This window comes from Saccopteryx leptura, chromosome 5 (assembly GCF_036850995.1).
Source record: "Saccopteryx leptura isolate mSacLep1 chromosome 5, mSacLep1_pri_phased_curated, whole genome shotgun sequence".
NCBI classification, from domain to species: Eukaryota; Metazoa; Chordata; class Mammalia; order Chiroptera; family Emballonuridae; genus Saccopteryx; species Saccopteryx leptura.
Genome location: NC_089507.1, coordinates 215,898,204 through 215,968,492, shown reverse-complemented (window position 1 = coordinate 215,968,492; position 70,289 = coordinate 215,898,204). Strand labels below are relative to the sequence as shown.

At 56.3% G+C, this 70,289-nt stretch overlaps 1 protein-coding gene across 1 annotated transcript; it reads left to right on the top strand.

The window, feature by feature from the left end:
- Positions 1-36,791: 36,791 nt before the first annotated feature.
- RSPO4 (R-spondin 4) lies at positions 36,792-66,974 on the top strand. Its single transcript, XM_066387057.1, has 5 exons — positions 36,792-36,870; positions 62,505-62,693; positions 63,973-64,113; positions 65,214-65,399; positions 66,856-66,974. The coding sequence occupies exons 1-5, from the start codon at positions 36,792-36,794 to the stop codon at positions 66,960-66,962; spliced, it is 702 nt and encodes a 233-aa protein (XP_066243154.1). The 3' UTR covers positions 66,963-66,974.
- The last annotated feature ends 3,315 nt before the right edge of the window (positions 66,975-70,289 follow it).

Here is a 70,289-nt window from a genome sequence, read left to right as displayed (position 1 = left end):
GGGAAAAAATAGTTTATCTCCTCTGGCATGAGACTCCAAATGTTCAGTTCAAGTCTACCTGAGGACTTCTGTCTTACCAGCACCTGGGATGGAGCACCAGAGTCTTCCCAGGCGTGTCCCACGAGCCAGCCAGGGTGGAGTTGGGCCCACGGGAGTCGCCCGTGCACGGACCACTGGTTCCAACCTATTCCCTGATGCCCACAGCCTAGTTGTGGGAATGGGTGGGTGGGGACACGGCAGAGCTGCCAATCCCTAGGGCCCAGGTTCAAGGTCACAAGAGAGGAAAAGTCCAGGTGAAGCTGTGTGTTGGGGGGGGGAGGTGAGCACGGCTGGACCACCCGTGGTGGGCCAGCACCAGGATGCAGGATGCCTCTGGACGGTGTCAGGGCTGGGGTCGGGATGCCCGAGTCAGCACCCCGCTTCTCCTCCGGAGGATGTCAGGGCTGGGGTCGGGATGCCCGAGTCAGCACCCCGCTTCTCCTCCGGAGGGTGTCAGGGCTGGGGTCGGGATGTCCGAGTCAGCACCCCGCTTCTCATCCAGAGGATGTCAGGGCTGGGGTCGGGATGCCCGAGTCAGCACCCCGCTTCTCCTGCAGAGGATGTCAGGGCTGGGGTCGGGATGCCCGAGTCAGCACCCCGCTTCTCCTCCGGAGGATGTCAGGGCTGGGGTCGGGATGCCCGAGTCAGCACCCCGCTTCTCCTGCAGAGGATGTCAGGGCTGGGGTCGGGATGCCCGAGTCGAGTCAGCACCCCGCTTCTCCTCGGAGGATGTCAGTGCTGGGGTGAGGATGCCCGAGTCAGCACCCCGCTTCTCCTCGGAGGATGTCAGGGCTGGGGTCGGGATGCCCGAGTCAGCACCCCGCTTCTCCTGCAGAGGGTGTCAGGGCTGGGGTCGGGATGTCCGAGTCAGCACCCCGCTTCTCATCCAGAGGGTGTCAGGGCTGGGGTCGGGATGCCCGAGTCGAGTCAGCACCCCGCTTCTCCTCGGAGGATGTCAGTGCTGGGGTGGGGATGCCCGAGTCAGCACCCCGCTTCTCCGCCTCCCGGCTGCTTGCCCTCAGGGGGGGACTCCCAGGCTCTCAGCCCCTCCATTCCCCGTCTGCTCAGCAGCGTGTGGGGCAGGTTAAGTGAGGATGCAGGTCGGGGCCTGGCTCAGGGCCTGGCGCACGGGGAGGCTCACCGATGTCCGCTGTCGGTTAACAGCACGGTCTTCTGGACTCCTCACCACAACGCCGACAGTTCGGGGCTATTGTTTCTGCCGGTTTACAGCCGAGAAACTGAGGCTCAGGCAGGGCACGTGGCTTGCCCAGGGTGGCACCACTGGCAAATGGCGGAGCTGGAGTTTGAACTCGGGTGGGTCTGTTCTGACATCCGTGCCCTTTCCTTTTCTGGGCTTCCAGTTGGTGAGCGATACCGCTGGACACTGAGCCGCCTGGCCCTGACGTCTGTGCCCACTGGGAACACCAGAGAACCCCCATCCTTCCCTTAGGACTCGGGCCACACCAGCCAGCCGGGACCCCAAGGAGGCAGGGCTGCGGAGGCTCCAAGGCCGGGGGTCTGGGACAACGGGGGCTCGTGTGGAGTTAGTTACTGTTGGAAAAGTGAAGGAGGGGGCGCGGAGGAGAAACGGTCTCACTCCCCGGCATATGGGAGCCGGCTGTCAGCTAATATGGAAAATGATTAAGACAGCTTAATTTTCTTAGTTTTTATGTACACTAATAATGAAGCAGGAGGAATTTGGAGGAGGAGGTCTGCGAGGAGAGGAAAGTATTACAGATGTTGGAATCACGCAGGGGGAGGGCTCTGGTCGGGGGTGGGGGTGGGGGGCACTGCAGCCCCTGTCGCCGGGCGGGGGCCGGGGCCGGGGGCGAGGAGGAGCTGGTGGGATCTGACTGTGTGGCCCTCGGCTGGTGGGAAATCGCCACGCTCTGTCCAGAGGCGAGTGCGCCTGGCCTGGGGCAGGGCGTGGTGGGCAGGGAAGCAGGGGTTCCCCTCTGGGCTGGTTCCGATCCCCAAGTCCTGGCATGACAGGCAGGCCCGGCAGGAGGGCTGGGGGGGCAGGTGAGGGTTTTCTCAACAGGAAGGGTGGAGCGTCTGAGAGGGGGACTGAGGTCAGCGGAGAACTTGGCCTTGGGCGGCGGAGACCCTCAGGCCGCAGGGCCCCGTCCCTGGGCCTGGTGAGGCCCAGCAGGGCTTCCCCCAGCAGGTGGAAGGAAGTCTCCTCTGGCATGGGACAGGATGAAGAGGCCGGTAGGGGTGAGGGGGGTCAGCCTGGCCCGGGCCCTGGCTGTGTGCCAAGCCCGGAACTAAACGTTAGACTAGAAACGCATTCATTCAACTAATGTGCCTTGAGCACCTACTATGTGCGAGGCACGGTTCCAGGGTCTGGGGGTAGAGCCTGGGATAAGACGGACATCGTCCCTGCCCTCACGGTGCTCACGTTCTGCCTAGAGGACAGGGACAAGAATCACACAGGCAGACACACGCCACGCCACGCCGGCTGAGCAGAAGCGCCCCACCGTCTCCGGAGCGCCTGTGGCTGCCCAGGGCCTGCGCTGGGCGGGGCTCTGCAGCTGCCGCTCCGGCCGCTGGGCGGGGCTCTGCAGCTGCCGCTCCGGCCGCTGGGCGGGGCTCTGCAGCTGCCGCTCCGGCCGCTGGGCGGGGCTCTGCAGCTGCCGCTCCGGCCGCTGGGCGGGGCTCTGCAGCTGCCGCTCCGGCCGCTGGGCGGGGCTCTGCAGCTGCCGCTCCGGCCGCTGGGCGGGGCTCTGCAGCTGCCGCTCCCGCTCCTGCCGTAAGCCTAGCTCAGGTTCCCGGGTCACTTCCCAGCCTGGCCCTGCTCTCAGCGTCTGAATGGATGAAGCCATGTGATCCCGACAAAACAGTGTTAGTACTGTCAACCTCATTGTATAGATTAAAGAAAAAACAACAACAGGGTGAAAGAACTCTCCGAGGCTCGTGGGTTTGAACCCAGGCAGGCTCGAAGACCTTAACCTTGGTGAGGCTATTGGCCAGAACGTCTATATCTGGCTTCTCCATGGGGCCTGGGCTTCCTCGCAAGATGGACCCTGGGTCCCCCCACTGTGTCCCAAGACAAAGAGCCAGGGAAAAGCTGACTTAGCTTTTTAACCCAGCCTTGGAAGCCACACAGGGCCACCTCTGCTGCACTCTACTCAGTCACAAGTCCCGGGAGGTTCCAGGGGAGGTGAATAGACAACCCCGCCCCCCGCCCCGCTCGGTGGAGGCGAGTGGCAACATCCTTGAGAAGCACGCAGGACTGGGAATACAGTCGAGGCCATTTTGGGAAGTAGTCTGCCACACTCAGCCACTTGACAGATGGGGGACATGGAGCGCCCCCCCCCTTCCCAGGGGAATGGCTTCTCTACGCTTACACATGGACGGAACCTAGTGGTCAGGCTTCCCAGCCTGGGGCCCGGACGGACGTCTGGCCCGCCTCTCCCCTCCTTCTTCCCAGGAGGCCCACGCCTCCCCTGCCAGGCCAGGGCTGTGCAAAAGGAAGCCCCTCCGGTGCCCAGCGGGTGGGGGTGCCAGCTGGCGGAGGGGGGCTGACCTCATCTGCAGCTACAAGCTTCTCCCACTCTGGGACGGGTGGGTGGGTGGCCCTCGGAGAGCTCATTCTTTCTCAGCTTCTAGGCTCATCCCCTGGGGTCTCAAGGGAGAGTCCTGGGGCCTGGCCTCATGCCCACTGCAGCCACACCTCCGACATTCAGGGGGATCTGATTGGCTGAGCCCCAATCAGGGGCCCACCTCTGGTTCAGTCACAGGGGAGGGGCCAGGTTATGACCTAAGCCTTGTCACCAAGGGTGGGAGAGTCTCAGGGAAGGAAGGTTAGGACCTGAAGACACCCCCCACCCCGCCCAACGTATCTACTAGTATTAATTGGCTCTTGGCGTTAGATTTTGTTTAACGGTCTGTGGATTCTCTAGTTTCCTTGCCCTCCACAACCAACCCACCAGCAAGCCCTTTGACATGCACCCTGAATGAATTCACTTCCCTGTCTTTCTGCTGCTCCCAGCCTCGCCCAGGCCACCATGGTCCCCCTGGCCAGGACAACGACTCCACTCCCTCTGGCCCCATGTCCACGCTCGCCTCCCTCCAGCTCATCTCTACACCGCAGCCCGAGGGGTCATTTCAAAACGGGAGCCGAGCCTGACCTGTGGTGGCGCAGTGGATAAAGCGTCAACCTGGAAACACTGAGGCTGCCGGTTCAAAACCCTGGCTTGCCTGGTCAAGGCACATATGGGAGTTGATGCTTCCTGCTCCTCCCCCTTCTCTCTCTCTCTCTCTCTCTCCCCCCCCTTCTCTCTAAAATGAATAAATTAAAAAATATATATTCTCAAAACGGGAGCCGAATGGCGTTCCTCCCTGCTCACGGCTCCCCCTAAAACCCGGACCCTGACTGAGCCCACTGCCTGCGTGTCTCACCTCCGGTGCCGTTCATTCTGGCCACACCGGTATCTCCTTTCCGCTCCTCCCGGAGGCCAAGCTCAGCCCACCCGCACAGACTTCTGCGCTTGCCCGTTTCGTTGGCATCAGCCTGGCCTGCCCTGCGTCTCCCGGGTCTCAGTGCCGACATCACGGTGTGCCTGAGGTTAGGCCGACGTGCCGCGTAACAAAGAGGCCCTGGGACGTGCGGCGGCGCGAGCACCCTCGTTTATTTCTCACCGATGTCACGGAGGTGCCAGTGTAAGGGGTGTCCGTCCTCCACGCGGTGACGCGGGGACCCAGGCTCGTCCATCCTGGGGCCTCGCTGCCACCTGCATTCAGCCGGGGGCGGGGGGTGGGGGGAGAACGTGGAGGAGGCTCACCCACTTCTGAAAGCCTAGGCTCGGAAGTGAGGCCCGTCACTTCTGTTCCCATCCCCTTGACCAGGGGTCCCCAAACTTTTTACACAGGGGGCAGTTCACTGTCCCTCAGACCGTTGGAGGGCCGGACTATAAAAAAAACTATGAACAAATCCCTATGCACACTGCACATATCTTATTTTTAAGTAAAAAAACAAAACGGGAACAAATACAATATTTAAAATAAAGAACAAGTAAATTTAAATCGACAAACTGACCAGTATTTCAATGGGAACTATGCTCCTCTCACTGACCACCAATGAAAGAGGTGCCCCTTCCGGAAGTGTGGCGGGGGCCGGATAAATGGCCTCAGGGGGCCGCATGCGGCCCGCGGTCTGTAGTTTGGGGACCCCTGCCCTTGACAAAAGCTGGTCACAGGGCCGCACCCGGGTGCAGAGAGGCCTGGGAAATGCTGGGCCCTGCTCGGGCAGCCCCCTGTCAGCTCCAAACACACGCAGGTGAGGGCGGCAGCATGGATGTGGTGGACAAGGAGACACCTTGGCCACGATCACCTTCCCAGGGAGGCCACCTTCCATCACTTCATCCAGAGGCGACTGTCCCTGCCCTCCCTGTTCATCTGGTACCCCCGGGAGATTTCCTCCATAGGACGTTGCATGTATCCACTGGCTTGTTGCCTCTCTCCTCTTCTAGAAGGTAAACTCTCAATGGTTGGGGGCTAGTACAAACCCTGGTCCTACCACCTAGATCAGTGCTTGGCCCTACTCTAACAATACCTAATAAACACATGTGAAAATCAACGAAAGGACGAATAATTCCCATTGTCACCGCGGGGACCCCGAAGAGCCGTGGTTTCATGGACAGAACGCGGTTGGCTAACGGACTGGGCGCGCAGTAGGAGCCCCACTCGTGCGAACTTCCTTCCTGCTCGGGTCGATCCGGAGGTTGTGGATTTCAGGGAAAGGCTAGGCGGGGAGGTCCGTGAGCCGGGAGGCCTGGGTCCGAGTCTGGCTCTGTCCTGACTCCCGTGTGACCTCTCTTCTCTCCTGTAGGGGCCTCGGTTTCCCAGGTTGCGAGATGCGGGTGGGGGGGAGGGGGAGGCAGGTTGGGCCAGACAACCTTCCACTTTCCCTGTGTTCCCAGGACAGGCGACCACCCCCGAGTCTCTGTCTGCACCGTCTTTTTCCAACTGCTGACCTTTGGGAGAAAGTCCCCCTTCCTTTCTTTCTCCCCCTCTGTGGGCTTAATAAGGCTTAATGAGGGGCCTGGCTGGGCCCAGCTCCTCAGTGGCCACCGGCTCAGACCCCCACCCAAGGGCAAGGTGGGGGAGCACGGCTAATAACAGGGTCCCGGCGGGGGCTGAGCGGACAGTCTCAGCCGGCCTCTCTGGGCCGCTATTAACGGACCACACAGGGGGCGGTCTTCCCGGGGCCGTGATTTTCAACTTTCCACTGGGACGGGCAGCGGGGAGGGGGTAGCCGGAGGCCAGAGACCCTTGCCTATGCTCTGTCACTCGTATTCTGCCCTTCTGTCTGTCCTCCCGTCTGCTCTCCATCTTGCCCGTTCACTTACCCACCCAATCATTTAAGCCTCTGCCTACCCATCCCTACACCCATTCTTCTGTCTCAGTGTCTAGCCATGTACCTCTCCCGGCCAGTGATCCGACATCCACCCAACAACCTGCCGCCTGTCCATCTTTTCACCTACCCACACCTCCTCACCCTCCGTCCACCGCCTTGCCCATCCACCCCTTCATCCATCCTTACATCCATCCCCCATCCATCCTTACATCCACCCCCATCCATCCTTACACCGACCCCCCATCCATCCTTACATCCACCCCCATCCATCCTTACATCCACCCCCATCCATCCTTACATCCATCCCCCATCCATCCTTACATCCACCCCATCCATCCTTACATCCACCCCCATCCATCCTTACATCCACCCCCATCCATCCTTACATCCACCCCCATCCATCCTTACACCGACCCCCCCATCCATCCTTACATCCATCCCCCATCCATCCTTACATCCACCCCCATCCATCCTTACATCCACCCCCATCCATCCTTACATCCATCCCCCATCCATCCTTACATCCACCCCCATCCATCCTTACATCCATCCCCCATCCATCCTTACATCCACCCCCATCCATCCTTACATCCATCCCCCATCCATCCTTACATCCACCCCCATCCATCCTTACGTCCACCCCCATCCATCCTTACATCCATCCCCCCATCCATCCTTACGTCCACCCCCATCCATCCTTACGTCCACCCCCATCCATCCTTACGTCCACCCCCATCCATCCTTACGTCCACCCCCATCCATCCTTACGTCCACCCCCATCCATCCTTACATCCATCCCCCCATCCATCCTTACATCCATCCCCCATCCATCCTTACATCCACCCCCATCCATCCTTACATCCACCCCCATCCATCCTTACATCCATCCCCATCCATCCTTAACATCCACCCCCATCCATCCTTACATCCACCCCCATCCATCCTTACATCCACCCCCATCCATCCTTACATCCACCCCCATCCATCCTTACATCCATCCCCCATCCATCCTTACATCCATCCCCCATCCATCCTTACATCCACCCCCATCCATCCTTACATCCATCCCCCATCCATCCTTACATCCACCCCCATCCATCCTTACATCCATCCCCCATCCATCCTTACATCCACCCCCATCCATCCTTACGTCCACCCCCATCCATCCTTACGTCCACCCCCATCCATCTTACGTCCACCCCCATCCATCCTTACGTCCATCCCCCCATCCATCCTTACATCCATCCCCATCCATCCTTACATCCACCCCCATCCATCCTTACATCCACCCCCATCCATCCTTACGTCCACCCCCATCCATCCTTACATCCACCCCCATCCATCCTTACATCCATCCCCCCATCCATCCTTACATCCATCCCCCCATCCATCCTTACATCCATCCCCATCCATCCTTACATCCACCCCCATCCATCCTTACATCCACCCCCATCCATCCTTACATCCACCCCCATCCATCCTTACATCCATCCCCCCATCCATCCTTACATCCATCCCCCCATCCATCCTTACATCCACCCCCATCCATCCTTACACCAACCCCCATCCATCCTTACATCCACCCCATCCATCCTTACATCCACCCCCATCCATCCTTACATCCACCCCCATCCATCCTTACATCCACCCCCATCCATCCTTACATCCACCCCCATCCATCCTTACATCCACCCCCATCCATCCTTACATCCACCCCCATCCATCCTTACACCAACCCCCATCCATCCTTACATCCACCCCCATCCATCCTTACATCCACCCCATCCATCCTTACATCCATCCCCCCATCCATCCTTACATCCACCCCCATCCATCCTTACATCCACCCCATCCATCCTTACATCCATCCCCCCATCCATCCTTACATCCACCCCCATCCATCCTTACATCCACCCCCCATCCATCCTTACATCCACCCCCCATCCATCCTTACATCCACCCCCATCCATCCTTACATCCATCCCCATCCATCCTTACATCCACCCCCATCCATCCTTACATCCACCCCCATCCATCCTTACACCAACCCCCATCCATCCTTACATCCACCCCATCCATCCTTACATCCATCCCCCCATCCATCCTTACATCCACCCCCATCCATCCTTACATCCATCCCCCATCCATCCTTACATCCATCCCCCATCCATCCTTACATCCACCCCCATCCATCCTTACATCCACCCACCCCACCCGCCGCCCCAACCAGACCCTCGTCTCTCTGTCTTTCCCATACAGCGTTATTCAGGATTCTAGCCGGTACCGGTTTGGTGCCTCTTAGACTAACACAGAGATGAATAAATCTCTCATTTCATGCCCTTCAGCCTTTGTTACATGACATAATGAAAAGCATTACTTGGCGGGATAGGAGACTCGGGTTTGGATTCCAGCTCTGTCTTTCTTCACTCTGCGTCCTCAGACAATTTCATGCCAATATCATAATGATCTTTGTTTTTGAGCACCCAGCTACGGGCAGGCCTTGTGCTAAATAAACACTGTTGCCTCTTTCAGTGACTCTTCCGGAGGGCGGCCCTCGGGGGTGACCCTTGCGCTTCTCGGTGCGCAGACTCGGACAGCGGGCCGCGGAGCGCTGGTGGAAGCGGCGCACGGCACAGTGTTCGGAGGCCCCCTTCGCCGCGTGAGCCGGCACCATGCTCGGGGGTCCCCTTCACCGCGTGAGCCGCACGGCGCGGCAGTGACAGAACTGGAACGCAGGTCCAGCTGGCTCCAGAGTCGGCCGTATTTCTGCCTTCGTTGGACTTTCCTCTTGATAACTGGAGTGTGAGCTCATGAGTTCAAGTACAGGCTGCCCCCTTCCCAAACGCTGGCCTCTGTGCCTTTGCATGGAGTAAGGGGAGAGGAGAAGAACGTGCCGGGTTCACGATGGGCTAGAAACGGAGAGCTGTGGATGGGGTGACTGAGTCCTGGACAGACCCACGAAGCCCAGGCTTACAGATCTGAGGAGGAGGAGGAGGAGGAGGAGGAGGAGGAGGAGGAAGAGGAGGAGGAGGGGGGGGTTGAGGGGGAGGAGGAGGGGGAGGAGGAGGAGGAGGGGGGTTGAGGGGGAGGAGGAGGGGGAGCAGCAGGAGGCACTCAGAGCCTTCCCCTGAGCTCAGGCCACGTGGTGCCCCCGACTCCACAACCCAACAAGGGGGATTAACACCAGCTCCACCCCCGCCGCGCTGCTGCAGAGATGGAAGAAGTTAAGACACGCAAAGGACCTAGGACCGTGCCCGCTGTGAAGAAAGCGCTCAGTGAAGGTCACTTACCAACCGTTATTCCGAATAACCCCAGGAGGCCCTGTGAGATCGCCGTGGCGGCTGCCTCCCGGCTCTTCTGTCTCTCCGATAGTCCCCGAGGACTTTGCTGGGAGTGGGGTTTTGCCTCAAGCCAGTGCTGCCAAGTGTCTGCTGTCAGGCGGTCTGAGCCGGTGCCCAGAGCGGCCTCCTGGGAACGCCGTCCTCGTCCTGATGGGGCGGCGCAGAGCCCCAGTTCTAGCAGCCGTCGGCTGGCACGCAGGACGCTGGAGCTGCCCCTCGGAGAGGGGCGCGGAGCCTGCCTTTGTCCCCGCAACGCTGGCAGCGTGGCTTTGCCTTTCCGAGACTGTCTCCTCGTCCTTAAATTAGCAAAGTGAGTAACAGCTACCTAACGTGAAGTAGGCTCTTACGGGAAACGTTGGTGGCTTGCCTCCCTCCGAATCCATCGGACCCATTCCCTCTTCTTGTTTCCCTCGGTTTCGGTTTCCATCCTCTTTGGTTGGTGCCATCAGGCCTCAGCCAATCAGGGTGCTGCCCTCCTCGGCCACAGTGATTGGTCCAGACAGGGGCTTCTGATGCGCCACCTTGTTTCCACCGAGATCACAGACACGCAGCCGACTCTGGAGGGTGCTGCGCAGGAAAATGGAGAGAACCCCATTTCAGGGACTACACTGGAGCGCCCTTAGACCCTCATGCACCTGAAGCTCCACCCTGGGTTTTTCGGTCCAATAAATCTCCTTTTCTCACAAGCAGTTTTCCCAAAACCAAGACTCAACTGATACAAATGCAGTGCATGCTGGCGGTGAGGATGGCGCGCCCCTCACCCACGGGTGGCGTGCTGAGGACAGGGCCTTTCCTTCCTCAAGTCTCACTTGTTTCAGTGCAGCACACTTGGGCCGGCCTGGTTCCCTGGGTTCGGGGCTCTGATGCGGTCCAGACTTTTCAGACTTTTGTTGTTGTTGTTGTTGTTGTATTTTTGTATTTTTCTGAAGTGAGAAGTGGGGGCAGGCAGGCAGACAGACTCCTGCATGTGCCCTACCAGGATCCACCCGGCATGCCCACCAGGGGACGATGCTCTGCCCATCTGGGCATTGCTCTGTTGCAACCAGAGCCATTCTAGCGCCTGAGGTGGAGGCCATGGAGCCATCCTCAGTGTCTGGGCCAACTTTGCTCTGATGGAGCCTTGGCTACAAGAGGGGAAGAAAGAGATAGAGAGAACGGAGAGGGGGAAGGGTGGAGAAACAGATGGGCGCTTCTCCTGTGTGCCCTGGCCAGGAATCGAACCTGGGACTTCCACACGCCGGGCCAATGCTCTACCACTGAGCCAACCGGCCAGGGCTGGGATCCGGACTCTTTTGCTTCGGAAAGGTTTTTTGTTGTGATGGCACCTGTCATTATTGTCTTTGCAAGCCCCTCTGTGAAGACTTGTGCCTTCTGTTCCATGAGAATTTAGGGACCATCCCCAGAGATGACATTCCTGTTTCCAATTATCTGACTCTAAGCCCTGATTTCCACCAGATGCTGCATTCGGAGGGCTAATGAGCGGGCGGCGTGGGGGGCGGAGCCTCCCACCTGTGCTGGGTATGGGCTCCACGCTCATGCCATCCTACCTCTCTCTGCCCAGGGGCCTTCAACTGGCCTGGCGCTGGAGAGCTGCAGAGCTGAGATGAGCTCTCCAAATAAGACACAAGGCAGACTGGACGGGATTAGAACCCACCCTGGCCCGACTGCTTACCTGCTGTGGCTCTTGGATAAGTTAGTCTTTGCTGAGCCTGCTTCTTGTCCGTAAAGTAGAGACGGCGACAACCCCTACCTCACTGACCACCGAGATTAAATACGAGAGAAGGCCTGGTGCGTAGCTGGGACTCAAACGCAAGGGCACGCCCCCCGGTCAACACAGCAGTCTGTTCTTTATTCGCCCACACACCTTACACTGAGCACCTACTATGCGCGGGGCACTGCTCTAGGTGCGGGGGGAGCAGCAGTGAGTCACCAGGGCAGTGCCTGACCCCCCTGGCTCACTCCATGCTAGAAGGACACTTAACTCAATCTTAGCTGATAGCATTAGCTTGGATTTTAACTCACGCCTGTTCGATTCCTCCGAGTGGCCTCTCCTCTCTCTTCCCCTGCAGTATTGATTGACGTAGCTCTCTCACCTCCGACCTAACATGGCTGTTCATTTCACCTACCACGAGCTTCTTTGACTCAGGAATAGAAGCTCTCCTCAGGCCTTTGGGTTTTTTTTGTTTGTTTTTTTTTGTATTTTTTTTCTGAAGCTGGAAACGGGGAGAGACAGACAGACTCCCGCATGCGCCCGACCGGAATCCACCCAGCACGCCTATCAGGGGCGAAGCTCTGCCCCTCCGGGGCGTCGCTCTGCCGCGACCAGAGCCACTCTAGCGCCTGGGGCAGAGGCCAAGGAGCCATCCCCAGCGCCCGGGCCATCTTTGCTCCAATGGAGCCCCGGCTGCGGGAGGGGAAGAGAGAGACAGAGAGGAAGGAGGGGGGGGGTGGAGAAGCAGATGGGCGCTTCTCCTGTGTGCCCTGGCCGGGAATCGAACCCGGGTCCCCCGCACGCCAGGCCGAGGCTCTACTGCTGAGCCAACCGGCCAGGGCCTCAGGCCTTTCTTTTTATCTCTAAAATGGCAGAATGACCTCTAGGCTTTGAGCACATTCCTATATAAGCCAATGTCTCCAAATGAGCGGTTGACCAGGGTTGCTGCCCTGATAGAAGAACACGAAGCACGGGGCGATTTGCTCTGACTGAAGGGGAGTCCAGGCAGGGCTCCTGGAGCTGAGCCCTGACAGCGAATAACACAGGAGTTTCCAGAGAAAGAGGGGAAGGCATTCCAGGCAGGGGCCACTACCTGAGCAAAGGCCTCGAGGTTTGCGGTCAAGCCCCCGACTCACCCGAGTTCCGGCTGATTTCTCCGGCCGGGCCCAGCTCACTGTCCTTCCACTTGATGAATGCCGATGGGTAAGTGGCAGGAGAAGCGCTTCACACTGACCGATACATCACACATCATCCAGCAAATTGTGTTGCCTTGGGCTTCCTGATGAGTTTCCTGAGCATCCGTGCACAGCTGGCCCAATCATTTATTCTTTACTTATTCATTCATTCATTCATTCATTCATAATGAGTATGTTTGTGCAGCACACACTACCCAAGGGCCTCCTCCAGGCCAGGTGCCATGTCAGTTGCTGAGACCCAACATCAAGACAGGAGGCTCCCTGCCCGGGAGGAGCTCAGGGTCTCACGGGGAGAATGGATGGAAACCAGCCCTGCCGACCAATGAAGACGAGAGAGAGGAATCGTGCGGGTTGTGAAGGGAGCCAACCAGCGGCTGGGAGCTGCTGCCGTCTGTGTCTGTGAGAGAACCCCTGCTTGCAGGGGACCAAAATCTCCCCCAGGAGCTCCCACCCGTCGGGCTTAGGTCTGCCCGCTGGGCCTCCAGCTGTCCTGCCTCTGCCTTTGAGGGGCTCAGCGCCCGCCCGAGAGGCTGAGTTCTGGAATCCATGCTTCCTTCCCCACGGCGCCGGGCTAAGGACCTCACAGCGCCCGAGTCCCCACCCCCCTCTCCCCTCTCTCTCCTCTGGACGAGCCCCACTTGACCGATGTCTCCGAAAGGTGGAGAGCCCCCAAACAGGACCTGTATTCCCAGGTGTCCTGAGCCGCCTGGAGCCCCTGTGGGCAGAGGCGGATTTCACAGCGGGCGCACAGGGCGCGCGCCCTGGGCCCCTAACTTCTGAGAAGCCCCTCAAAACCCCATCTTAACACATTTTTCTAATGACACCAAGTTTGGTTTCATATGTGCAATTTTAATAGGAACATTTTTATTTATTTAAAATACGGTTAACATGTATTTTTAGTTTCCCTGTCTCTCTCTTTTTTTCAAGTGGCCCAATATTTTCTTCTGCGCCCGGGGCCTCAACCGACCTTAGTCCGCCTCTGCCTATGGGTTTATTATCCCCAGGGGCGTTCCCTCTCTGTTCCTGCCCCTGGGTCGGTCCATGCCCCCCCCCCCCCGGCCACATGCCCCTGGTCCCTGTCCTCCTCCTGCTCAGGCGGGCGATCTGAGTGTTCAGAGCCTCTGGGGCTTCCTCTGGGACCCCGCAGGGCCGCGTGCCCCTGGTCCCTGTCCTCCTCCTGCTCAGGCGGGCGATCTGAGTGTTCAGAGCCTCTGGGGCTTCCTCTGGGACCCCGCAGGGCCGGCATGCCCCCAGGAAACAGCCCGCGGGCACAGAGAGGCTCCGCTGCAGTACGCTGGCTCACAGGGGCCGAATCCTGACAATTCCTTTTGTCAGAGATATAAGCAGGACACGGAGCCCAGCGGGGGGGGGGGGGGGCACGGAGACAGCCACCTGCGGGGTCACAGCCATGTGGCCACGTGCCCAGGCAGCACTAACACTCCCCACTCATCACAAACAGAACCCCTGCAGGGCAGGGCGGGGGCCTTGCTGTGTTCCCTAGACTCTCCCTCTCCAACACCAACACCCAAGTCTGCCAGGCTCGGCCACCTCTCTTCCTCTCTGTGGGCCTCAGTTTCCCTGTCTGCCCCAGGGGAGGCCTGAACCTGGGTCTGCAACCCCAGGACCTTTCTGCGGGTCTCAGATCCGAGAAGCTTAAACATCTCCGGTTGGAAACGCCCAAGAGGCCCGAGCCCCAGGACTGTAAAAATGCCCGGATTTGATGACCGCAGAATTTGACAAGTCAGTTTCAGTGGGTTCTAAAAGAGTCTGCTTTTCAGATGTGGTGGTTCTCAGTGGAGTCTATCTGCCCGTGAAACTTTCTACGATCCTGAAATTCTGAGTCTCGATGATTTTCAAGTGTCTGAGGCAGCGCGGTGTGCCCTAAAGCCAGATGACCTGGGTTCGTCGCTGGCCAGTAACACCCCCACTAACTGGGGGACCTTGGGCAAATGACATGACCTTCTGGGGCCTCGATTTCCACTTCTGTAAGGGAAGGAGCGTCTCAGCGACCACCTCACGGAACGGTGGTGAGGACTATGTGGGTTCATGTTTGTAAACAATGGGCACCGGGAGCAGAGTGAGCACTCCGTCCACGGTTGTTGTTGTTTTGCTCCTGCCTGCCTCTGTTTTTGGTTGGAAAGTTTCTACAGCCTCCGAGTCTGAGATGGTTGTGTCGAGGCCTCCAAGACTCCAGGGTGAAAAGTTTCAAAGAACCCGTTGTTCAAAGAGTCGATGGTGCACTGATGCTGGAAGCTGGCTGGGGACACTCGTGGTTTGACGTCCCTGCCCCAGGGTCAGGAGAGTTTGCTAGGGCAAGCCGAGGGGTCTGGCCTTCTCAGCCACCAGCCCAAGGAGCATGACAAGCTTGGGACTCGCCAGCTCTGAGGAGCACCCTTCTCTGTCCTCCACACCCACACGCGCCTGAAGATAACCCGACCTTCCGGCCAGGAGTTCACTGATGTTGACTGACTCCTGGAACCCATGGAGACACAGGAAAGACAAGTTACCCCCAAAGCTTGGAACTCCCTTTCTCAAGAACCTCCTGTGACTCCCCACTATCCTTAAAAATGAAGTCCTCTTTCTCAGCCCGGCTTTGGGACCCCCTGTAGGCCTTTGTCCACTTCAAGGTAAGTCGAGGTGATCCGGAATGGGGGAGGGAGAACTGGGCTGGGTCCTTTGGAAGTTACTTCTAGACCCTTAGACCTTTGTTCATTCCTGTCTTGACTCCACAGATATTTATGAAACGTCTACTGTGGGTTTGGCTTGGTCCTAAGCTCTAGGGGCACAAAAAGCAAATCAGGCAGACAACGTCTCTGCTCTTGGGAGCCAGGCCCCACTCAGTCTAGAGCCGTACGCTCAAAGGACAAAAGCCCAGGCCGCTTCCTGGCTGTGGAACGTGGGGCCAGCACTCTGTGCCCCGTTGGTAAAACGGGCCAGTAGTACCACCTGCCATCCAGGGTCACTGTGAAGATTCAAAGAGAGAGTGACGGCAAGCGGCTGGCCCACTGCGAGTCTGCAATCCCTGGGAGCTGCTGCTGCTGCTGTTGTAACTTGATTTCCACCCTCCCTCCTCCCCGGCTGCCTCCAGAGCACTTAATGTGTGGGTTAAAAGCCAGACAGTCCCGGGATGTAAAATAGATATAATCACAGTGCCTGCTTCCCAGGGCTAGCTGCCTGGCATGTTGGGCATCCCCAGCTGGGGCTCAGATGGAAACGACAGATTCTCACTTTCCACCGGTTCCCTCTGAGAACTCAGCCCAGCCTCACTGCCTGCATCAGTTCTCAAACAGCACACAGCCCGACAACCTCCTTTCCCCTCTGGGTCCCAGTGCCCACCACATAAGGCCCAAAGAAAGCTCTAAGACATAAACTGAGACCTTCAGGCATGATATGAAAGGCAATAGGCTCAGTGGTAGAATGTCGGCCCAGTGTGTGGAAGTTGCGGGCGGGTTCGATTCCCGGTCAGGGCACATAGGAGAAGCGACCATCAGCTTCTCCACCCTTCTCCCTCCCTTCTCTCTCTCTCCCCCTCTCCTGCAGCCATGGCTCGAATGGTTCAAGCAAGTTGGCCCTGGGTGCTGAGGATGGATCCATGGCCTCACCTCAGGTGCTAAAAATAGCTCAGCTGCTGAGCAACAGAGTAGTGGCCCTAGAGGGGCAAAACATCAGCCCCAGACAGGGTTTGCTGGGTGGATCCCAGCAGGAGTCTGTCTCTCTGCTTCCCTGCCTTTCACTTAAAAAAGAAAATTAAATGAAAAAAAAAAAAAAAAAACCCAAAAAGGCAATAGGGAGCCAAGGCTGGCTCTGGAGAGAGGGACTCTCTCTGGATAAAGCACATCCTCTGTCTTCCCGTGGATCCTCTGTCCCCCTTACATCTTGTCCTCATAGCTCCTAGGGCCTCCCGCCAACTGCTGTCCACGAGTCCCTGCTGTGACTTGGGGTTAGGTTACTTTTTCATTAAGTTTGCAATTATTAAAAAAAAAAAAAAGCGAGTCACATTGTGACATGCTGAGCTGAGACGGCTGGAGGTTAAAGCTTTTTCCCTGCCTGCAGCCCGCTGGGTCCCCACCCTATTCTGAGGAAAGGGGAACGTTTTCGGGAAAGTAAACAAAGAGGTCTTGATCGTTTGGGGACTTTATGAACTTGCCCCCTCTGCGTACCCCACCCCGTTAACAGGCTTGGTAGCGCTCCCTGTTAATTAAAGGGGAGACTGGTTTCCAGGGCCTTTTCAGCTCCAGCCAGGCCTGTGCCCACATCCTTTAGAGGGAGGCCATAGTGATCGGGTGGCGGGTGGCCTCAGAGGTAACAATTTGTCCCCAGATGGAATCCACTCCCCCAAATAAAGGGACTTTGTGTTCTCTTCCTTTCTCACAGCCCCCTGGCCTCCAAGGAGGTAGTTATTAGAGGAGAAACAGCTGTGGGTCCCCCAAGAGAAGGGGCTGCCGTAGTGGGTGTCCGAGACCCTCTCCGTGTCTCTTTCTGACCCTTAGCCTCTGCCCGTGTCCGCAGAGCTCCTGTGCATTTGTGCAATCATTCATTCCTTCGCCTGTTCACGCGACACCTCTTTACTGAGCATCTGATATGCCAGGCACCGTGCTGGGCACTGGGCACTCAGCAATGAACGAGAGGCCCTCTCTCCCATCACATTCTAACGAGCAGACACTACAGATGAGTGAGTCTGTATGTGATCCGTGGCCAGGTGGTCAGGTGAGGACCCGGGAAGCAGAGGTGGCAGGGAGGGTGTGGTGGGAGGGCAGGAGGCCTCTCTGAGGAGGTGGCCTCCGAGCCGAGACCTGCAGGAGAGGAGGAGTGAGCCATGGGGACAGTGGCACTGGCGCCACAGCCAGGACGGGCTGGCCTCACACCTCCTCCCCTCTTTCCGGCCTCCGGGCTTCCACCGAGGCTCCTGGGCTGCGCTTCTCTCTGCTCCGCCTGGCAAGCGAGGACTTCTCTCTGAATTTTCCCGAATATAGAATTTGCTCTGTTATTGACTGTGTCGAATGCATTTGTAAAAGCAGAACACAAAGCCGTCTGGGTTATAGTACCCGCTGCCCAGCGAGGCTCGGGAAGCCCACATTGCGGACACACTTCTGCTCCGTATAACGGGGCTTTTACCATTTAAGACGCTAATGAAATGGTATTTTGAAGATGGCAAGGTGCACAGACATTTCTACACCTCTTATTTAAAAAAAAAATCTTCATAAAACAAGAAACAGAGGCCCTAGCCAGTTGGCTCAGTGGTAGAGCGTCAGCCTGGCGTGCAGGAGTCCCGGGTTCGATTCCCAGCCAGGGCACACAGGAGAAGCTCCCATCTGCTTCTCTACCCCTCCCTCTCTCCTTCCTCTCTGTCTCTCTCTTCCCCTCCCGCAGCCGAGGCTCCATTGGAGCAAAGATGGCCCGGGCGCTGGGGATGGCTCTGTGGCCTCTGCCTCAGGCGCTAGAGTGGCTCTGATTGCGGCGGAGCGACGTCCCAGAGGGGCAGAACATCGCCCCCTGGTTGGCATGCCGGGTGGATCCCGGTCGGGTGCATGCGGGAGTCTGTCTGACTGCCTCCCTGTTTCCAACTTCAGAAAAATACAAAAAACAAAACAAAAACAAATAAAAAACCCCAAGAAACAGAAACACAGACTCTGACTTTGAGAAGACTTGGTAGACAGCTTGACCTTGAACCACAACCTACAAGAAAGAGAACAGGGCAAGCAGTGGCCAGCGGCTCCGCAGAGAGGGAGGAAGTCCCACTCAAGCGCCTGGAGAGGGTGGCCGCCCCGTGGGGTGTGGCCCCGGAGAGAAACGAGCTGATCGCCCCAAAGGCACACGGATTGGAGATGCCAGGTAGCATAGGAGGGGCTTGGGAGGCGGGGATCGAACGTGAAGGGGTGGTCTGTAAGTCTGTACAAGGGGCACAGGCCCCCCCCCCCCGTCCCTGCCCACAGTGTTCTCAGCCAACCCACAGCCCCTCTCCCATCCAGGCCAACAAAGGCTGGTGATCACCTGCAGAAAGAGAACCAAAGATCCCTAAAAGCAGGGCCACCTGGTCCCGAGAAGATGAGATCCTCAGTTCTATTCATCTGTCCAGTTCTAGAATGTCATTGGGTGGGCTGATGTCTTCCCCTCCCCCCTGGGCAAAAAATTATCCGGAGAACCACTTCCAAGACAAAGACCCACAGAAATGACAATTCTGGGGAGAGGGAGGATGTCCCACAGAATAAAGCTGACTAGCAGCCACTCTGATCACCCCACCTCCACGGAAGCCCACCACCAGTCCACCCTCCCCAACCACGGCTGCCAATCAGACCGTTAGTATGAATGGACAGCCAAGGATCGATATAAATTTAAAGGAATTTCCCAACATGGAAGAGAGACCAAAGCAAACCATGAGGGTGGAGGAAAAAGACTGAGAGAAAGACAGAATGCAGAGAACAGGAAAAAAAAAACAACTAAAAATAAATCCTATAATTAATACCCTTTGAGAGATGAAGATATTGCACCCATACAGTATGAACTGGAAGCTACTTTTATATATATATATATTTATATATATATATATATATATATATATATATATATAGAGAGAGAGAGAGAGAGAGAGAGAGAGAATAAGAAAGTAGAATTAGAAATATATGTGGTAGATTGCACAAATGGCTCAAGCTCCTTCCATCCTCGAGTGCTTATGTTTTTTTCTACAAAAGATTCATTAGGTCCAAGGGGATGTATTGTTATCACACATAATAAGAAATCTGTGGTCCCAGGGTTGGTGCAGACGGTCACTATTACCACTGAAGTCTCCAGCTCCTTTGACCCTCCCCTTTATCACCCCCAGTGTGTGGTGAGGACAACCCCTCATGGTCACTATACGGCTGCCATAGCTCCAAGCATCACACCTTCACATGATACTATCTCAGAGGAGGAAGAAAGGGCGTGCGGGACATCAGGGAAGATAGATTGTTCCCAGTTTGATTCCTCCTTTAGTCTCGCTGGCCCATGAGACTGGTGCCATGACCACCCCGTGCCCCGGGCAGGCTGGGAAAGCGTCCGCCTCTCTCGTGAAAGAGGAGCTCTACTATCCCAGGGGAAGGGGAGGGAAGAGGAGGAGGATGCCGGTCGGTGAGCAGTTATACTATCTGCCACGGAGAATCAGCAGCAGACGGGAGTCCAGGTTTCCCACTCAAAGTAGGGTGACCAGTGGCCCCGGTGTGCCCTGGAAATGGGACGTTTCTAGAGCTAACGTCAAACAAATCCTGGGCAGACAGAGACACGTCGGTCACCCGACCTCACGGGGCTTCTGCTCTGGCCTAAAGTCGGGGTCGACAGGCCTGAAGTCAGGGGTCGACAGGCCTGAAGTCGGGGTCGACAGGCCCTCGTCTCAAACCTGGATGGGAGGGTCATCCAGATACGGAGCTAGGAAGCGGGCGGAGCTTGTCCACTTCACATGTCCCCCGACCTTAGTCCCTAGCCCCCCGGCATCCCACCGTCGTCTGCACTCGGGCCGGTCACTCTGGCTAAGAACGTTTAGGAGCGCCTATGTTACGCCAGGCTCTGTGCTACATGCTGTCAATTCTGAGACGGACCGGACCCGGTTCCCGCCCAGAGTAACTGCTGGGCCCCTGGGGAGAGACGATCATCCCAAGTCATAAATTAGGGCTGTGTTGGAGGAGGCACAGGGGGAGGGCAGCGAAGTCTGGCGGGCTTTCTGGGGGAGGCGCAGGAGCCCGCCAGGTGGGGGAGGCCAGGAGAGGTCAGCCCCAGCCCGAGCGCGGTCCAACCTCTGGTCCTCTCCTCATGACGCTGGGCAGTTCCTTCTTGCGAATTTTATTTTTCCCTTAATAAACATTTATTTCCCCTTAAAAAGAACGGCCACGCCGTGTGTGCAGGGCTGCCTGAAAAGCCCTCTCACACCCACTCGTGTCTGACTTCCACACCAGCATTATGTGGGCGCAGGGCTGCACGGGTGACTGTGCTTGTTTTATGGAGGAGGAAACTGGGGCCCCCCCGGAGAGGAGCAGTCACCTGCTCAGGGTCCTGTGGCTACTGGGCACCAGTGGAGCAGTCCAGCTCAGCTCCGCCTCCACCCAGAGAGGAACGGTCACCTGCTCACGGTCCTGTGGCTACTGGGCACCAGTGGAGCAGTCCAGCTCAGCTCCGCCTCCACCCGGAGAGGAGCGGTCACCTGCTCAGGGTCCTGTGGCTACTGGGCACCAGTGGAGCAGTCCAGCTCAGCTCCGCCTCCACCCGGAGAGGCGCGGTCACCTGCTCACGGTCCTGTGGCTACTGGGCACCAGTGGAGCAGTCCAGCTCAGCTCCGCCTCCACCCGGAGAGAAGCAGTCACCTGCTCACGGTCCTGTGGCTACTGGGCACCAGTGGAGCAGTCCAGCTCAGCTCCGCCTCCACCCGGAGAGGAGCAGTCACCTGCTCAGGGTCCTGTGGCTACTGGGCACCAGTGGAGCAGTCCAGCTCAGCTCCGCCTCCCCCCGGAGAGGCGCGGTCACCTGCTCAGGGTCCTGTGGCTACTGGGCACCAGTGGAGCAGTCCAGCTCAGCTCCGCCTCCACCCGGAGAGGAGCAGTCACCTGCTCATGGTCCTGTGGCTACTGGGCACCAGTGGAGCAGTCCACCTCAGCTCCGCCTCCACCCGGAGAGAAGCAGTCACCTGCTCATGGTCCTATGGCTACTGGGCACCAGTGGAGCAGTCCAGCTCAGCTCCGCCTCCACCCGGAGAGGAGCAGTCACCTGCTCACGGTCCTGTGGCTACTGGGCACCAGTGGAGCAGTCCAGCTCAGCTCCGCCTCCACCCGGAGAGGAACGGTCACCTGCTCACGGTCCTGTGGCTACTGGGCACCAGTGGAGCAGTCCAGCTCAGCTCCGCCTCCACCCGGAGAGGAGCAGTCACCTGCTCACGGTCCTGTGGCTACTGGGCACCAGTGGAGCAGTCCAGCTCAGCTCCGCCTCCACCTGGAGAGAAGCAGTCACCTGCTCACGGTCCTGTGGCTACTGGGCACCAGTGGAGCAGTCCAGCTCAGCTCCGCCTCCACCCGGAGAGGAGCAGTCACCTGCTCAGGGTCCTGTGGCTACTGGGCACCAGTGGAGCAGTCCAGCTCAGCTCCGCCTCCCCTCCCCCCGCCCCCCGCAGCTGCTCGCCTCCAGTCAGGGCCATGGCTGCCCTCGTGCCTGGGGGGAGACCGACCAGTCTCCCCAGCAGAGTGGTTAAAGCGACCCGTCACTTTGCCAGACAGCATCAACACGAACACCTCCTCCTCCTGTCCCCCAGGGAGAGGTGAGGTGGCTCCCACAGTCTCGTGGGAGTGACTCCCACAACTAGCAGGATCCGTGAAGTAGGGACAGAGGTCAGCCCCTTCCCCCCATAATCCAAACCAGGTGTCTCCAAACTATGACCCCGCTGGCGGCATGCAGCCCCCGGAGGCCATTTATCTGCCCCCCCCCCCGCTGCACTTCCGGAAGGGGCACCTCTTTCATTGGTGGTCAGTGAGAGAAGCACTGTATGTGGCGGCCCTCCGACGGTCTGAGGGACAGTGAACTGGCCCCCTGTGTAAAAAGTTTGGGGACCTCGATCCAAACCCTAAAAGTCCTCTGCAATTACCACGCTGAGGGGTGTCGTCACCCTCCAATATCACAAGGAACTCAGGCATCGATCCACCCTTTCATTCAATCATTCATTCCCTCATCCAGCCGACAGCTATTGTGGGAGCACTGCCCCTCAAAGCTGGTGAGCTTTTGCTCAAACCAGATGAGCCTGCGCTCAAGCTGGCGACCTCGGGGTCTCGAACCTGGGTCCTCTGCATCCCAGTCCGACGCTCTATCCACTGTGCCACCGCCTGGTCAGGCAAAACTTCAAATTTGTTTAAGAAGAGAAAGTCATCAAAATTGGATGACTAGGGGACAGGTGTGGTGGGGGGGGGGGGGTGTGGGAATTACTTTCCCCAGTACACACGATGGCACTGTGTGCGTTTGTACAGTGTATGTCTATTACCTATTCCCAAAAAGACAAAAGAAAGGAGGAAAAAGAAGGGAGGAAGAGGAGAAGAAGAAAGAGGGAAGGAACAAAGGCAGGAAAGAAAGAGAAAAAGAGGGCGGTGGGTGGGAAGGAAGAAGGAAGAAAAAACAATTCTTCAAAATAAGAAAAAGAAAATTGTCAGCTTAGACCTGCCGTCCTGGCTCATAAAAAGAATCGTAGACTGACATGTGAGAGGGGCCATTCAATGTCTTCCACTGAACCCCGTCGCCCCCAGAGGAGGATGCAAAGAGGCCTGAAAGGTTTGAGAGGAGCCCCCAGGCCTCCTGACCACACCCCCACCCACCAGAGCCACACCCCCGCCACTGCCCTACTCCCCACCTCCCCTCCCCCCGCCCCGCCCTGTCCCGCCCACGCTGCCTGGGTGTGGATTTCTGTGCAGCCGCGTGTGTCTTCGTCAACACGTTTCATCCTTTTCTTGGCTCCCCATTTCACCACCAAACTGCAAAAGACGGTTTCAGAGTCTGAAGCCAGGCAGACCTGAGTGCAGCAACCTCCACTCCACCCCACCCCACCCCACCCCACCCCACCCCTGCGCCAAATCGAGTCTGCTCTCTGGGGTTGCAGGAGCCTGGGCCCAAGCCTGCAGACGACGCTTGGCAAGGGGGACTCCCCCAACGGAGGCCGCGTTATCATGGAAAATGAGCACCAGCTGCCAAATCCCCAACTCCTATAAAAGACGCGGCCAAAGAGCAGAGAGAAACCCCATAAAGCAGGTGGCAGGACTCCCGCCGCCCGCGCAGGGATGCGGGGTGTGGACCCCAGCCTGCGACCTGCTGAGCAGTCCTCACTCTCGCCTCTTACCCTGTGACACCCCCTCCCCCGGGTGTACTTGGGGAAGGCGGATGGTCGGTCCCCACACACTGCCCGTGCTCATTTATTTTCATAAATGGTCATTGTCCGAGTCGCAGAGGTAGAATACAAGTGCTCCATCCTCTTTGAAAATAGTTGAACTGGACAGAAACGTATCTACTAAAAAACTCAAGATGACACAGAAACAGGCCCTTGCACAAATATAGCCAAACGCAACATTTGTATCCATCTTGTAACGCCATCTTATATAAAGTTTGAAAACTGCCAGAATGAGCCTTAGGTTTTGAAGGTGATGGAAGGACAGGGGATAACGACCCTTGAGAGGCTCACGAGCAGGGCCACCGGCCCTCGGACGAGCTCTTTCTTCATCTGAGGACCGCCCACTCGCTCGCAGGGGTGGATACACTTTGTGAACAGGTAGCAATGTTGACGCCCTCTGTGTGCGTTTTAAGTGTATACTGTTGCTTCGAGACTGGCCTTTTTTTTTTTATAATACCTTTTAGAGCTCGAACCACATCCCTATCTGGTCTCATTCTTTCCAAGAGGACACATAGTATTCCACGGCCAGCGAAAAGAAACCGTGACTTCATCAGTGCAGTGCCCAGGCTTTCAGGTTATTCCGACCTTCGACCTTTGCCATTTAAACAATGCAGCAAGGAACACGCTTACCCCCGTTTCTCTGAGAATTCGTTTCTATCGAGCAGATGGCTAAAGGAGGAACTTCTGAATCAGTGGATGTGCCTTCAAAACGCTAATGGATGTTGCCAAACCGCCCACCAAAAAAAAAAATGTTACATCGGTTTCCATGTTGTCTGCTCACTCGTTGGTTCACTCACGCAGTTGACAAATATTTATCGAGCGCCTACTCTGTGCTGAGGATTCCACAGTGAGCACGAGGTAGTCCTGACTCTTGTGGAACTCACAGTCTGGCCATGAAAACAGCCCCAAACAAACAAACACCGAACATACCTTACGTCAGGTGCTAAAAGAGAATTAAGGTGTCTGAGCATGCATAGTTCTCTGTACCTTCACCAACGCTGCTATTACCCATTCTTCTGGATGTTTGTTTTTTTTAATTTGATAGCTATTTCTTCTGTTGAGAATTCTAACGTGAAGTGTGTCTTTATTCCCCACTGCCCATTTTCTCACTTCGGCTTGTATGAGCTCTTGATTCCTGACGGACTTTAATCCTCTGACTTTTATATGCTGTGACGAATTTCTCCTGCCCCTTAACTTGGCTGTTATCTTTGCGCACAGTGCTTCATAAAGACCTGTGATGGAGAAGTTAGTTCTATCCAGGAAATTTATCTCAGACTTTTATTCCAGGAGAGGTTGGGCTTCTTCTCAAACACCGGTTTGGGGTTTTTCCACTTAGGAATGCATGTAACTGATTCTCGCGTCTTGCCAAGCCCCCAAGACCACATCCTGACAGCCTGAACGGGGAGACCCCCCCTCTACAGCCCCGACAGAAAGCAAACAGGGGCTCCCTCTGGAGAGCCTTCCTCTTGTGGCCAGAGTGACAGGCATCTTGATTGACAGCTCCACCCAGGCTCCTGGAATCAGGGTGAAAGTTCCCCAGAGAGAGAGAGAGAGGAAAGGGGATAAAGAAAGTGTGGTGGGCAAATGAACTCTGTGCTGGCCAAGGCCAGTCGCCCCAGGGAAGCAGAGATCTCCCTGATGCGGGAGGAAAGAGATGCTCAGCCCCAAGACCAGGTCAGTCAGTGAGTGACTCTGGTCTTCCTTGGATGGAAACTCCAGTCTTCCCTGCCTGCTCTGGAGCTCCCGGGGCTCTGGGGGCTGATCTACCGTCATCACCTCCGATCACGGCTTCATTCAGGTCGGTCCTGACCAGAGACACGGTCGCTGTTTCCACCTCCAGAGCGTCCTCTTCTTACCCAGCACTTCTCTCTAGGGGTCCCTCCTTGAGGACTCCACCCTGGGCGACGTCTCCCTGGTCTGATCCTCCCACCCCATCCAAAGGCGTTTTTACAGCAATGCCCGTGTCCTCCTCATCAGCTCCATGGAGACAGACGAAGACATGCCAGGGTAGGAAGGTGCCTCAGGTTCAATCTGAAATTTGGCCATTTTTTTTTAATTTATTAATGTATATGATCTAGTGTAGGATTTCCCCAGATATCTGGCAGGTTACATGTGAATTTACAGATGAGGAAACCGGTGCTCAGAGCTCAAGTACCTCACTCACTCGTGACCACGCAGCTGGTGAACGACTTGCTTAGAACTGCCCAACTGTCCTGCCCCACTCCCTAGTCGATGACCCCCCCCCCCATTATTAAGTGATGACTCACACCACACACACACACACCAAAAAAAAAATTGTCCTAATTAAATCTGAAAATAAGAAAAGCATTTGGAATGGACTCTGAAGAGGCTAGCCTTAGAAGAATCACTTCCATACCAAGAATTTGCTCCCCAGCTATGAGGCAGCTGGGTCGTTTTTTCTTCGTCCCTTGATGTTCCCACTGAGTGGAACGTAAGATGCACAGATGACCCATTCCCACCCCCCACTTCCTTCCTGAGCTGCCTCAAACCCCCCTTCGTGCATTACGGACATAGCAATCAGTGGATCAATCGAGTCAGAAACCTACTGACGAATTCATAAGTCCCCACTCTCACCAGATATGCTTGTTTGGGGCTATTTTTTGACCCAAAGTGGACACACGGCAAAGTCTTGGGTTCCATCCTCCCCAAACACAAATGGCAGTCAGTGGTGAAAGTCGGTTTGTTTGACAGCCAACGGGTTGAGCACGCACATCTGTTGTCAAGCTCCAAGTCAAGCCACTGAAACTGTGAAGGAAAAACAGGGGACTCTTTCTCTTTCTCCTGCCACGTAGAGCTGGGATAAAAATAAGCCGAGTCTGACTATCCCAGCTCGATGGCCTCTCAGCGGGATGGCTGGGGAGGGACAGAGGGGATGAGGGCTCTCGCAGAGGGTGTGGGGTCCCGGAGGTGGGGGTGAGGCTGTCTCAGGACTGTGAGTAGTCATCCCTGCACGTTAAGCAAAGAAGGACCGAAAATGGACGTGTGGGAAACAGGGAAGTGAGGCCAGCGGTTTCCCTTGGACGCCCCGACATCAGCTCCGACAGGCCCCTCTCCTGCTCCTCCCCCCTGCTCCCACAACCCCTCCCCCGAGCCAGGATTTTAGGACTTATCTGACTTTGTTCTGACCTCCTGCTCTCCTTCTGCCTTATGTCTTAACCCTCACCCCTTCCCGGCATGCGGCTGGTGATCGGTCACGAATAAATCAATGAATTAATCAGTTCATCAACGGCTAGTGGCTGGAACTGAGACGGGGACATAGGGCAGGAAAATTTGGGGGCCTAGGGTTCCTCACTGCATCTCATGTGAAGTACTTTTTTAAAAAAAGATTTTTATTGATTGATTTTATTAAAAGGGGGGGGACGGGGACGAGAAGTATCAACTCATAGTTGCTTCACTTTAGTTGTTCGTTGCTTACTGTTGCTTGTCATATGTGCCTTGACCGGGCAAGCCCAGGGTTTTGAACCAGCGACCTTGGCATTCCAGGTCGACGCTCTCTCTCGCCACTACAGGCCAGATTAAAGTATTATAATTTTCTCATCCTGCAGCCTGCACATAGTAGGGATGTATGAAACATTTGTTGCTCAAATGATAATAGCTAACACTTTATCAGGCGCTTACTATGTGCCGGACACAGTTCTAAGTGCTTGGCCTGTATTAAAACCCATTCCCTCCTCACAATAACTTGCTTAACACTCCCACGTTACAAATGCGGAAACTGAGGCTCAGAGGGGTTCAGCACCTTGCCTGAGGGCGCACAGGTAGTAAGTGGTAGAACCAAGGCTCGAACCCGGGCCGTCTGACTCTGGCCTCCACGCACCAGCAAGCTCTACCGCCTCTCAGCTATGACAAACATGGCTACAAGTAATAGCAGTGTTAGGAGGCCTTGTGCCAGCTGCTTTGCGATCCCTTGCCACCTGAGCGCCAGAGTCCTCCTTGGGCAGGTGTTATGTCTCCATTTGACAGATGAGAAAAGTGAGGCTCAGAGTTAAAGGGACACAGCCAGAAAGAGGCTCCGGGTCTCAGCTGCTTCCTGGGTGGAAACCCTCCAAGGCCTGACCCCTGGCTCTCCCCCTCCACCTTCCTGCCCTCACCTCTGCTGCGTGTCCCCACCTCCGTCCGCCGCCATGGCTGGCCCCGCACCCCCACCCCCAGCCCACCGGACACCCGCAGTCCCTCGCTATGGAAACCTCTTCTTACCCTTCGGTCCCGCCCTCAACCAGCTACCGCGAGATCCGCGCGATTCTGAACATATTTTGGAAATATTTTTACTGCTGTTTTTTTAAAAAAATATTTTTCCTTTGTTTGAAAGAGCGTTACAACTTCAACCACAGAGGGAAGAAAAACTCTACCCCAGCTGACCGGGGCAGCGAATACAGAACCAGAAACGACTCCATTAAATAATCAGAACTGAAAACCATCCAAACAATAGAATTCCTCGGAGTTCTGACGTCAGGAGGACTTGAATCTCTGGGGCCTCCCGAGGGTCGGGTCGGGTCGGGGGGCATGCGAGCTCGGGAGACGCGGTGGGGTCCTGCTCCCTGGGAGGGGCTGCACATCCCCCGCTGAGGCCTGGGTCCTTTTCAAAGGGCGCCGAGAGACGTTTTCTTCTCCGCTGTTTTCCCGGCGGTAGACGGAGACCCGGGGAAGAGGGGAGACGGGTTCCCACAGCCACTCGGGTCTGGGGCTGCAGGTGGACTTCCAGGCCAGCGGCCCCACGGTGGGCTCCGTCTGCGGCCAGAGCTGAGGTTGAGTGTGCGACCAGGACGGCAGTCAGGCTGGGACGGGGTTCTGACTCCGTCTATACTGAAAGGCAGGGCTCCGTCCGCCACGGGGTCAGGGCTCCGCCTGAGATGGGGGTCAGGGCTCCGCCTGAGATGGGGGTCAGGGCCCCGTCTGCCACGGGGTCAGGGCTCCGTCCGCCACGGGGTCAGGGCTCCGCCTGAGATGGGGGTCAGGGCCTCAGTAGGAAACAACATTCAGGGTTCTGACCGAAACCCCAGGCCGCTTAGTCCGGGGCTCCGCCTCTCTGCTCAGGAACCGGATCAGAGCCTGGCCCGGAACCAGGATGACGACTCGGTCTAGGATCAGGGTCGAGTTTCAGCGAGCGATGAAGGAGGCAGGGCTCCGTCTGCGATGGGTTTAGGGTTCAGTCTGTTACCAGTATCGGGATTCACCCCGGATCATCAAACGACCAAAAAGGACCACTTCCAGAGACCACGGGAGAGTCCGTTCACCTACCAGGCCTCAGTTTCCTCTTCCGGAAGCCGGGCATAATCGTCACCCCGAGTCCTGAAATCCTTCCACGATGAAATGTCTGTCGGGCCAGATGAATGAAGGAACGGATGTCCGCAGGTTCGGCCAACGGCGGGGTGTTAGACAGATGTTTATATAAACACTCCGTGAAATCCCCAAAGCAGGCTCAGTGTGGAAAAGTCCAAATGTCACTGAGCCTCCTGCTCCATCTCCCACCCTAGTTCCTCTTCCGCTGTAAAACTAATAATAGCTAACAGTTACACGGCGTGGCCTTGGGCCAGGCCCTGTGCTAAGAGCTTCGTGAACATTTCATTTAATTTCCCAAACAGCCTTATGAAGTAGGTACTGAGATCATCCCTGTTCTCAGGGGGAGGGAAACTGAGGCACAGGTTGGTTAAGTAATTTGCTTCAAGTCGTACTGGATGTGCAGGAAATCTCTGATTCAGACCCAGGCAGTTTGGTTCCCAAGCACATGCTGAGTGTAGGAACTGGGGGTGGGGGTAGGGATGGGGGGTCAGTCTAGGGGATTCTTCATGGAGCAGACAGACGGGGCGAGAGGTGCCAGTCAACCATGGGCCTGGAGATGCCCCCGCGGCTCCCAGCAGTTCTGCATTTGCCCAGGAGGCTGAGCCTCTCTGTGGACCCCACGCCCACTCAGGGCCGGACATAAAAGGCAGGGAGGGGGGGCGGGGAGGGAGGAGTCGGCGGGTGGTATTAAGAAGGCATTTCTTTAAACTTGTTTGTTTATGGAAAGAAATTTCAGGCCAGCTGCTGAAAACCTGTATTTTTATGGGTAATTTTTCAATTTATTTCACACTGGTATTAAAAACAATAACCCGACCCACCATGGAAGCTGTGATTCCACTGCGGTTGGCGAGGGGAGGGGCGGCTGGCTTGAAGCGGCTCCTTTGTTTGTCTGAGCACCCCAGGGACCGGGCGGCTTGCCTTCCCTGGGGAAAACAGCAGGCCGAGCAGAGAACAGAGACAGGGTTGCAGAGGTCGCGGCTTCACGGCAGCTTAAGAGGAAGCCCAGCGGAGAAAGGTGGCTGGGGTTCGACTCCTTTCTTTTACAGGCGATACAACTGTAGCCCAGATGATAAAAGTTACTCAAGAGAACGTCCTCTGGATTTAGGCATTGCTCCCCCCCCCCCCCCCCCGCATAAACTCACAGGGGTCATGAGACCTATAAATAAAATACTATCTTGGTTTGAGATTGCCAAGACTCAGCAGACCCTGAGACCAAGATTTAAGTTCGAGAAGGCTATTTGAGAATTGATCCTGGGAACATGGGGGCTGAGGTTACATGGGAGGGAACAGGATGCGTGGGCAGGTAGCCCATACAGGGCAGGTCATAGGGACAGTGACCGCTGGGGACAACGGGAGCTCAGCCCCACTGGGGAATTCTGGGAGACAAGAGTAGACACGCCTCAGGCTCTCCCCCTGGTTGAAAGAGAGAGTTGGTGAATCTGTCCATCATTATGGATATTTTTCCACTCTTTCTCCTACTGAGTCCATCAGCAAGTTGTTTTCTTAGTTATTGTATTATTCAGTTTTATAATTCTATTTGAGGTTTTTTTTATAGCTCATGTCTCTTTGCTGAGATTTTTCTGTATTTCCATTTGTTTCGATAGAAGTTATAATTTCCTGTCACAGCACGTTTATGATCGCTGCTCTAACAGCCTTGTCAGGTGATTTCAACATCCGAATCACCTTGATATTAGCATTGAGCTGACTGTCTTTCCTCATCAGAATTATGGTTTTCTGGTTCTTGGTATGACAGGTGATTTTCCATGAATCCTCTACGCTGGGGCTATTATATTCGGAAAGTCCAGGTCCTAGTTAAATCTTCTATTGTAGCAGTTCGTCTCACTGTCTAGGTGTAGCATGTAGGTCCTCACCCACTCTGGGTGGCGGTAGTTCCAATGACAATTGCGTTTCTAGAGCCCTTGCAATGCTGTGTTTGTCTGCTTTGTTATTGTGGTGCTACTAGGGCTATTATTATCCTGATACAAAAACCAGACAAAGACAATACCAAAAATGTAGAGAGACCAACATACTTCATGAATATAGATGCAAAACCCTTAACAAAATATGAGCAAATAGAATTCACGATGTAGAAAAAGAATTATGTACCATGACCAAATGGGGTTTATTCCAGGGAGGGAATTCTGGATCAATATTTGAAAATCAATCAATGGGATGCATCATAGCAACAAGCTTAAGAAGAAAAATCACCTAATAGTATTATTAATAGATGCAAAAAAAAAAGTACATGACAAAACTTAACACTCATTCATGATAAAAAAAAAAATTCAACCCTTAGAAAAATAGCAACAGAGAGAAACTTCTACTACTTGATAAGTGGAAAAACACCTACAGCTAAGATTCTACTTAATAATGAAATACAGAATGCTTTCCTTTCAAGAGCAAGGTAAGGCTACCTGCTCTCATCTCTGTTACCCAGTATAGTGCTAGAAGTTCTAAGCCAATGCAATAAAGCAAGAAAAGAAAACACACATAAATCAGGAAAATAAATAAAATGATCCCTATTTTCAGAGGTGACATGATTGGCTATGTTAAAAAAACCCCTAGAAATCTAGAAAAATACTTCTTGAACTAAGAAGTGGCAGGATATAAGATCAACAAATAAAACTCAGTTATATTCATACAAACTAGGAATAAACACATAGGCAGCAAAATTTAAAAAACAATACCATTTACAGTTGTTTAAGAAAAGAAAAAATACTAAAGTGTAAATCTAATAAAACATATATAAAACTTATTTGCTAAAATCACAAAACACTGACTTAAAAAAATCAAAGATCAAAATAAATGAAGAAGTATACCATGTTCATGGATTGGCTCAATATAGTTAAGATGTAAAATTTCCCCAAATTGACATACATGTTTAATGTAATTCTGATTAAATTTCCAGCAAGATTTGTTTAGATATAGACAAAATTATTATAAAACATATCAAAAGACAAAGAAACTAGAATAAATAAAATAATTTTGGAAAAAATAAAGTGTGCAGAAATAGTCTACCCAATTTCAAGATTGCTTATAAAGCTACAGTAATCAAAATTGTGTGGTACCGGCAGACAGAACAACCCATAGTCTGGGAAGCAAAATAGATAACCCAGAAATAGACACACACAAATATGCCCAATTAATATTTGACAAAGGAGCAAAGAAATTCCATTGAAACGATTGAACATCCATAGGCAAAAACTGAACCTTGATCTAAACCTGAACCTTTATATAAAAGTTAATATAAAAATGGGTTATGGGCTTGAATATAAAGTTATATAACTTCTTTGAAAAAAAAAAAAAGAGATCTTTGAGAGTTGAGTCTAGACAAATGTTCTTAGCCTTGACACCAAAAACACGATCCATAAAAGGAAATATTTATAACGTGAACATCATCAAAATTAAAAACCTTTGCTCTATGAAAGATGCTGGTAAGACGCTGAAAGGTCAAGGTACAGACCAGGAGAAAATATGTTAAAGTCACATCTCCAATGAAAGAATTCTGCATAGAATAAAAAACTCTTAAACTCTTAAAATGAAACAGTAAGACCAAAAGTTCAATTAAAAATGCACAAAAGATATTTTGTTTTGCACAGACACTTTGCTAAACAGGACACAGAAATTTGAATACAAATGTCCACAGTAGCTTTATTCTTTAAAAATATATGTATTTTAATTTATTGATTTTTGAGTGAAAGGAAGGAAGACAGAGAGAGAAAAACATCAGTTTGTTGTTCTACTTATCTATATATTCATCAGTTGATTCCTGGATGTGCCCTAAGGATGGAACTCACGACCTTGGCGTACTGGGACAATGCTCCAACCAACTGAGCTATCTGACCAGGGTCAGAGTAGCTTTATTCTTAATAGCCCCAAACTAGAAGCTATCTATATAAATGTCTTTCGATCAATGGAGGGCTAAACAAACGGTAACACATCCCTCCCATGGAATACTACTCAGCAGCAGAAGCAACTATTTATACACGTAACAATTGGATGAATCTCAAGGACATTGTGCTGAGTAAAGAAAGCCAATTTCAAAAGGATATATAATATAATGCATGATTCCATTATCTAATATTTGTGTAACAACAAAATTATAGAGATGAGAACAGATTAGTGTTTGGCAGGGGTTAGGGTGGAGGAAAAGGTGTGGGTGAAATCATAAAGGGGTAACATGAGGGAGTCTTGTGATGGTCCAGTTAAGTGTTCCAATGTGGCGCTGGTCACACAAAGTTATACATAAATTAAAAACTGCATCCCAGGAAACTCTTCAATCCCTGGCAAACCAGGACTCGCTAGCAGGGGCCATTCTTGCAACTCTTAGACTCGGAGGAGTTTGGGCTTCATCTAGAAAAAAAAAATGAGGTCCTCTGGCTGCTTAAGAAAAAAAGCTTGTAGGCATCAGAACCAACCAGGTAGGAGCTTCATGCCCGCGTCGCTCGGGCATGAAGAAGAGTGGCCCAGTGGCGGCAGACTGGCCAAATGTTCACCAAACTCTTTGCTTTTCCTCTGGAGCACATGGCTAGACTACGTTCCTCAGCAACCCTTTCAGAGAGGTGTGGCCTGGTGACTGTGTTCTGACCAGTGGGATGTGGGAGAGGAGCTTGCCTTGTCCCCTCTCTAGGTGGTCCTCCGTGCCCTGCCCCTTCCACAGCGAGTTTTAACCCACGTGCTGAAGAACGCAGAGGACAGGCTGCAAGGGACCTGAGTCTCTGCTCTCCTGCAGAGGAGAAGGGCTTGCTGATCAGGAGCATGCACAAGGAGTAATGGGTTTCAGCCATCATCCCCACGTTCATCGACTTATAACAGTTTCCAGGAGTTCCTTAACTGACGCCCCAGGTGTGCACACCTCCCGGGGATGTCATTAGCGCCGCTGGCCTCAGTGTCCTCGCTGGGTCCCTGTATTGGGGGAGGGAGATCGGGAACAAATCGGGATTCCCACACTGCCCCCTATAAGCTACAGAAAGACACTGAGCATCTATCTCAAGGTGGCATGGGTCTCTGAGTCCCGGATGTGAGAAACCTAGAAATCACAGATCCTGGGAGGTCTGGAAGGGTTCTCAGAGACCACAAGCCTCCTGCTGCGCCACTGAGCAAACGGGGAAACTGAGCCCACGGGAGCAGGAGGCGCTCAAGGTGCCGCCCAGAATCAAGGAATGAGTCATTCATTCGTTCTGCAAATATTTATTAAGCGCTTTCTGTGTCAGGCACAGGGATTAAGAGAAGATTTCTGCACTAGTGCAGCTCACAGATAAGCAAGTTACAGCCATGAACAAGCTGAGTGTCGCTTGGTGCTGGGGAGAGCGAGCAGGACAAGGGGACACAGGGGACGGATGGTCTACTGTATCTGGAGTGGTCAGAGAGGCCCTCGGAGGAGGTCACCCTGAGCAGAGATCGGCCCTGAGGGGGGGTGAGGATGAATTTTCCAGGCAGAGGACACGTGACAGACAGAGTGTGAAAAACAGGAGGAGAGCTGAGTAGCTTGAGGGGGGGGGGAGTGAGAGGGTAAAGGCCTGCGGGGGGGGGGGTGAGAGGGTAAAGGCCTGCGGGGGGGGGGGGGGCGCTGTCGAGCAGCCTGGGCCTCGGTGAGACTCCCCATGCACATCGCTCCGCCCGGGCCCTGCTTACCCGGGGACTGTTCTCTGTTCTGTTCTGGACTTCGGAGACTTCAGGACTGGGGGGGGGGGGGGGGGGGGGTGCTTGGGTGGAAATGAACTTTCCAACGTTCTAAAGCTTGTTCTTCTAGAGTTACCTCATTTCTCCAAGTACCCGAATTTCACGTATAAGCATCTGAAGAAATTCATTCATTCATTCATTCATTCATCATTCATTTGTTCTTCATTCTTCATTCATTCATTCATTCTACAAACATGCGGAGCACCTGTGTCTGGCAGGTACTGGGCTCCAGGGGCCCAGACATGACCTCTTCTCTGGTCTCATGAGAATTGACAATTCAGAGAAAGGGGCAGACAGACCCTTCCTTTCCACCGAGCGCGATCAGAGCTGTGGTACAGAGGCACTGAGCCTGAACTGAGAATCAGGGAAGGCTTCCTGGATGAGGGCAGATGCAGGGCTGAGTCCCGAATGAGTCAGTGGGGAAGGGGGAGGGGGTGCAGACCGGCATTCCACGGAGAGGCCGCACATGAAAGGCTGAGACGTATGAGAAGCCTAGCGATGTCTGTGAAATACTACCAGAGTTGGGATTGCCGGGACTACAGGGGTGCGGGGTGGGGACGGAGGAGAAGACCGAGATCAGGGAGGTCAGAGCAGGAGGGCCGTGCAGGGCAAGGTGGAGGGAGCCAGGCTGGACACCGGCTCCACATCCCAACTCCGTCCTAGAATCACCGGGTTGCCTGAGCTGGGCACCCCCAGGCCAGGGGCCTCAGTGGCTCCATCTGTGAAATGGGAGCCATTTGGGTGGGAGGGCTCCAGCAGTCCACCAAGATCCTTAGGGCGTTGTCTGCCGACGTTTGTGGACTCCCACAGGAGGGTGGCCAGGCCTGACCTGCCTCACCCTCTGTGTGTTGGCCTCCCTGGGACATGTCCTCCAATGTCCCCACTGCCCTGGGGACTCCCTACGAATGGAGAAAAGGGGCTACAGAAGGAGACATCAGCGTTTCCCTTCCTTCAAACTACAGGAAGGACAGCAGTCCAGCAGGAGTGTGCGGAGGGCAGGGTCCTCTGTGTCCGAGCACTGGCCGAGGCTGCAGGCGCCACACCCGGGCTGCCCACCAGCCTGCTGTCCGGCTGGAGGCCTCCCTGAGCTTCCCTCGACTCCCCTGTGAAGTGGGACTACTCAGAAGACAGCCTCGCCGGGTGGCTTTGAAGTTCACGTTACATGTAAAGCGCTCAGCACGTAGGCCTCAAAAAATGATCATCAGCATCATTATTGCTGTTAGAGTCTTTAGTGGGTAAGGCAATGAAGGTCAGGAGTGGGCTGCTCGTGTGTGGCAGAAGGAATCTGGCTCTGAAAGGGTTAAAATCGGGACCAGCTGCTCCCAGGCCCCTAGATAAGGTTGGAGGAAACACAGTCCAGGTCCCCGGCCCCTTCACAGTAGAATTTATGAGGTGCTGGTCACCCTGAGTGAAAGATGAAGGGCTTCCGCCACGCTGTGCAGGAACAACTTCGGGGCGGTGAGCAGAAAAGACTTGGGACTCTTGAAAGAGCCAGAGCAGAGAGACACAGAGCCGGGCAGCGGGGCTGGGGGCATACACTCCCACCCTGCAGATGGAGAGAGGAGGGATGGGAACAGAGAGAGAGAAACGGCCGGCCAGGTGGGGATGCAGAGACACTGAGTCCTGGCGAGAACAAGGACATTGGCAAGAGAGAGATTAAGAAGGCGACAGTGGGCGTCGAGGGAAGAGGCAGCAGGGGAGGAGAACACGGGACAGAGAAAAACAGGCGCAGGAGAAAGGAACAGAGAGGAACCAGAGGGGGCGAGAGCGGAAGGATGGGGTCACTGGGCGCGTGCGTGTCCGTGCGCGTGTGCGGGTGTGGTGTGGGGGTGTGTACCTGCATCTGGCTGACAGTGCTTAGGTGAGCAGGATATCGAAGGCGGCGGGAACGACGCCAGAACGCGGACTGCGGGACAGTCCGGCCACCAGGCCCCTGGCCGGGCGACCTCCGCCCCCACCCGCCCCACCTCCGACCGCGCGCGCAGCCCAGAGGGGGTTAACGCGCCGCCCTGCCGCCGGCTCCTCCCCGCTGCCGCCGCAGTGTCCCCGCTCCGCCGACGCCCACACTGGACCTGGCGGCCGGCCCCTGGGCGGACGGTGGGTCCCTGGCGGCGGGACGGACCTCGCGCCCAGCGGATGCGCCAGGAGAGCCCGGAGCAGCCCCCGCGCTCGCCGCGCCGCCGTCGGGTCTCCGCCGGGCTGTTAGGCTTCCAGCGTCCCCGCGGGGCGCCGCCTGGGTGCCCGGAGCCCCGCGCGCACCCGCCCGGACCAGGCTGCCCAGATGCGGGTGCCACTCTGCCTGTTGCTGCTCGTCGCCCACGCCGCGGACATGATCCCTCTGAACCGAAGGAAAAAGCAAGGTAGGAGGAGAGGCAGCCGGGCAGGGTGGCAGGGTGGCAGGGCAGACCGGGGAATGGTCCCTGTGGCATCTGACCGGTGCCCTGAGCTACTGACTCCGCCAGGTACGGGCCAGTCCCACTTTACAGATGGGGAGACTGAGGCCCGTGGCACCCGCTCTGCAACCTGGACCAAGGAGGCTCTCCAAGGAGGGAAGGGACCGCCCAGGGCTCCCGTGGCCCCCACCCCTTAGAGTAGCATCCCTGCTCGGTGGTGCAAAGACAGGAAGCCCCAGGTGCCAGGCTGGAGGGCACTGGGACGAGAGCACGGAGCTGGTGGCTTAGAATCCATCCTTAACAGCCACGAGAAGCCAGGAGGTGACATCATGAGCCGTGGGCCGGGACAGGGTAGGGTGCCGCCATCTCATCACCGACTCTGACTCACCGTGTCACTTTCGAGAAGTGATGATCTTCGGTGGACCCCACCCCACCCTGGGCCCCGGTGCAGCAGCTCAGGGAGACCTGAGGGCCGAGTTTGAGTCTGGAAGAAGTCCACCCCCTCCAAAAGCCTCTGCTGTTGTTTCCATCTTGACCTTCTAGGGCCACTAGGAAGATGAACCAAAGTCCAGGCTATAAATGTCCCTGGGGCACAACACCGGGGACCCCTTGCGTTCTCACCTCGAGGTTCTATGCCCCTGCCCGTCGCTGTGAGGTCAGAACGTTGTCAGGAGGCAAGTTGGGGACTTTCCCTACGGAACCGAGGTTGGCAGAGCCCACGGGCGGAGGGGGCAAACAAGTGTCTGCGTGAGCCAGGCAGCCCTGCAGCCTCTGGGTGCCAGTCTGAGAGCCAGCCAGTCGGATGCCCGCCGCCGTGCCAAGGGTGTTCCACACACTAAGGGAACCCCCCTACAGCCTCGCGACCTAGCAGGCACCCCGTCTTTATAAAGCTGGATGGCAGGGTTCAGACAGGTTAAGCGACTCGGCTGAGTTGTCCAGCGGGTGAGTGGAAGACCCAGCTCTGGGTCAGGTCTGAGCGAGGCTACGAGGGAATGAGCATCTCCCCTCTGGGGTTCCTAGTCCATCTGGGTGAACAGTGCTCTGTACGGGCACAGTCGCTCCTGGGGAGGGGCAGGAAACAAAGGGGCCGTCGGGGAGCTGGAGGGGGCTGGGCTGGTGTCTGGACAGAAGAACCCTAGGAGCAGAGGGGTGGGTGGCCTTCCAGAGAGCAGGGAGTTAGGGACCTCCTGGAGACACTCCTCTGTGAACGGCCCTGATACAGAGGTTCAGTGCCTGGGCTCTGCAGTCAGCCTGTCGGGGTTCAAATCCTGGCTTCCCCAGAGACTAGCTGGGTGACCTTGACGAAATCATTTTGCTTCTCTGGGCCTCGGTTTACCCTTCTGAGGCTCTAAAATCTTTGTCGGTTCTAGAAAAAGACCCCTCCCTCCCCCCCAAAAACAAAAACTTTGTCCTCATGGACTCCTCTATAAAATAGGAATGATAATCTTAGGTGTGCAACTCACAGGGCAGATGGGGCTAAGAGGGAATGAGTTAATGTCAAGTGCACAGGCTCCTTGTGGGCACTTGGAAGGATTAGTCATTCTCATTTCCTGTCCATTGTGTTCTTGGCTACTCACAACAGCCTAGCGGAGGGAGGGGGAGATGCTTGTTCTCTGCACGAGGAAACTGAGTCTCAGAGAGGGGGCCCGAGTGTCCCCGGGGCGCGCAGCAGGTGGGCAGCAGGACGGGCTGGGATCCCAGCCCTCCTGACAGGACACGGGTGTCTCCGAGCCGTGTTGCTCCTCTCTTCTCAGACCTTCAGTCTCCCCATCTGAAGAGGAGCTTGACATTTCCAAGTTCTAAAAAGACACATACAGAAGAAGAAGAATTCCGATCCCTCCCCTCATTCCCAAGTGCTTAGTGAGGAGGTCAGGCACTGCCCCAGTTTGGTGGGGGACTCTTGGCCCCCCACCCCCTGGCACTTGATCTCTTGTGTTGGGGACACAGGCGTACCCAGCCCAGGACCTCCAGAGAGAGGCTGTGGCTCCACTCAGCAGCCAGGTGCGTCAGAGGTAGCCTTGGATGTCAGTCCCAACCCCACCCCTCTGTGCTGGGTGACTCTGGGCAAGTGGATGTCCCCTCCTCCCCACCCACGGCCTCGGCTTCCCCATTGGCACTGCGGCGGGCGTGGGTGGTAGAAAAACTCTTTCTGCAGCATATTCTGCAAGGTAGTCGGTTGCAGGAACCCCGGCCAGATCGGTTGTGGGCAACGCCGGCTATAGCAGGTTTCCTGACTGCGCGATTTCCCGGAGCGCTCACAGCGGCTCGGTGAGGGCAGAGGGCAGAGCCTTCCCCAAACTCATCACACCGCAAAGACCATTTCTTCATGAGAGAGCTGCTTGGAAAATTCCCTGCGAGATCCCTGAGGGTCTTACTGGCTTTGACATTCTGGACTAACTTTGGCAGAATGTATTCTGCAGGTATTGGCAGCGCCTCATTCATTCATTCATTCATTCATTCATTCAGTGTTCACGCAGCAAATGTCACGGGCGGCCTCTGTGCTCCGCTCTGTGTTTGGAGCCTCTGGGGTCTGCCCTCGCGGAGCTGCCAGTGTGGAGGGATGTCCCTGCGTCGCCTTCCCCGGCCAGCCTCCCCTCCAGGCCCAGGCCTTGGCCCCAGCCTCCCTCCATGCCCAGGCCTTGGCCCCAGCCTCCCCTCCATGCCCAGGCCTTGGCCCCAGCCTCCCTCCAGGCCCAGGCCTTGGCCCCAGCCTCCCCTCCATGCCCAGGCCTTGGCCCTAGCCTCCCCTCCAGGCCCAGGCCTTGGCCCCAGCCTCCCTCCATGCCCAGGCCTTGGCCCCAGCCTCCCCTCCATGCCCAGGCCTTGGCCCCAGCCTCCCTCCATGCCCAGGCCTTGGCCCCAGCCTCCCCTCCATGCCCAGGCCTTGGCCCCAGCCTCCCTCCATGCCCAGGCCTTGGCCCCAGCCTCCCCTCCAGGCCCAGGCCTTGGCCCCAGCCTCCCCTCCAGGCCCAGGCCTTGGCCCCAGCCTCCCCTCCATGCCAAGGCCTTGGCCCCAGCCTCCCTCCATGCCCAGGCCTTGGCCCCAGCCTCCCCTCCATGCCCAGGCCTTGGCCCCAGCCTCCCCCCATGCCCAGGCCTTGGCCCCAGCCTCCCTCCATGCCCAGGCCTTGGCCCCAGCCCTCAGCCAGCCAGCCTCCCCTCCATGCCCAGGCCTTGGCCCCAGCCTCCCCTCCATGCCCAGGCCTTGGCCCCAGCCTCCCTCCATGCCCAGGCCTTGGCCCCAGCCTCCCCTCCATGCCCAGGCCTTGGCCCCAGCCTCCCCTCCAGGCCCAGGCCTTGGCCCCAGCCTCCCCTCCATGCCCAGGCCTTGGCCCCAGCCCTCAGCCTCCTCTGCAAGGTCAGAAGAACGACCCGCTGAGCCATCACCCTCGGGGGCCAGCTGCCCACGGACCCCGCGCTTCCTCGGGCCCCCGAGTCGCTGCTTCTTGATGAAACCCAATGTTTCTGTCTTTAAGACAGGAAAAATGGAAAGAAAGAGGCTTGAGAAAGGTTCTTGGATCTCAAGTGTCTATTACAAAACAACATTTTGATTAATTAAATATAAATATAAGTGAATCAGAACCAGATGGGGACATTTCTCTTAAAAGCATGCTGGGGTGCCCTGGCAGTGGGACACCGGACAGAGTGAGGGGGCTCTGGTCCGCACCCCCACGCCCGCACAGGGACTCACTAAGCAATGCGGGGACTGACTCCCTGATGTCCCTGGCCTGCTGGGGAGGGAGGGGGAGAGGTGGAGGCAAGAGTCCGGCGCATCCTCATGGTGCTTTTCTGATCCTCCTAGACCCGAGGCAGTAAGGGGGCAGAGGGCGGAGCTCTGGAATTCAGATAGACCTGGGTTCAAATTCTAAGTCTTCTCCTGCCTTAACGTGACATCTTGGGCAGGCCACGTGCCTTCTCTGACCCAGGGCTTCGTGTCTGCGAAATGGGAATAATTGTATCTACTTGTTTGTCATTGGGAAAATTTGCCACAGTCCCAGAGGGAGGGTGTCCAAAGGCACACAGTAGGTGCTTCATAAGTATCCATCCACTGCCCCCTCCCACTTTTCTGGCAGAGTGGAATGCTTCTGGGACTGGGGAAGGGGGGGAGAAGTCTCACCTCTGCCCCCTCCCCTCTCTGAGCCTCTTTTCCTTTATTTGTCAAAGGAAAATTCCAGCGTCCTCTCCATGCTTGTTAGGTGGACTGAGTAATTCTCTGTGTACAGCAGAGCCCTGAGTGGACAGCCAGGCAGACAGCTCTGTCCTCTGTGCCCAGAGAGCTGAGACCCAGCAAGCCAGTGCCGAGGCAGTGGTAGCAATGGGGGAGGACTCAGATTTCTTGTCTCTAGGTCAGGGTCATGCTCAGCACAGGGCAAGGTGCGTCCCCCTAAACGCAGGTCTCCAGGTGGGACCAGGCAAAGATGCACGTCAGGGGCAGTGCTGCAGGGGGACACGGCACCACTGAAGGGCGGAGCGAGGGCGGGCAGTGTTGCAGGGGGACACGGCACCACTGAAGGGCGGAGCGAGGGCGGGCAGTGTCGCGGGGGGGGGGGGGGGGACACGGCACCACAGAAGGGCGGAGCGAGAGCGGGCAGTGTTGCAGGGGACACAGCACCACTGAAGGGCGGAGCGAAGGCGGGCAGTGCGGGGGGGGGGGGGGGGGGGAGGACACGGTACCACTGAAGGGCGGAGCGAGGGCGGGCAGTGTCGCGGGGGGGGGGGGGGGGGACACGGCACCACTGAAGGGCGGAGCAAGGGCGGGCAGTGCCACGGGGGGGGGGGGGGACACGGCACCACTGAAGGGCGGAGCAAGGGCGGGCAGTGCCACGGGGGGGGGGGGGGGGGGACACAGCACCACTGAAGGGCGGAGCGAAGGCGGGCAGTGCGGGGGGGGGGGGAGGGGGAGGGGGAGGGGGAGGACACGGTACCACTGAAGGGCGGAGCGAGGGCGGGCAGTGTCGCAGGGGGGGGGGGGTACACGGCACCACTGAAGGGCGGAGCGAGAGCGGGCAGTGTCGCAGGGGACACAGCACCACTGAAGGGCGGAGCGAGGGGGGGCAGTGCCGCGGGGGGGGGGGGGACACGGCACCACTGAAGGGCGGAGCGAGAGCGGGCAGTGTCGCAGGGGACACGGCACCACTGAAGGGCGGAGCGAGGGCGGGCAGTGCCGCAGGGGACACGGCACCACTGAAGGGCGGAGCGAGGGCGGGCAGTGCCGCAGGGGACACGGCACCACTGAAGGGCGGAGCGAGAGCGGGCAGTGTCGCGGGGGACACGGCACCACTGAAGGGCGGAGCGAGAGCGGGCAGTGCCGCGGGGGACACGGCACCACTGAAGGGCGGAGCGAGGGCGGGCAGTGCCGCGGGGGACACGGCACCACTGAAGGGCGGAGCGAGGGCAGTGCTGTGGGGGACACGGCACCACTGAAGGGCGGAGCGAGGGCGGGCAGTGCCGCGGGGGACACGGCACCACTGAAGGGCGGAGCGAGGGCAGTGCTGTGGGGGACACGGCACCACTGAAGGGCGGAGCGAGGGTGCCGCGCGCGCGTCGGTAGGATGTTACCTTGGGCGAGTCCCTCTGCCCCTCTGGGCAGGGTTTTCTTCATAAAATAGGGGCTGGTGGAGAAAAGGGAAGCAGGATCCTTGGCACATAGCAGCTGCTCAATAAACTAAGCTCTGCTCACCTGCCCTCTCCCTCTGCAGCCAGTTCTGAAGCCAAACTTGGGGCTCAAAAGGGACGCTGTTTTCACCTCACAGGGCTCCCACCCCCGAGGGGAACCCACGTCCCTCTTCCGTGGATGGAAACCATTCAACCCCAACCCAGCCTCCACAGGAGACCCTGAGACCACCCAGTGCGGGCTGGCCCTGTGCGGAGCCCTGCGTGTGGACTGAGCACCCTCACTGTGGCTCTGCCCGTGTCACATCCGTCTCTCGGACAAGGGGACTGAGGCTCAGAAAGGGGCAGGAGCCTATCTAGGAACTTAAAACAGCTGAGCAGGGCTGCAGACCCAGCGGTCTGGAGGCTCCAAGGCCCGTGCCTAGAAACAGAAGAGAGCCCTGTCAGTGCCTTGCTGAGGACTGCACGGCAGAAGCGTCCGAGGAGCCTCAGCAGAGGGGTAAGGGTTTAGGATTTTGCCGAGCTGAGGGGCAGCAGGGCAAGCGGCTGGGGTCTCCGCCGAGAGGAAGGAAAGGCTCTGTCTAGGAGGAGAGCGTCCAAGGGGCTGTGCGACCAGAGGAAGTGAAGGTCAGACTGCGAACGGGCCAGGGTCTGTCACGGAGGGCCTCCGCCGCCACTCGCCTGTCACCATAGTCACAAAGAAATATTTATTGAGCCCGTCGTCCCGGCCAGGCCCTGAACTAGGCGTTGACAAGGACAGCCGAGACGCGCTCTCCTGTCTCTGCCGTCAGAGGGGAACAGAGCCCTCGGAGGGAATGACATAGACAGGGTCCCGCTGCTCCGTGAGGAGCCACTGCCGGCCGGAGAGGCAGGTCTGTGGGGGTCCCCGTCTCAGCCCAGAAATCCGAGACACAAAGGTGCGACCCTGCTTGCCTCCGATGTCACGTGGGTGAGGTGACTGTATTCATTTTGTTCCCCTCACTCTTCTCCTCTGTCGGCTCACTGTGTATCCACTCATCTTTCCATCTAGTGGAAAAAACTAAAGCTCACATCCATTCAAAGTCTTTCAAACTGAGGTGCAATCGACCCATCAGCAAATCAGGCCCATACATTTAGTAAAGCGCAGACAGAACTTTTCATGAATGGGAGTGCAGCAGAGCAGACCAGAGCAACAAGGAACAGAATAGGATAAAATAGAGTGGGCGTCGCAAACGTGTCTATAAAGGTCTACCTACGTAATCATGTAGGTGCTGCGATCTGTCACATTCTTTTCTTTGTTTTGGGGTGTTTTTTTTACAATGCTTTAAAAATACTAAACCAGGCCTTGGCTGGTTGGCTCAGTGGTAGAGTATCGGCCCAGTATATGAATGTCCTGGGTTCAATTCCCAGTCAGGGCACACAGGAGAAGCGCCCACCTGCTTCTCCACTTCTCCCCCTCTCGCTTCTCTCTTTCCTCTCTGTTCCCCTCCTGCAACCATGGCTCGATTAGAGCAAGTTGGCCCGGACACTGAGGATGGCTCCATGGCCTCTGCCTCAGGCGCTAAGAAGAGCTTGGTTGTTGAGCAATGCCCCAGATGGGTAGAGCATCGTCCCCTAGTGGTCTTACTGGGTGGATCCTGGTCAGGGCACATGCAGGAGTCTGTCTCTGCCTCTCTGCCTCTCACTGAAAACAAGAACAAAAAAATTTAACCATTTTTGGCTCAAAGGCCATACAAAAACTAGGCTGGTGGCCAGGTTTGGCCCATGGGTTATATTTTGCCAACCTCTTTTTTAGAAACTATCAGAGTGCATTACAAGTGTTAAGGTGATTATTATTTTGAGAATGTGTTAGAGTTCACATACACACGTCAGCGTGCGTGTGAGTGGGTGAGTGTGCATGCACATCTGTGTGCACACGGGCGTGGGTATGTGTGAATGTGTGTGTGTGTGTGTGTGTGTGTGTGTGTGCTGTGTACCCGCTGATAGACCAGTGTAACCTTCACTGTTGTCGGGAAGCATGGACCGCTGAGTCAATGCGGCCCTCGTGGACTCTCTAGGAGGCAGGATCCAGGAAGATCCTGAAATTGCAGATCGCAGACAAAGGCCCAGTTGCTCACACAGCCACAGGCATGTGAACCCAGGGGGTCTGGCTCCGGAGCTCCAAATGTGACACCAAATGGCCTCCAGTGGTGCCTGCCCCCCTGCCACACATTTTGCAGGTCCTTAGTTCATATGCTTATTTCTAAGGACCCTGATTCTGGCAGCCACGTCCTTCCCAAGGCATGGGGACTTTAGCCTCAGAAGGTGGGGTGACCCATCAGAACCCTAAATGCCCTCCTGCATCAGGACACCCTGAGCAGCCAGTGACACCAGCCGCTGTGTGCTCCCTTCACACTGATCCTCACACTGACCCTGCTGACGGGGGGGTAGGGGGGGGGCTGTGACCCCTCTTCCCTTACAGAATGACCCTGCCGGGGGGGGTGCCCCCCTCCCTTACAGAATGACCCTGCTGGGGGGGTGCCCCCTCCCTTACAGAATGACCCTGCTGGGGGGTGCCCCCTCCCTTACAGAATGACCCTCCTGGGGGGGTGCCCCCTCCCTTAGAGAATGACCCTCCTGGGGGGGTGCCCCTTCCCTTACAGAATGACCCTGCTGGGGGGTGCCCCCTCCCTTACAGAATGACCCTGCTGGGGGGGTGCCCCCTCCCTTACAGAATGACCCTACTGGGGGGTGCCCCCTCCCTTACAGAATGACCCTACTGGGGGGTGCCCCCTCCCTTACAGAATGACCCTACTGGGGGGTGCCCCCTCCCTTACAGAATGACCCTGCTGGGGGGTGCCCCCTCCCTTACAGAATGACCCTGCTGGGGGGGTGCCCCCTCCCTTACAGAATGACCCTGCCGGGGGGTGCCCCCCTCCCTTACAGAATGACCCTGCTGGAGGGGTGCCCCCTCCCTTACAGAATGACCCTGCTGGGGGGTGCCCCCTCCCTTACAGAATGACCCTGCTGGGGGGGTGCCCCCTCCCCTTACAGAATGACCCTGCCGGGGGGGTGCCCCCTCCCCTTACAGAATGACCCTGCTGGGGGGGTGCCCCCTCCCTTACAGAATGACCCTGCTGGCGGGGGGGGGGTGCTGCGGCCCCTCTTCCCTTACAGAATGACCCTGCTGGAGGGGTGCCCCCTCCCTTACAGAATGACCCTGCTGGGGGTGCCCCCTCCCTTACAGAAGACGAAGCCTGGTTCAGAGAGGGGAGCTGGCCTGTCCAACGTCACCTAGCACATGTGAGTGGGACCTGGCTCTTCCTGGTTGCACAACTGCAGGGGCAGAGCCTGCCTTCTCCAGAAAGTCCATTCAGCGCTGCCATTCACCCCCTCCCACGGGCACAGCACTTTACAGTTAGCAGAGCAGTCCAGCTTTCATTTTCCCTGGCGGTCTGGAGAGGGCTGTGAAGAATGGAAGGTTGAGGCCGCAGAGGCCCCGAGACCTCTGAGACCAGCACTTAGAAAGCCTCAAGCAGGGAAGTTGCTCAAGCAGGGTCCCCCAAGCCAGGGGTGCAGGTGGGGGTCCGGGAGAGAGCAGAGTGAGGGCAGCGTTGATCAGGGAGGGAGGGCGGCCTGTCCCGGAGCTGGAGAGCCCGCTGTGTCTGGGCACGCACCGTCTGCCCCGCCTTTCTCCCAGGTCGCAGGCTAAATGTCAGACGGGAGGACGGGACGGAGAGGCCGTGCACAGCCTGGAGGCCGTCTGCAGAGGTTTCGGAATGACCAAAGGCCAGGGCAGGGACAGGAGCCCGGAAGGGCCTCTAGAGCTACCTGAGTGCCACGTTGAGTCTGTGGCTTGAAAGGGACCTGGCAGAATTCTGAGCCAGACACAGAGCAACCATGGCCTCGGAGCCTTGGCTCTGGACACTGTCAGGACACAGAATGGCCTTGGGCTCACTGGACACCCAGAAGCACTCTCCTCACCTGTAGATCTATACCCACGTATGTTCTTTAAAAAACATAACATATACTTTTTTTCTTTATACATACTTAACATTCAGTGGCACCGAAGGTTTAGAAGTCTCTTTTGGATTTGGTTTTATGGCTGAGCATTAATTACTCTATGTCACACGTCACCTGGATGGTTTTATTTTAAAATGCTGGGCACTTTTCTAAATATTACTTCATACATGGGAACCGATTAAATTCCCCTATGAAACCTATGGGGTGGGTACTGTTCTACAGATGACAGAACTGAGGCACAGAGAGGTTAAGTAACTGGCCCAAGGCCACACAGTCCAAGGATCAAGTTCTGCCTGGTCCCAGACCCCAAGCTCTAACTGCGGAGCTCAGTGGCCCCGCAGCCTGATTTCATCCTCACAGCAACTCGTAAGAGGACTGTTACTATCCACATCTTACAGAGGCAGGGACTGCAGGAAGAGAGAGGAGCATGAGATGACATATATGAAGCTGCCATGTTTATTGGCAGAAAACAGCCCCTCATTAGCAATTTCCTATGACCAAGTCCAATAGCTTGGCAAGGAAATTCGGCGAGGCTGGGTTTAAACCAAGATAATTGATTCCAAAGCTCGGGTGCGTTGCCGCCCTGCCAGCCTTTCTCCCCGTTCCTCTGCGGAAAAGCCCATGAGTTTGTTTGATCTGACTCCTCCACAGAGGAGGCCTTCCACGCTCAGAGAGGGCAATCAACTTGTCAGGGGCACACAGCCTGGATGGGGACAGGTTGGGATGTACCCCTTCCCCCCCCAGGTCTCCACGGCCAGAGCCTCCTTTCTTAGCCCCGTGCAACGTCAGCACCGGCTAGGACACACACGCCCTCAGCCCCAGCCTTAGGGTCTCCCCAGGGCCTGCAAGCAATGGCCTGATTCCCACGCACGCACGGGAGACGCTAACTCCTCTCGGACATGGCCGGCCGGGCCCCCGCTGCCCGCTACGGGATGATTTCTGGTAGTCATACCGCATGGCTCATAGGGCCTGCTCTGTGGCCCTTGCTGGGGGCGCCACTATCATCGTGGGTGGGGATTTTGTTTCCCCAGCTCAAAGGAAAGGCATTCCCAAGCCTGGGGGACCCAGATCACATGGAGAAACCACCCCCTTTTGCCAGAAGCCTCCACTTTCCCTGAGTCCTGACAGCGGCGCCCACATCCGCAGGGGTGGAGACACACAGAGAAGGAATGTCACCACTGCCCTTCTGGAGCCCGCTCCGGGGTTGGCAGACGGGCACCGCTGTCTCTCGCAAGTCCTGGATGAGCAGCGGAGGCCGGCGAGCTGTCCCCGCGGCCATGGGCCCTGCCACTCCCCACCTGAGCGGCCTCGGGCAGGTCCTCTCTCTCCTCTGTGCCTGTGTTGGTGAATTTTCTAACTGGGGCACGGAATGCACTCCTGGCACGTACGGAGCGCTCCGTGAGCGGCGGGGAAGAGCGTCCAGCGCCAGGCGTGGAGAGTGGGATCTGGCCGGACAGGCCTGGGCTCAGCTCCCAGCTCGGCTACCACTATGCTTGGGTGAAAATATTTTCCTCCTGAGTCTCAGTGTCCCTATGGGGATGATGGAGACAATAATAGCACCGACATCAGACGGTTCTCTCAAAGAGCAAGAAGACGGGCATGCTACCCACTTGGTAGGCAGTCGGTGCTCAATCAATGGTCGTGACCGGCGTGATTCATGGGAGCGTGGCTCTCTCGGGTGTTCAGAATGTTCCAGCCTGACGTCAGTCATCCTCTATTGGAACGTCCTCCGTGGACCTAACTCGTCGCAGAAAGGTTACCCTGAGGAGCCCAGAATCAGAGGGTAGGGTGGTCCCAAGTGCTGTGTGTCTATGGCCTAGTGACTCACCCTCTCTGAGTTGCTGTTCACTCCTCTGGGGAATTGGGCCTCAGTGGGCAGTAGTGAGGATGGATGTGTGTGTGCGTGCGTGCGTGTATGCGTGCATGCATGCATGCGTGGTGCTGGCACATTATGAATGTATAAATGATGTGATGGCTATTTGTGGATGGAGCCGTGGTGGGGCCTGTGGGCCCACCCCCTGCCCACAGCGGGCTGGAAAAACCCAGTCAGATGCTGCCTCTCAGACATGGTTTTCTTCCTCTTCCCTTCTTGCCCCCACCCCGGCCGGCATTTGGGTCAATCAGACTCCTTAATTCAGAGCACATTATCAGCATCGGTTATGCAAGACCCTGCTCTTGTTTTGTATTCCAGTTTTCTCTTCTTTTTTAAATGGTCACAAATGGCCGATTTTACCCTTAAAATTTTTTCATTTATCTCTACATGGAAACATTTGAATTTCCTTTGTAAAGGTTTTATTTTGAATTGTAATTTTATTTTTACAATTTTTATTTTTGTTCTGATATTTTATGCTTTGAGTTTTTCATTTTACTTCAATTTCATCATTTACGCTTTAAAATACTATTTTATTTAAATAAAATAAAATAGAATAAAATGCTATCTTATTTTAAATGAATTTAAATAATCTTATTCAATTTTGTTGTCCTTCCTTTAAATGTCTTATTTTAGTTTTTCATTTTTTAATTATTTTTAATTTTTCTTTTTTTCCAATTTTTTATTGGATTTTCTTGTCAATTTATAGGACTTTCTTACATAATCTGCATTAATATCCCTTGTTGATTTTGATATGGGGAGGTATCTTCCTTCAGTCTGACACTTATCTGTTAACTTCCTATGTCCCTGGAGAACAGATATCATTTATGACAACACTGTTTATGCCGTCAAATCTCTTGAAGAAGGAGGAGGTTCCTTCTGCCTTACCCAGTTTGGCCTTTTTTTAAGATTCTTTTAATTTTTTTATTCAGCAAGAGAAGGGGAGGGAGAGACAGATTCCCGCATGGACCCCAACTGGGATCCATCCAGCAAGCCCACTAGGGGGCGATGCTCTGCCCATCTGGAGTCTTGCTCCATTGCTCAGCAACAAAGCTCTTTTTAGTGCCTAAGGCAGAGGCCATGGAGCCATCCTCAGTGCCTGGGCCAACTTGCTCCAATTGAGCCATGGCTACAGGAGGGGAAGGGAGAGAAAGAGAGAGATAAGTGAGAGGAGGAGGATGGAGAAGCAGTTGGGCACTTCTCCTGTGTGCCCTGACCAGGAATCGAACCCGGGACATCCACAGTCTGGGCTGACACTTTATCACTGAGCCAACTGGCCAGGGCCTGGCCTTTTTGATTTTACAAAATGTCTTCTGTGGAGGTCCCATGAGAAGGGAAGCCTTCCCTTTTCTTTCCTGGAGCAGACCACCGTCCGTGAGCAAGTCTTCCCTGACGAGTGTTGACAGTCCTCATGCGGCAGCCCTGGGCTCTTACAGAGGACACGACTAGAACTCCCAAGTGCAGTGTAGGTGACACTTCTCTGTTCACTTTCGTTCCTGAATGTCCAGAGTGTCCTCTACACGGCGCACATCTGTTGAACACTTGCTATCAGCCAGACCCTGTCCTTGGGGCCCCAGACTGGTGGAGGGGGCAGTCCCCACAGAGCAGGTCCTACTGTATGAGTGGCGGAGATGTCGCTGGGGTCCCTGCCCCCGGGACAGCTGAGGTTGGCTCGACCTCCTCCCCAGAGCCAAGCTTCTCCGCCAACGGCAGACATTCTCCCGGGACCGCTTTGGCTGAACGGCTCCGCTTCGGGGTTTGTCTTCTTTTCCTGCATCAACAACCTCTACCCGACATCCCCACATCCCGTCAAGAGAAAGAAAGAAAAAGAAAGCAGACACTCGGGACACTTGTGCGTAGAGCAGGCCTTATGGACGGTCCGGGAAGTGCTGCTGAGGTCTCATCCCACAGCGCAGAGCTCAGATGGAAAATGACTGAGTTGTTCTCAGAGCCTCCTCTCTCCTCCCGTCTGGAGTCACTCCTGCTTCTGTCTGTCCCCACAAACCGCTCCGGGCCCCTCTCTGGCAGGCGTTGGGCCCTGAGAGACATACGGCTTTCAGTGGCATTTGTCTGGCTTTAGAGAGACCCCGGGCAGGAGTCAGCAGGGAGGGCCCCCAGCAGTCAGGGGCTTGGGCTCGGCGGTGCCTCCCACCCGCCTCCTCGCTGTGAGTGCTTGGGTCAGCCACATCACCTTTCTCAGCCTCAGTTTCCTCACTCGTGAAACGGGGGTAGGTGAGATGATTTCCCCCAAGGACCCGAGTAGCACAAGGTCCCACGTGTGGCAGACGCCCAGCCAACGTCAGCCTGGTTCTGCCCGGTTGCAGCCCCGGTCCCTTCGTGCATCCGCCCGAAGTCAGAGGCCAGCATGCCCGCCTGCAGAGGCCCATCTTGGTTCCGATCCTCCGTCTGGGCTTTAACTGGGCGAGAAGGATACGGTTCCCCTCTTTGCAGATGAAGCCCCTTTATGCTTCTACAGTCTACGTCTCGCTGCTGAGCAGGGCTGATTGGGAGTCTCGTCGTGGTGGGGCAGGGGTGACAACAGGAGATGTGTCACCTGGAACAAGGCCCCAGGAATTCTCAGCCCCGGAGCGGGTGCAACAGCGGGTACAGTGGGCATGGCCTCCCCAGGCAGGGGCCAGGCTGTGCATAAGGCCAGACGGGAAGGACCAGGGTTCCAGCCCAGCCCTCCAGTGACCCACTGTGGGGCCCCTAAACAAGTGCTGGCCTTCTGTCAGACTTGGCACCATCTGTAAAGCGGTATCACTACAGCCTTTAAACTTCCTTGGACGCTGGCCAAATTCCTTTCTTGAGAGGGAGTTCTGGATGTTCTCGGTCTTTTATAGTTTGCCCATCACAAGTAATAATTCATTCTTGTTTTAATCATCGTTTTGACAATAATTAGTGAGGTGAGGACAGCTCTTCATGAGGTTATTGCCCAGTTGTCTTCTTTGAATTACTTCTTTGAATTATTATCTTGGCCCATTTTCCCATCTTGAATTGCTCCTGTTTTTTTTTTCTTATTGATTTCTAGGAGCTCTTTGCATATTAAGGGTGGTAATCCTTGGCCTACTTTGTGTGTAACTGGCTTAGTGATTAGATGGAATACATAACAGAAGATTATAAACATGACATGTGTTCATTTTTTCCCCCTCTAAATTTCCATTGTATTTCTAAAACTCAATTCTTAATACATTGGGGCAGATGGCAGAGCTTTCGGCTACTAAAAAGGACAGTCAAGTGCTACATTTTCAAAACATGTCTAATTCAAAGCTCTCTCCCTCCCCACCACTGACTTGGCTCCTGACTCCGCTTATCTGCTCTATGGGGAGATGTGTCACACACCCCCTCCCTCCCTGTGTGTTGGGAGCAGAAGAAAGGATGGGACAGGGACAGCTGTCTCTTACTTCTCTGTAGTACTCTGACCTCCCAACTCCGAGCACAAAGAAAACTCTGAGCAGTGGGGTTGGGTCTACCTGCTCCCCTGCCTCCCGCCATGCCCCCCAGTGTGGCAGGTGCCCTAACGGAGGCACAGGTGTGATTTCTGGGGCAGGAACATGAGCTTAACCTCTTCAGATCTTCTTAGGCCCCTCGATATGGTCCCCCACCCCACACAGTCTCTTGCTCCTTTGGGTTGGAGGTCTGCAGTTCAGATCAAGCTCAGCCGCCTCCTTCCATGCCCACTTGACCCAGACAGTTGGCCAGAGGGTGGCAGTGCCCCCCACAGTCTCCCTGGGACTGCCCCTGCCCCTCTGCCTCTCTCATGATCCTCCCCTCTCCCCAGGAGGCAGAGTACCTACTATGTGCCTACTGTTGTGAGCCATAATGCATTTTTTTATTTTATTTATTCATTTTTAGGAAGAGAGAGAGAGAGAGAAGGGGGGGGAGAGGAGCAGAAAGCATCAACTCCCATATGTGCCTTGACCGGGCAAGCCCAGGGTTTTGAACCGGCGACCTCAGCGTTCCACTGCACCCCCACAGGTCAGGCTGAGCCTGACCTGCATTTGATCTTTGTAACAGCCCTAGGAGCTAGGTACGGGAGAAGAAACGGAGTCACAAAGTATTTCAAAAACACACACACATGCAGCAACCTCATCCCTATAATATAAAAAGCAAAGAAACTGTCCGTCCAATATTTTGTCAAAAGAAGGGCAACTGCACGCACCCCAGCTTCACGACAGCTGCACATACAGGACAACTGTGAGGCAATTTCTTACACAATTTTACATACTTGACAACCAACCTTAGGACAGTTTCACACACAAGACCGTTGGTGACAACTGTATGATAGATGAACTGTTTGACAGTTTCACACTCCGGGCGGCTTCTGTGACAACTCTATGCTCATGGACAACAGAGGGCTGAGCTCTGGGGAGACGGGTCCCAGCGAGGTCCTCTGGAAGGGTGACTGCCTTCCCTGGGGCCAGCCTCCGCCGCCTGTTCCTACCCTCAGCGTTAGCCTGCCCAGAGATGAAAGACCCAGCAATAATTTGTGGTTTGTTTGTTTTTAAATCTATGATTTTCTGAAGGTCGCTGGTGGCTGTTCTGGGCTGCTCAGTGTCCCCAGGAGCCTTAGGGGTCGTGCACTGATGCCTCAGCGGGGCTTTGCTATCTGCTCCTTGCCCGAGCACCCTCCCTGCCAACCACGCACACGCCATCCGGTGTGGACCTCCCCGACACCTTTCCTGCTCCTGCACAAACCAGTCCTGCTCCCGTCGGCACAGCTGGCTCTCCCGAAAAGCACCCGCGCTGCCTGCAGGCTCTGAGCCCAGCCCTGCCTGCCCGGGCCCCTCACTCGGCACCCAGCTCTGCGGGGCAGACACTGGCAGCGTCCTTGGCCGGGTATGACCTCGGTCCTCCCCGAGAACAGTTCGTGAGAACGTTTATTAAACCATCCTTCACTCATCCATTTAAGAAACAGCAGGCAGCTCCGATGCACAAGACCATGGCGCTCTGAGGACAGCCAGCAGGCTGGGCCCCCGCATGTCTCCCATGAGTCAAGTGATGAAACAGAGCTTATTACACCTGCGTCAGGCGTACACTTTGCGTGGACGAGTTCACCCCTTCCTGACACGTGCGTGGGAGGTGATGGCTACTGTTGTCTCCATTTTGCAGAAGAGAAGACTGAGGTTCCGAGTAGGTAGGGAAGGCACTTGCCTTAGGGCACCCAGCCTGGAAGGGGCGGTTTGTCAGGCCCCGACATCAAGACCACCTCGACATGCTGCCGAACATGAGACCCGCTAGGTACCTTTGCCAGCAGAGTCCCGGGGGCCGGACACCTGCAGCCCGCAGCCCCCCGGAGTCTCGAGGCCAGAAGGCGTCTCCAGGACCCACCCCTTACGGTCATGGAGAAGCACCTGCTGTGTGTCAGGCATTGGCTGGTACCTCAGGAAGTGAAGCGCCAGGCTCCTCTGCACCCCCCCCCCAGGGGCAGTGCCCGCCTCCCACATGTGGCGGCTGGGCAGGCCTGCGGGAGCCCAGATGTTGTTTGTTCCCTCTGGTCACTGGTGACAGCATCCCCCCAACAGCCGGGCAGAGATCAGAGGACACACTGCCCAGTGCTCCCTGCGTGCAGCCCCCTGCATGGTGCTGGGTCCTTCCCAAGGACAGAGCCGGGCCCAGAGCAGGGCCTGTCCCTCCCCGGGCTGCACGGCCCTGGGGCAGGGGGCAGTGGTCTTTCTCTCTTCCCCGTCCTTCTCACCCCAGGGGGTCCCTCAGGACAGCTGTGTTAAATCCTCGGTCCGCTATGACACATGATGTTCTCATGCAAGACACACTTCTCCGGGCACACCCCAATTGTGAAGAAACTCTACCCCAAAAAATGTTGACATCAAAACAAAAAGCTCTCCGCGGACTGCCAAGGCCAGTCCAGGACCGCAGACAGCCGGGGAGGCCCGGCAGGTGGTGACAGCCATCTTACTGAGGCCCTCGTGCAAGTGTCGGGCTTGCTCCGGTCCCCACCACCTCATCTGTTCGGGCAGCTGGTCGGGTTCCCGTTTTACCGACGGGGAAAACTGAAGCACGGAGAGGTGAAGTCACCAGTTCCAGGTCGTCACAGGGGCGAGGCTACGCGGCGGAGCCGGGATCTGAACCCGAGTAGGCTGGGTCCCACTCCACTTTGGGGCGGGGTCCTGGGGCCCGCAGCCTCAGTACCAGCGGGAAACCTGTTAGTGAGAAACATCCTCACACTCTGCCCAGACTTCCTGGGGGGCGGCCCAGCCCTCTCTGCGTCAACAAGCCCTCGTGTGAGACCCCCTGCTCCACATGGTCTTCTAATGTGAGGGGGTCCAGTGGGTGTAAGAGAAACAGCAGCTCAAGGAAGATAACTCCTTTGCCCTCAGTGTCAGGGACAATAGGGAGCGGTGGGGACTGTGGCAAACTGGAGTGCATACGCCCCCTCTGTGTAACTCCCAACAATTATTGTCTTGCAGGAATGCAGGCCCAGTGTTGGCAGATAGTCTGACTTTGTACCAGAGAAGCCCAAATCCCAGCTTTTTTAATGGAAAATTTGGTGTTTTTTTGAAATGTTGGCAGTCTATCCAAATTGTTGGGTGTGTGGGGAGGGTTGTATTTTGTTTTGCTTTTAAGTGTGGGGCTGAAGTTCTTCAGTTGGGTATCGAGGCTTTTTCAGTGACAGACTCGCAGGGGCCGCTGAGGAGGTGAGCCTGGCTGGGAGAACGCACGCTTTGCAGGGTCTTGGATGTCACCTCGTGCCTTCTGACCCACCCAAGGAGCACTCTCAGAGCAAAGGGGGGTGGGAGGCATGATCCTGCAGAAATGACCCTGAATCCACTCCAAATCCCCAAATGGAAAAAGTACAGAGACCGCTCGCAAACGCTGAGCTACTGGCTCCCGTTGCTCCGGATCTGGGTCACCCTGAGGCTGGGCACCCTCGTTCGAAAGCACCGGTCATTCCCGGGTTCCAGAGGAAAGAGTAAACGTTCACCCGGGACCAAAGCTGCCTCCTCCTGTCTCTGCCCTGAGTTCTTCACTGTCCCAACGATGAAAGGCCATATCCCTGGCGATGGCAGCTGACAGCTGCTGTCCACCCACGCCTCTGGCCTCTCTCTGCTCATCTGTGAAAGGGGGAGGAGGCCCCAAATGCGGCTTTACCATCCCACCGTGTGTCACGACAGTGTGGGAACAGGAAAGGAACTTATGTTTATGGAGAAGCACCTACTGTGTGTCCGGCATCGGCTGGTACCTCATAACAAGGCCCATGAGGGTAGGAATTGCTGCTACTGTTTTTTTAGATGGAGAAACTGAGGCCCGCAGAGATTAGGGTACCTGTCCATGGTCACTCAGTGAGTTGTGGGGCTTGGATCTCAACCTGGGCACCTGCACCATCACACATGCCCTTTGATTTTTGAGGGCAGAAAACACGTCATCTGCTTCGATGTAATAAGAATAGCTTGTTTATCGAGGGCCTGCTGTGTGCAGGATTGTAAGCCTGAAGTTTTTCATGCACAATCTCTGCCCATCGCAACAACCCTGCAAGATTAGCATTACTACCCCTTTTAACAGCTAGAATAACTGAAGCTCAGAAAGTTAACGTACTTTGCCCGTAATCACACAGCTGCCCTGCTGGACCTGACACCGAGTAGGGGGCTCTACTTGTTGGATGGGTGGATGGGTGGGTGATGGATAGATGGATGGATGGATGGATGGACGGATGATGGATGAGTGGGTGGATGGATAGATGGATGGATGGATAGCTGGATGGGTGGATGGGTGGATGGATGGATGAATGAGTCACTCAACCCTGGGCTAATGCATACATTCAGAGTAGCTTTAAGTCTGCGTCCTTTTGTAAACTGCTAAGCCAGACACGATGAATTCCACTGTCATTGTTCCTAACACGGACATCCAAGTCTCAACTCAGGCCCTGGGTAGGTGGAAAGGCAAAGTGACTCAGATGTTATTTCAAGCACCCACCCACACACAAACCGCCACGAGCAGCAGCTGCTGAAGTAACACAGGGCCACACTTTTTGGTCCACTGGCCTTCTGACAGGGGAGAGATAGTCTTGATTAGGGGAGACGGTTGTTAAGGGAACTCACAAGTGAGGCCATCCCCTCTGGTGCCCCAAGAAAACTCGGGCAGGTCGCAATGAGAACTCTGATGCTTTCAGTGAGAAGCAAGCGTCCAAGCAGAGACAGGGCGGCACTGGAGCCCAGGGTCCAGAGGAGGTGCAGAAGGCCCAGGGGCTTCCCGAGCGCGCTCCCTGCAAGTGTCCAAGCAGGGACAGGGCGGCACTGGAGCCCAGGGTCCAGAGGAGGTGCAGAAGGTCCAGGGCTTCCCGAGCATGCTCCCTGCAAGCATCCGAGCAGGGACAGGGCGGCACTGGAGCCCAGGGTCCACAGGAGGTGCAGAAGGCCCAGGGGCTTCCCGAGCGCGCTCCCTGCAAGCGTCCGAGCAGGGACAGGGCGGCACTGGAGCCCAGGGTCCAGAGGAGGTGCAGAAGGTCCAGGGCTTCCCGAGCATGCTCCCTGCAAGCGTCCGAGCAGGGACAGGGCGGCACTGGAGCCCAGGGTCCACAGGAGGTGCAGAAGGTCCAGGGCCTTCCCGAGCGCGCTCCCTGAAGCCCGAGAGCCCCTTGGGGTGCTGGGCAGTGCTGCTTCCGGCGCCGGCCCTTGGGTGGCAGAAGCACAGCTGCTCCGCCATGTCTCTTTCCGATCTCTCAAGCTACACCATTCTGATTGTAAGGGGACAGGAGGAGAGGTAGACCAGATGGAAAAGTGACCTTTGTTTTGGATCTAAGGGGGTGGGGGAAGCCTTGGGGGGACTGGAACCTGGGCGCAGAAGACCGTCAGGAACGATCTGTTGGGGCCCACGAGGTTTCTGGCTGCCGTTCTCTCTCTGCATCTGACCGGTTTCTTTCTCTCTCTGCTTCTGTGCCGGTCATGAGTCTTTTGGTTGAAAATGACAGAGAACTTAGCTCCAAGTGGCTTGAGAAAAAGAAAGAATTGATGGAACCCCCACCTCCAGGGGTGGATTGAGGTGCACAGATGATCTCACGGCTCTGTGGCCTCCATGCTTGGTAACTCTCCCCTCATCTGGTCTGCATCTCCCCAAATCCAAGGAGAGTGGAAAAGAACACACGCATGCGCGCGCGCGCGCACACACACACACACACACACAATCGACTTTTTAAAAAAAGGCCTAAGACTAGCTCTTGGTGCGATACAGGCCTATGTCTGAACCCACCACGTAGCCACGGGGAGCCGACGCTCTGATTGGCTAAACCAAGGTTAAGCGCATCTGGGTGGAGACTGCACCACGTGGACCTCGGACTGAGAGAGGGCACAGGGATGGGGCCCCTGCAAGCAGAGGGGGCCACAGACGCCAGTGCCCACCAAGCTTGTCACACGTATGCTCCAGAACAGGCCCCCCTGCCCCCTTGCAAACGCTCTCAGGTCAAGAGGCCAGCCCAGACCCTTGTCTGTCAACCTCAGAGTCAAAATTCTCAAAGGGATACAGTCTCGGGGGCCCAGCACGCATGAGCGGTTCGCCGCTGGGTCAGTCACGCACCTGGGGAGCAGGGTCACGCGGTACCCACGTGGCTGTCGCTGCCAGTCCTCAGGGGAAGGGGACTGTGAGCAGGGAGGACACTTCCCTAATGCCTGTTGCATTTGTTTTGGACTTGCTAAAACATACATTCCTGGGTCGGCACCAAACGCTTCACAAGCCTCCCGGGGGGGGGGGGGGGGGGTCTTGTGCAGTCCAACAAAAGAACCGTCCCATCTGGGTCTCTCTGACGCTGCCTTATACAGACTCTCGTTGTCATCACTTATTATTCATAAAACTGGCATTCAACTCTCTACAGCTGTGACCTTGGGGATGGAGGAAAATAGCACGGGCTGTTTTTAACTAGTTATAGAGATGTGATGAAAACCCCGAGGGAGAGATCAGAATTCGAAGGGTCGGAGGCGCCGTTACAACACAGAGGCGCTAGAGGGCACCCTCGCCAACTGCCAGGACCAAGGCGGAGTCATCTCTCTGAATTCAAAGACCTGGGGTAGAAAGACGCTAGTTAAGATCCATCGCGGGCTCTCATGCACGTGCGCGTGCACACACCCACACCCCCCTGACAATGTCCGAGATGGGGGGTGGGGGGTCCCTGTCAGGTTCTTTTGTCTTCAGAATGTCGAAGTATCACTCTATAACAGGGGTCGGGAAACTTTTTGGCTGAAAGAGCCATAAACACCACATATTTTAAAATGTGATTTCCATGAAAGCCATACAACGACCCATGTATGTTATGCATTATCCAATAAAAATTTGGTGTTGTCCTGGAGGACAGCTGTGATTGGCTCCAGCCACCCGCAACCATGAACATGAGCGGTAGGAAATGAATGGATTGTAACATGAGAATGTTTTATATTTTTGTTATTATTTTTGTTATTAAAGATTTGTCTGCGAGCCAGATGCAGCCATCGTAAGAGCCACATCTGGCTCGCGAGCCATAGGTTCCCGACCCCCTGCTCTATAAATATCAGCGCTGTAGCTCTAGGTGGGGCTTCTTGACTGTCAGAGGCCTGGCTTTAGGGGAGGTGCCACCCCTCTGGCCTCAGAGTCCTCAGTGACACAGCAGGGGTCGGGCTGAGTGATTCCAACGCTCTTCTGGGAGGCAGCAGTTATTTAGAGTTCTGCTTTGTCCCGTTCTGCATTGCTGTCAGTTCTCCCATGAGGTCCTGTACGAGGTCCTGTACGAGGTCCTGTACGAGGTCCTGTAAGGCCAGAGTCATGTGCAGCTCATGTCTGAAGCCCGAGGCCCCGCCCGGCGCAGGGAAGGCCCTGGACCAGTGCTCCAAGAGGGCAGGCAGGGTGGGGCCCGCTGGGATTGGACATAATTTCCAACGGGAGTGCCTTTCCTGCCAAAGGCAGAGATCGCCTCAAGCCAGCTGGGGTCCCTTTGCCCTCTGTTGGTGGGGTGGCATCTCAGGTCCAGAGGGGCTCATCCAGTGCCGAGGCACAGAGAAGGGCCCCCTGGTCTCCACTGACAACACTCTGCGCCCACCTGTGCGGCTGAAGGGCCACCATCCTCAGTAGTTATCAAGTAGTCCTTGGGACCTGTCAGAAAGGCCCAATGGCCCAAAGAGGAGGGACACTTTCCTCCCTCTCCTATAAAAGAATCTGAGGTAGACAGTCCAGGGTTGGGATGCCTGTCTCTCTGTCAGGTCCTTCTGTCACCTGCATCTGCCGTGGTTCCAGCTACCTAGCTCTCAGTCTCCAGGAGGTAGGAAGAAGGGGAGGGGAATAGCCCTGCGTTGCCTTTGAAGGACATTTCCGGGATGTGGCACAGGACACGCCCACCTAAAGTCCATTGGCCAAAACCCAGACACATGACCACACACAGCTGCAAAGAAGCCTGGGAAGGGTAGTCTTTATTCTTGAAAAACATAAATTCAGCTAAAAATCAGGGTTTCATTACCCAGGAGGAGGGGGAGAATGGATGTGGGGACAGTCAGCATAGTGCTCAGAGGTGCGGCTCTCCACTGCTCTCAGAAATTCTGTCACCTTCCCCTGTTCAAGATCTCAGCCTGAGGATGAGATGAGCCAGGGCTTGGGGACAGGAGCAAGGAGGAGGGGGGTAGAAAGAATGTAGATCTCTGCCCCCTGGCATTCTAGAACATAATAGAAGCTAAACTCCTTTTTAAAAAAATATACTTGATGATGAAATATTTTCAACCTAAAGTCAAGAATAAAAAATAATATAATGCCTGACCAGTGGTGGCACAGTGGATAGAGTGTTGTTGACCTGGGATGCTGAGGTCCCAGATTCAAAACCCAGTGGTCGCCGGCTTGAGTGAAGGCTCACCAGCTTGAGCACAGGGTCACCAGCTTGAGCACAGGATCATTGACATGATCCCAAGGTCGCAGGCTTGAGCCCAAAGGTCACTAACTTAAAGCCCAAGGTCACTGGCTTGAGCCCAAGGTTGCTGGCTTGAGCAAGGGGTCACTGGCTCAGCTGGAGCCCCCTAGTCAAGGGACATATGAGAAAGCAGTCAATGAACAACTAAGGTGCCGCAACTACAAGTTGTTATGTCTTATCTCCCTGCCTTCCTGCCTCTCTCTCTCTCTCTCTTTCTCAAAAAATAAAAAAAATAATAATGTAATAAAGCCCTGGCCGGTTGGCTCAGTGGTAGAGCATCGGCCTGGCGTGCAGGAGTCCCAGGTTCGATTCCTGGCCAGGGCACACAGGAGAAGCGCCCATCTGCCTCTCCACCCTTCCCCCTCTCCTTCCTCTCTGTTTCTCTCTTCCCCTCCCACAGCCAAGGCTCCATTGGAACAAAGTTGGCCCCGGCGCTGAGGATGGCTCCATGGCCTCTGCCTCAGGTGCTAGAATGGCTCTGGTTGCAGCAGAGTGACGCCCCTAGATGGGCAGAGCATCGCCCCCTGGTGGGCATGCCCAGGTGGATCCCGGTCGGGCGCATGCGGGAGTCTGCCTGCTTCCCCGTTTCCAACTTCAGAAAAAAACAAAACAAAACAAACAACAACAAAAAAATAATGTAATGAAGATTTGTCTACTGGGCAGCCACTTTTATCAACTCTTGCCATTTTCATATTTGCTTTAGATTTTAAGATATTAATTATCACAGATTCAAGTGAAATCTCCAGTTTCCTCCCCGGATCTCTTTTCCCATGTCTCACCTCAGGGGTGTTACATCTGAATTCAGTGTTTACCAGTCCCTTATAGCAGTGGTCCCCAACCTTTTTGGGGCCACGGACCGGTTTAATGTCAGAAAATATTTTCATGTACCGGCCTTTAGGGTGGGACGGATAAATGCACAAAATAAAATTATGCAACCGGCGTAAAAACTGTGACATTTTTAAATATAATTGTCGAACTTACAAGACAAGCGTCAAGAGTGAGACTTAGACGGATGTAACAGAGGGAATCTGGTCATTTTTTAAAAATAAAACATCATTCAGACTTAAATATAAATAAGACAGAAATAATGTAAGTTATTTATTCTTTCTCTGTGGACCGGTACCAAATGGCCCACGGACCGGTACCGGTCCGCGGCCCAGAGGTTGGGGACCACTGCCTTATAGGGCTTTTACTCTTAATGCAAACTTACGTAAAACAAGTGCTACAAAGTACTGGTCTGCAGGTTTTTGAACTCGATAAACAAGGCTTCTTGCGTAGCTTGGCTGTGCGAGCCGCTGTGTTGCTCTCAGCACTGTCACTGAGATAGATGCAGCCCTGAAGACAGTCTGAGCTCTGCCTCCAGCACTCCCCCTGCCTGGGCCCCACACGCGGTCTACGGCGGGGTTCTAGGGCTATACCACAATCTGTTTCCATATTTTGATAGACGGTTAGGTTTTTGCAATTGTTTGCTGTGAAATAACGTTGCGCTAAACATCGTTGTACATTTCTTTGCACACGTGCACGAGAGCGTGTCTAAGGCGGCGGTTCTGAGAGTGCGGTCCCTGGGCCGGCACCCCTAGCAGCACCTGGGTACCCGTCAGAAATGCAGATTCTCAGGCCCCCGTGATCTGTGCTGCGACAAGCTCTCTAGGAGTTGCCTAGAACCATGGCTCTAGGTTTTATAACAGAAGCACATCCTCAGATTTACTAGATGCAGCTAGATTTTTCTCCAGAGTATCCTCTCTTATCAGTACGGAAGTGTCCTCTCATCCTGGTGTCATCAGAACTTAAGGTCTTTGCCAGTTGGGCTGGAGGTCTCAGCTCTATCCACTAAATGTTCTCTCTCTCTGGCCCTGGAAATCCGTCTCACAACATCACACTTTCTCTCTTCTGCCCGCGGGTCCCTTCAGGTCTACCACTTTAGAAACCCACAAACCTTTACTCTGCTCCCTGTGGCAGTGACTCTTCCCGGGGGCCCCTCCCGGTGAGCCCCCTGGATCAGTCAGGGGTCTCAGATGCAAGCCACAGCGACGGGAGTGATTGGCAGGATGCGTGGGGCTCCCAGAGTCCCAAGAGCTGCTTTTGGTCACATGACCATACCTAGCTGCCAGGGAAACTGGGAAATACAGTCATTTGTCTAGTGCTATGTGCCTAGTTCCTCTCCCAGTGAGACAGTCTGATTTACTCACCTCTACGGCTTGACCATCTCTCTCTCTCTCCCTCCCTCTCCCTTCCCCGCACCCTCCGCCCTGGGCTGGCTGGCAGTGGGCACTGGTCTGGGGGGCAACTGCACAGGCTGTGTCATCTGCTCCGAGGAGAACGGCTGCTCCACCTGCCAGCAGAGGCTCTTCCTCTTCATCCGCCGAGAAGGTATCCGCCAGTACGGCAAGTGCGTGCATGACTGTCCCCCCGGCTATTTCGGCGTCCGCGGCCAGGAGGTCAACAGGTGCAAAAGTACGTGGCTCCTCCCTCGTCCTGTGCTAGTCCTGGGCTCCTGGACAACCGCTGGCCCATAACCCATCTCTTACCCCCCCACACACACAACCACAGAGGACGTAGGCGGGCGCCTGAACCCAGACTCGAACACTTGCTCGGGTTCAGGCTGGCTCTCACGCCCTCGGCAAGCCAGTGCCTTCTCTGGTGTGAACAGGGAACCTCACCTCCACCCTGGTTGGCTGTGTGGCTTTGGTCATGTTATTCACCCTTCTGAGCCTAGCTCAAATGAGGAGAGGAGTCCTAACTCCTAACCCTTCACTTGTGCTGTGACCTGGGACAAACCATGACCACCTCTGAGCCTTGATGGGCACAGAGCAGGGACTCCTCCCCGTCAGCTCAGAGTCGCTGTGTGACTTTAGGCCAGTCCCTTGCCCTTTCTGAGCCTCAGCTCCAATGAGAAAGTGAACCTTGAGCTTTAAATATAAGGTCTACCGGAAAGTTCTGTCCGTTTTTAGAATAAAACAAAATACAAATTTTTCTTACCGTCAATAAACTTTATTAAATAATATATTTCCACACCAATCCTATCTTCTGAATATGGTCCGAAATGGTTTGCTGAGCTGAATTAAGCCTTTCTGCGATCTCCGATGTTGTCAGAAAAGGATCTTGCTCCAACATGGTCTTAACAACATCGTCATCGATCAAAGACGGTCGCCCAGAACGTGGCTTATCAGAAAGGTCGAAATCATCTGTTTCGAATTTTTTGAACCATCTTCTTCATGTCCTATCAGAAACTGTACCTTCACCAAACACTTTCAATAAATTTCTACCTTGTTGAAATTCATATACAATACAGTGGCGTAAATGAACTTTATCAGTAGCCATGGGTACACTATCGCTTCACACATAAGACTAACGTGAATCAACTTTGTTTTAGTTAATTTGCTACGTCAGTATGTATACATTAAGTGATAAAAATAGGCACACATGGGCCAAATAAACATGTGCTTACGTGTCGAAACTTGTTGTGATAGAAACGGACAGAACTTTCCGGTAGACCTTATACAAATAACCAAACTACCTTGGACCTGTGTGCTCGCCCCTGCCGAACCTCAGTTCAAGTGAGAAAGGGAGTTCTCCTCGAATGCAGCCCAGTTCGACCTTGGACAAGTTGGGGTGTCCTAGGAGACACTGGCTCCTGGCCCCAGGGATGCAGGGCCGGCCACCTCAGGCAGTCCCAGAATGCTCTCTTCCCGGGCAGCTTCCCTCACCAGGGGTGGCCCTGACTCTGTTGCAGAATGCGGGGCCACGTGCGAGAACTGCTTCAGCCAGGACTTCTGTATCCAGTGCAAGCGGCGTTTTTACCTGTACAAGGGCAAGTGTCTGCCCTCCTGCCCCCTGGGCACTGCGGCCCAGCAGAGCGCACGGGAGTGCCAGGGTGAGTGGGGGCCTCCTCCCCTCTGCCCCTGCCCCTCCCTTTCTAGACCAGGGGCCGGTGAGGGTGTCCAGAGACCCGGGAGAAATCCTGGCGGCATGCCACGTGGATGACAGGCCCAACACCACCGTGGCCGGTGTACACAGGAATCCTTCGGTATGCTAAACCCATCACTGGGATGACTCTCATGCCAACATCCACATCGCTGCTGTTACTAAGGGAGGCAACTGAGCACAGAAAGGCCCTGATTTTGGAATAAGACAGACCTGGGTTCAAGTCTTAGCTCCACAGTTTACCCGTTAGCATGTTACTTAAGCTCTCTGTCCCTCAGTTTATCCAAACATTAAAAAAAAACAACATTACCATAGAACACAGAAACTTCTTCACAGGGGAGGGTTGTTGTGAGGATTAAGTTAATTAGTGAAATGTGAAGCAGTTAATACAGTGACCGGTACACAGGAAGTGCTCAGTGCACGTCATTATTACACATGTCCTAGCAGCTGTCATTGTTAGTGCTGCTCTGCTTCCCACTGCTCCTTTTCAGACTCCGGTGTGAGCTCTTCTTCTGGGATCTGTCCTGTGTGAGGCTGCCCCCCCCACCCCTGTGTTCTCACCTAAACCACGTGTCTCTGCCCACACGCGTTCCCTCTGGGTTCACGTTCATAGCAGGCGGCTCCTGACTCACTGTTCCCAGCCACAGCCCTCCCTGAGCATCAGACCCCATCCGCACCTGCCCTCTGGGCTGCGTGCCTGCTTGAAACGCTCCCTTCCGTCTCCATTCAGTGAGCTGCTCTCCCTCTCCTTGGCTTCTATGTCACCTCCTCCAGGAAGCCTTCCCCTTTAAAGCCAGACAGCTGGTCACTCTGACTCCTGGCCCACAGCAGCCTGTGCATGCTTTAGAATGGTCCTCCTCCCAGGCACTCGTGAGGAGCGATTTCAACGTCTCCTCCCTGCTCCTTGCACAGCCCGAGTCTCTTGACTTGTCAGAGACGGGGCCTTCAGGGACCTGAACCCCTCACACCCTGCCCTTGGATCTGAAGGACCGCACTCCCTGCCCGCGGGCTCCATCTGTCCGTCTGTCTGTCTCCCCCTCCGCCCCGCAGAGGAGTGTGAGCCGGGGCCCTGGGGCCACTGGAGCCCGTGCACACACAACGGGAAGGCCTGTGGCGCAGCCTGGGGCCTGGAGACCCGCGTGCGAGAGGCCGGCCACGCGGGGCAGGAGGAAGCGGCCGCCTGCCAGGTGCTGTCCGAGTCGAGAAGATGTGCCATCCAGAGGCCCTGCCCAGGAGGTGAGCGAGCACCAGCCCGTGCGGCAGGCAGGGCTGCGGCGGGAAGGGCCCTCGGTAGCCGGGACACGGGTCTCAGGAAGAGGAAGGGCCCTCGGTAGCCTCGGGACACGGGTCTCAGGAAGAGGAAGGGCCCTCGGTAGCCTCGGGACACGGGTCTCAGGAAGAGGAAGGGCCCTCGGTAGCCGGGACACGGGTCTCAGGAAGAGGAAGGGCCCTCGGTAGCCTCGGGACACGGGTCTCAGGAAGAGGAAGGGCCCTCGGTAGCCTCGGGACACGGGTCTCAGGAAGAGGAAGGGCCCTCGGTAGCCTCGGGACACGGGTCTCAGGAAGAGGAAGGGCCCTCGGTAGCCTCGGGACACGGGTCTCAGGAAGAGGAAGGGCCCTAGGTAGCCTCCGGACACGGGTCTCAGGAAGAGCTCATGCAGGGCTGCGGCGGGAAGGGCCCTCGGTAGCCTCGGGACACTGGTCTCACAGAGAGTTCATGCAGGGCTGTAGCGGGAAGGGCCCTCGGTAGCCTCGGGACACGGGTCTCAGGAAGAGCTCGTGCAGGGCTGCCTGGAAGTCCCCCGCTTCCTGCGGGCACGGCCCTGGCCCCCGGGGGCCCCTCTACTTAATCATGAGGGGTTTGGAGCACTCTGCACGGCTCTGAGACGAAATCCACATATATGGTAACCCCCTTGCACAGGTCATTAAAAATGAAAAAAGTCAGCATAGTGCCCTAACCACAATATAAAAGAGGAACACAAGACGTTTCGTTATGGGGGTGCTCAGGCCCAACACCCGGGAGAAGGGAGGCTCCCCGTAGGAGTGAGGGCAAGGGAGCCGGCCAAGGTCAGGGTCCAGGCACACGTCTGTGCTGCCATTCAGACAACGCAGTGTCCCTACCGGTGACTGGCTCTAACCAAAGTCACCAGAACCGTCTGATCTCTTGACTGGCACCACGCCAGCAGCGCTGGACTAGCCAGGGGACAGGGGACAGGGGAGCGTTCCCACACCCTCAGTGTTTGCAGGCAAGCCAGGGCTGGGCACTGAGCAAGCAGATCTCTTGGCTACGGAAGAGCCGGATGGATGGAGGGGGACATCTCTTCTTTGTGAGGGGCTGTCCCACACAGCACCCCGGCCCCTGCCCACTGAATGCCTCTGACAGCCCCTTATTTGTGACAATCAAGCTCACCCCACAGATACCCCAAATAACACTGGGGGGGGGGCCCACGTCGGTCTCCGGGCCTGGGTCGGGGGCTCAGCGAGGTAGCAGCCCTCAGGGGCTGAGAGGCGTGCGGTTTGGGGTAAGGTTCCCTACAGTCCCGGCTGCATGAGGGAGTGGCGGTCGGTCGCACCTCCTTGTTACCTCGGGCCCTGGGTAGTGGGGGGGGGGGGGGCGCCTGCATCTTTCAGGATCGAGGGACCGCCCAGGCCCAGCTGGCCACAGAAACCGTGCCCTGTGCTCCCGCTGCAGAGAGAAGCTCCAGCCAGAAGAAGGGCCGGAGAGAGCGGCGCCCACGCAAGGACCGGAAGATGGACCGGAGGCTGGACGTCAGGCCCCGCCCGCCCCCGCCGGCCTGAGGAGCCGGGCGCCCACCACCGCCCTCTGCCAGCCAGCCCCTCGGTCCCCACCCTGCTGCCCGGGCTGCTTTCTCTTCACGTCTCTCTTCCCCTCCCCTCTTCTTCTTCCTCCGTTATTTCCTACGGCTTCCACCGCTGTTTCCTTCTCCTCCATCCTTCCTTCCTGTCCAGGGATCCCCTCCCTGACCCTCTCTCTCCTCTCTCTCTCTCTCCCTTGACCTGTCTGCCATTCTCTTCCCTTCCTCCCGTTCTTCCTGTTCTTCATTTCTCCAGTCCCTCTCTCCCTCCCTCTCTCTGTCTCTCTCTCACACACACACACACACACACCACACTGAGACCTGACCCCACCCACTTTCTCTATCTACTCCTTAAAGAGAGTAAATACATTTTTCTATCCCTTTCCCTGACCCTGCCCTGACCCCGCCTTTGCAGAGAAGGGGCGGCCAAGGGCCAGGTTGGGGCCACCTCCTTGACCGAGAGCCCTGCTTCTGCCCTGGAGGAGACCCCAGGGCCCCGTGCTCTGGCCAGTCTGTGGAAGCCGTTCCCACAGCCCTTGGCCACCACTCCCCAGGAAGCCTCCGGAAGAGGCTCTGGGGCCGCCCAGTGCCCAGCTGGCCGTGGGGGAGCCATGAGGGGGCCTCCGGCTGGACACCCAGCCCCGTGCCCTCCCGGGAGCCGTGTGCCACACCCCACCAGTGCTCCTTCTGCGCCCTCCTCTTTGGTGGGACGGTCCTCCGTGTCCCGCGGGGGTCCGAGCACTGCAGCAGGTGGCCTGTCATGCCTGGGGGAACCAGCTCACCCACAGAGGCCGTCGGAGCAGAAAGGAACTTGAAGGATATCCAGGCCACTTTGTTCCCCACCCTGGCGCCTTCTACCCATTGTACCCATGGGTACACTGAGGCCTGAGAAGGAAGAGACGTGCCTAAGACACATGGAGCACCCAGGGGCTGTGCCTCCCACCTGTTGGTTGCCCTGCCTGGCACGTCCACAGCTGAGAAGTGACGTCGGGCCTTTGGGCAGAGCAGAGGGTGGGGGGACCATGACAGGAGCAAGAGCGGACTGCCCGTCACCCGCACCACCACTGAGCATGTGTGTTTCCCTGGCACAGCCCACAGGCCGGGCAGAAGGAACGGGCGGGGGGTCGTCTCAGGCAGACCCAGCCTAGAAGCAAGTTTGTTCTCACTGCGTGTCACCCCACCGCCGTGGTACCCCTTCTTCCTTTATTCCCCGAACGCCCAGGAAGGGGCACGCCCACTGTGCGTTGGCATTACTGGCTGGTCTGAACTCAGAGGGGAAGAACCTGAGACCTGTTGGTCTGGGGTGGGGGGACTGAGAAGGGGGAGTCAGCAGGCTGGGGCAGGCGAACGGTGTTCCAGCATCACCCCCCATCCCAGGAGGATGCCCAGCCTCCCTCCGCTTGGCACAGGGGGAACCCCTGGCCCCCGTGACCCACCCTTACCCTCACCTTCGTCTCTCACCTCCCTCAGGCCAGCTAGAGCCCCTCCCCCGCTCCTCACCTGGGCAGACCACCAGCTTCTATTCCGCAAAAGTCTGTGCCTCTGAAATGATCTGTTGTTGTTTCAAGACCCCCTTTTTTTTTAAATAAAGGAACAAGAAAATAAAAAAGGATTTTGCAAATGCTTCCTAGGCATCCTGCTGATGGGTAGGGAGGAGCCGGGTCTAAATCACACGGGTTGTCAGCACTGGAACAGCGAGGGCTTTGGGGCCAGGGGGTGTCAGGGCTGGGGGTGGGGGGTGTCAGGAGTGGATGTGGGGGTGTGTCAGGGGTGGGGGTGGGGGTGTGTCAGGGCTGGGGGTGGGGTGTGTCAGGGCTGTGGAGGTGGGGGTGTGTCAGGGCTGGGGGTGGGGTGTGTCAGGGGTGGGGGTGAGGTGTGTCAGGGCTGGGGGTGGGGTGTGTCAGGGCTGGGGGTGAGGTGTGTAAGGGCTGGGGGTGGGGTGTGTCAGGGGTGGAGGTGGGGGTGTGTCAGGGCTGGGGGTGGGGGTGTGTCAGGGCTGGGGGTGAGGTGTGTCAGGGCTGGGGGTGGGGGTGTGTCAGGGGTGGGGGTGGGGGAGTGTCAGGGCTGGGGGTGGGGGTGTGTCAGGGGTGGGGGTGGGGGTGTGTCAGGGGTGGGGGTGGGGGTGTGTCAGGGCTGGGGGTGGGGGTGTGTCAGGGCTGGGGGTGGGGTGTGTCAGGGGTGGGGGTGAGGTGTGTCAGGGCTGGGGGTGGGGTGTGTCAGGGCTGGGGGTGAGGTGTGTCAGGGCTGGGGGTGGGGTGTGTCAGGGGTGGAGGTGGGGGTGTGTCAGGGCTGGGGGTGGGGGTGTGTCAGGGCTGGGGGTGAGGTGTGTCAGGGCTGGGGGTGGGGGTGTGTCAGGGCTGGGGGGTGTCAGGGCTGGGGGTGGGGGTGTGTCAGGGGTGGGGGTGGGGGTGTGTCAGGGGTGGGGGTGGGGGTGTGTCAGGGCTGGGGGTGGGGGTGTGTCAGGAGTGGGGGTGGGGGTGTGTCAGGGCTGGGGGTGGGGGTGTGTCAGGGGTGGGGGTGGGGGTGTGTCAGGGCTGGGGGTGGGGGGGGTGTCAGGAGTGGGGGTGGGGTGTGTCAGGGCTGGGGGTGGGGGTGTGTCAGGGGTGGGGGTGGGGTGTGTCAGGGCTGGGGGTGGGGGTGTGTCAGGAGTGGGGGTGGGGTGTGTCAGGAGTGGGGGTGGGGGGGTGTCAGGGGTGGGGGTGGGGTGTGTCAGGAGTGGGGGTGGGGGGGTGTCAGGGGTGGGGGTGTGTCAGGAGTGGGGGTGGGGGAGTGTCAGGGGTGGGGGTGGGGGTGTGTCAGGAGTGGGGGTGGGGGAGTGTCAGAGCTGGGGGTGGGGGTGTGTCAGGAGTGGGGTGGGGGTGTGTCAGGAGTGGGGTGGGGGTGTGTCAGGAGTGGGGGTGGGGGAGTGTCAGGGGTGGGGGTGGGGGTGTGTCAGGAGTGGGGGTGGGGGAGTGTCAGAGCTGGGGGTGGGGGGGGTGTCAGGGGTGGGGTGGGGGTGTGTCAGGGCTGTGGAGGTGGGGGTGTGTCAGGAGTGGGGGTGGGGGTGTGTCAGGAGTGGGGGTGGGGGTGTGTCAGGGCTGTGGAGGTGGGGGTGTGTCAGGAGTGGGGGTGGGGGTGTGTCAGGGCTGTGGAGGTGGGGGTGTGTCAGGAGTGGGGGTGAGGGTGCGTCAAGGCTGGGGGTGGGGTGTGTCAGGGCTGTGGAGGTGGGGGTGTGTCAGGGCTGGGGGTGGGGGTGTGTCAGGAGTGGGGGTGGGGTGTGTCAGGTGGGGTGGGGGTGTGTCAGGGGTGGGGGTGTGGGTGTGTCAGGGGT

Bases quoted from the DNA above. Each gene is read 5' to 3' on its own strand.
- RSPO4 (XM_066387057.1), top strand. From the start codon at position 36,792: ATGCGGGTGCCACTCTGCCTGTTGCTGCTCGTCGCCCACGCCGCGGAC. The intron at 62,694-63,972 runs GTACGTGGCTCC...ACTCTGTTGCAG, and splicing joins GGAGGTCAACAGGTGCAAAA to AATGCGGGGCCACGTGCGAG. The intron at 65,400-66,855 runs GTGAGCGAGCAC...CTCCCGCTGCAG, and splicing joins CCAGAGGCCCTGCCCAGGAG to AGAGAAGCTCCAGCCAGAAG.